The following is a 72,089-nucleotide window of genomic DNA, read 5'->3' on the forward strand; positions in this document are numbered from 1 at the left end:
ATGAGAGCTTCATTTGTGTAACTGAGTGTAAAAAGAGTGTCCTAAAATTTCCTTGAGTGTATACTCGTGAGGAGAGTGTTGTGAGGTCCTTCGTATTTCCATAACTTATTTTTTGCAGCAAAGTTTCACAAATAGATTCGAGGACGAATCCTCTTGAAGAAGTGGAGAATGATATGAACTGAGAGACATCAATCATACAATATACTTCAATGAAGATGTGAAGAAAAGGTTGTCAAAATTATCAAAATATGTTTCAATTCATGCTACATTGAAGAAGAATAAAGTTTGATTGTTGTAAATTTTGGGTGGGTTATAATTTGGAGTAATTTAGAGTTATTGTATTTTAAGACTTTTTATTTCATTTCGGTTACATTTACATAATGGCTAATTATGGCCATAAAGTGTGAATGTTACAACTTTTGGAATGCCTTTAATAGTTTCATTTTGAGGCTATATGTTACAACTTTTGGAATGCCTTTAATAGTTTCATTTTGAGGCTATATAAAGCCATGTATGTTGTATTTGTAAGGTAGACTTGGAAAATAGAGTAAAAGAAGCATTTGTGCTTTTCTTTAGCCAATGGCTAAGTTTCTTTGCAATTCTATGTAGTTTAGATTGCATGTAGAATCATTCAAGCTCGACATGATCAATCTTGCTTGTGGAGTGATTCGAATCTCAAACAAGTGTTTGAGATATTTGATCAACAAGAGTCATTCAAGCTAGACATGATCGATCTTGCTTGTGGAGTGATTCGAATCTCAATCAAGTGTTCTTGCCTTGAGATATTCGATCAACAAGGTAATCCGAATCTTATTCCCCTTGTAGTTGATTCCTTATCTTATCATTTTCAGTCAAATAGGTCATCTGTTTTCACAATCCTTTTAAGGAAGATGCGCCGAAATAACCGATGAAGAAGTTTTAGAGAGCCATAGGTTCGAATCCTGTCACCTTGATGTGTTATTCTCAGGGGCCGAAGTGTAAAGCCCCGTAGTCTATCCGTGGTCAGGAAGGCTGATGGTGTTAATATAATACATGCGGAAGCAATTTGGACCTTACGCATGCAAGTTTGGTTAAACAAAATTTTGACACCTCAAAATTCCACTAACATGGATTTTTCCATTAAATGAAGTCAACATTTTGACTTTCTTCATTTTAATTCAACAATTCATTTGAATAATGAATTTCAAATGAAAGTAACATTAAATGATTAATTAAACTATTTAATTAATATTTAATATTAATTCAAATGTCAATCCCAATCAATTCCACACATAATTGTTTAAGATATTTAAATCTTATTTAAATATCTCAGATTCTCTTTTTTTGTTTAATTCGTAAATAACACAACAATGCGGTTAAATATATCATATATATGTAGCGCAATTCCCTAATTTGAATTCGAACACTTCGAACTCACTCGTCACACTGTTCTATGGTTTAGTCCGATATGAGCTAGCATAGGGACCTAATGAACCTATAGATCATGGGCTCCAATGATCTATGATTAACCGGTTAAACTCATAAACCTTGTTAACCAACATTCGTTAACTACTAGGCCACTCCACTATAGCCTAGTAGTTGCACTCCTCTCACTATAGATATATTTCTATCCATTTGATATAACCATGATTAGTAAGTCGATCCTTCACAGGTTGTTCGTAACTAGAGCTGGGTCAATTTACCGTTCTACCCCTAAAGTTACTTCTTGTTCCTTATGTCTCACTGATTCTCTAATGAACAATTGGTTTGTGGTCCAACCAGTAAACCGAATCCCTCTCAGGCCAATGAGAGGGTGGGGCCCCTTGTTCAAGACCTGGAGTCCGTGCTTAAGGGAACTACCTCTCTTCTATCCCTAAAAGTGGGTAGGAGTGAATTCCATCTTGCACCCCACGTCCCCAGCCATTCACCCAGTCTTACCCCTGAAATGGGAGGCCTATTGAGTCGGCGAATTAGAGCCACTCTCACCCATGCAAATCTAAGGATAATTCCGAATGAAAAGAAAATCAGTCTCAACAGTAAACGACATTATAAAGTGGGAGTGGTTTTCTTCATGGTCCGATCTTATGCAATACTCATTGCATAGGACGCCCCCACTCACATGTCTCCACATGTACTATTTAGTGATCACATTGTTTATATCATATACAAAAGTGGGCCGCATCCATAGTGTCCCCAGAATAAAGTACTCCGCCTTATCCTTATACTATAGATCATTTTGACTATATATTCTTGAACTTGATCCACTCTTATGTCTCTACATATAGTTCAAGTAATCATACTATAGCCAGAGTGTTCTTATTTTATTGGATTTAGATTAATGATCGTAAAGTTCACTTTATTCAATAGCAATCTTTACTGAATAAACAACAATAATAACTTCATTGAAAATAGAACATGTTTTTGTTTACAAACTATGAGTTTTAGGACATATAACCCAACAAAGGCAGGCATGTTGTCCACTGTCGTCAAATAGGTCATCTGTCGTCACAATTCTTTTAAGAAAGATGCGCCCAAATAACCGATGAAGAAGTTTCAGAGAGCCATAGGTTCGAATCCTGTCACTTTGACGTGGTATTCTCAGGGGCCGAAGTGCAAAGCCCCATAGCCTATCCTTGGTCAGGAAGGCAAGAAGATTCAGAGAACCATAGGTTCGAATCCTGTCACCTTGATGTGGTATTCTCAGTGGCCGAAGTGCAAAGCCCCATAGCCTATCCATGGTCAGGAAGGCAGGAAAACCGCGCACACTGAAAAAAAAAAAAAGAAGATCTCCTTTTCTAAAACACGTAGAGTTGTCATTCTTTTTTCTTTTGAAACCCCTTACCTTATCAGTCATCAGGCAGGTTTTTGGTATCATATATCAAGATAATTATTATGAAAAAGCTATTCCACTAGTGTGACTTAGATACCCTTTCTTTGTGGTATCGGTCATGCTATTTGAATAGCCTGAAGTCATCATAGCCTCTCCACCAGTTCCAAAGACTCCTTCGGCATCAATGTGCTCCAATGAAAGAGATCAGACCCTTTCCTGAAATAGAACTGGGCACAAAACGCCGAGGAGAAAGTCGAAAGAGAGCTCTTTTCGCGTATACGCAATCTCGAAACCCAATTAGCTCAGGGACTGTCTCCTCAACCCTGGCGAGTATGAGTGCTTGGTAAGAGAGAATGTCGAATGATAGAGACATTCGATTACGGCAACCTTCGCAACTACCAAAGTGCACTAAACCTAGTAGAGATCTTCGACCTAACGATAATGGAACTTCAAGCCCATTTAATCAATCCGCTTTGTACCTTATTGTTGACCGAATCGGATGCACGCCAGGCTTAAATTCTCTATCAGTCAACCGGAGACGAAAGAAAGATCAAATCCGAAGTTTACGAATCGAAGAGAAAGTGGATCTGAGTTCTACATGCTTTCATTTTAAAAAGCTTCGCTTGCCTACGGTACTTTATTCAGGATGTGCAACAATACGGTCATCTCTCAGCCGTGTGTAGAGAATTCCTTGATCATTTCCTTGGCGGATAGCACAAATGAAATCGCTTCCCTGACCGCCATTCATATGAGTCCATTCTTGTCTTGTTGGTTTGTTGTACTATTCTATACCTCTCTCGATTGATAGAAATACGTTCGGGAGCTGGGAGGGCCTATCGTGAGGGAACTTTCCTTTTTACGGTAGGCAAAGGTAAAGCGGGAGCTGCATATGTCCACGGTGATCAAGGCAGAGCGACTCCTTTAAAAGATGTTGGTTTTATCGAAACTGTTAGATCAGCTTTCGTTAAAGAAAAAATAGGAGCTCTTGGTTTGGCCGATGTCGATTTGTATAGCAATGTGGACTCGACTCAGGATGAGGATTTCGCTTTTCATACTGCTACTATGAGCCGAAAGAGCTGGTAAGCTATCTCGCTAAACAAAAGGAAAAAGAAAGTACACGTTGACCTTGTTACAAGGGGCAGGGGCCAGCCAAAGAAGGTCAGTCGGACTAGGTTAGGACCCTTGATCCGGTTCAGCTGGGTTCTTCCATACAAGAATGTATGCATATCGGTATCCTCTTTAGGACTAGTTGCTTCCTCTTTTTGTTTATACGTTTGGAGAAACCTGCTAAGCCCGCCTTTCTTATTAGGTGTGATTCAATCTTTCAGCTCAAACTTTCCTATCGTCCGATGGAAAAGGTAGGAGTACGACTACCTTTTCCTTTTCTTTCCCGAGCCAAGGGATCATTCAGTTTCTACCAAAAAGTTCACTATCTATTAGTTGTCGTAATCGAATGTATTTCTCATTTCACGTTAGCTCCTCCAAGAGTTTCCTGGTCCGTAGTAGAAGAAACCTTGGACTTCTATCGGACTTATAGCATTGCCTGGTGAGCTCGCCGTTGAGGGTTGGCCTTACAGGAGATCGAGCAACCTTTCTTTCCCTACCTGGTATGCTTTCCCGCTTATTGTGCAACTAGCCAACTAGCCAAAGAGAGAGGGAGAGGGATCATGTCAATCAATTTGTATGTGCATTTTGTCTGTCCTGTACTTGCCTGCTTAGCTTTCTTAGCCAACATCTCCGATTTCTCCCGAACCAAGAGGTCCTACTTATCCATACCCAAAAGTCACACTTTCAGCCGAAAGATTGATTTTTTTGATAAAGTCGGTTCATAGATCAAGAAAGAATGAAGCTGCTTACAGGGATGGTTACGCGATACGTCTTTTCATACTCGCCTTTTCTTTAACCCTACTATCAACCTAGCCATTCTCGCTTGTTGCTTTAAGGGGTCTCCCCACTGTAGATTACTCGGATTGGTTCTCGCGTCCCTGTGCCAAAAAGGATGGGCAAGTTTGGATTGAGTGTTCATCGATTGGGTGGATCCATATGCTCCGGGGGGGGGGGTGGTTAGACGAGGTGTAGCGCAGTCTAGTCAGCGCATCTGTTTTGGGTATGTTGTCCGCTAAAGGTTTTAGGAAAGGGGGTACAAATTTTCTACATAGGTCATCTGTGGTCACAATCCTTTTAAGGAAGATGCTCCCAAATAATCGATGAACAATAGCCTTTAAAGAAGTTTCAGAGAGCAAGAAGAGGCAGAAAAGAGAATAGGAGTGAGTCGTGCAAGGAAGAAGGAACTAGCAGGTTAAATTTGGGTTCGTTTGAACTAAAAAACGAACAAAAGTTTTTCAAACGAACTCAAATTTAAGACTCACTAGCCTAAAGTCCATATGTGGTAAAAAAAAAAAAAAAACCTTCCGTTGCCCAACCCTTATTCGCAGTCTGCATCCAACCATTTCTTTTTCAACCTACACGTATGCTCCAGGCTAAACTCACGTAACTAGTCAGAAGATGCGGCCCACAACTAAACGGAAGATAAGTGTTACAATCGCACTCTTGCAGTAGTGAGACAATGATTATGTGACATTTGTTCTAAACCAATGAACAAGTCAACCATGCAAAATTTAGACTAAACGAACAATAGCAGTGTATGCTCGAATCACGTTTAGAAGAAATATTTTAGAAAACTTGAGCGAGGAAATACATTAAAAACAATTTCAAATAAAGCAATGTTATAAACTAAAAGTGAAGAAACAACAACTGGTCACGTTCTCCTATAGTACATTTTGGGACATTTTAGTCCTGATGGGTGTAGATATGATTTTGAGGACTAATCATACACCCCGTATTGGCACAACAATAATAGTAAAGGCCTATCTAAGATGAAAGCAAGTAAAACGTTTTTGGAATGAGCATTCCACCATGAACCACAAATCGTTTACAAGAATAGCTGAGACATCTAACATGCAGCCACAGGCAACATGCCTCGGCCAATCATGACCGCGACATCTGCCCTTACACAATTTGTGAATATCTCTATCAACGGGCTCTTCATAAACTCAACGTTGTAGGATGAGGCTGACTTTAGGTCTCGCGACGCGCTTCTAGTTGATCTCAGTATTGAGGAGTCTTTTCCAACCTACTAGGAGCTATTGAAAATCACTTCTCGGTTTGTTAACTCTTCAAGTCTTCTCTGTTGGTGTCTTTCCTACTTTTTTCGCTTGTAACAATTTCTTCTTTGCATGACGTCATACCACCTGCTTTTACTTGATGTTTTCTTGGTCGGAATAATAACATTTCAAGTTACTGACGTGGACAATAGGGTTAGTCTGTATCCATAGGAGCAATTGGATCCTATATGATGTCTTCCTAATCTTGTGGATAACTTCGACTAGTCCATAGAATTTTCGCACAAGTCTTTGGTTCTTGTTGCTTTGAACTCAAAGTTGATCTAACCTTAACTTATCATAACTCTCTATTTGCTTTGAAATTATCGTGGTCGACCCTTCTCTTCATCCGTTTGGATGGTATTTTTCCGTGAACATGTGTTGCTTTAGTGGTTTGTTTTTGTCTCCCTTCTTCAGTAGAGGTGTTGGCTTGGTGTCTTTGCCAAGCATTTGAGTGATCAGTGACAAGAGCCTTTGGAGGTCAAATAAACCCGACTGTGAACATGCCATTTTTCTGTTTGTAGAATTCAACTAGCTCAGGCTGAGCCGCATGACATCTATTTGTGGTACGCGACATAAAACTAATCTTGTGATTTATCTCTCTTGGTGGGGTTAAGCCCAATATCTGACCTTCTTGTTTTGGGTCGTGGTATTCATGTAATGGCAAAAAAGTTTTTGTTGAGGTTGGCACACTTGAGCTCCCCCTTTTCAAATACAACAATGGCAGCAAGTGTAGATTCATCATGCCTAAGATTCTTTCTCAATTGTACTATCGTCATCATTTTCACCCCTCTTGGTTGATGGATGTTTGTCTGAATGATCGTTGGGTTAGACTCCGTTACTACTATGCATTTTGCTAGGGGCATGTAAATGACTTTGTGTTCTAGCAGGATGTCAATCCCTGACTATTTGGGCTCTAGAATGTTGGATATGAAGGCTGACTATTTATAGTAAAAATCTGATAGAGATATATATACTAAATAATTATATATAGTAGGTGGTTACATATAGTGAAGTTATATATAATAAATTGAAGTACAAAAAAACTCAAACGCAAAGACAGACTAACGGTACATAACAACCCCATCTGTGAGTGCACAACCTTTGAAGGCTCCCTCATCTCAACGGTAAGTTCTATTACGAACCCATCCAAAATAATCACACCTGTGACCGCATCTCCTGACTTTAAACTGCTAGTTTAAACATGGTTTCGTCACGAAAGCTTTAGAGATAAATCTATCTTTACAAAAATATTTTTCTCTTAATTTATAATTAGTCATAAAAAGAAATAATTAGGTATAAATTTTGTCTAGAATTCAAAACTTTCAAATCCTACCGTTCCTTAACCAGATTCAAATCCAGATTCTAGAACTCCTAGTACCATATATAAAGTTGGTATCCTCTAATAAAAAAGGAATTTCTCTTAAGATCATTAAATTCTTATAGACTCCAGGCTCAATATCATTAATACAATTATGTTTTATCTTGAACACGCCAAACATGAAACTAAAGTGCGTTCAATTTAACTCCATTTTATTGCCATCTTGAATGATGTGTAGGGTATATTCTTGATTTACCTTAAAGTTCTTGTTACATGACAGTTCATATTAGTTAAGCTTTTTTCAAAATCACAAGTTAAAAGACAACAACGATGAACCTAGGTCTATTAGTCAATTTAAAGACAATTTCTTTCTCCATCTTATCGATAATAATAGTTCAACTAAATCCATATTATGCAAAAAAAAACAAGTTTACGACTCATAAAAACAACTACCTAAATATGTCCTAAAAATTTGAAAACTTAAGTTGTAGTTGATAATTACACAAAAATTTCCGTAAATCCATGAATTCGTGTCCAATTAGTCAATCCTAAAGATTGTAAGTAGCATATAGTAAATGAAGCTCCACATGAAGTAATTTAAAGTTCCCCTTACCTAACTAAAGTTTATCTCATCTTTAATGAAGCATGAATTGCACTGAAGTTCATGAAATGCTTATAGACTCCAACTCTGAGTACTATTAATGCAATTATGTTTCATATGAGTTTGTCATAAATGAAACTAAGGTGCATTCAATACAACTTTATTTTCTTGTCATACGAGGCAAAATAGAAAAATTAAATCAAACAAACTGATGAACTGAACCGAATTCAATCCAACCAAAATTGATTAGTTTGTTTCTTTTGTTGGGTTGTTGGTTTATTTGATAACCCTTGTATATTATAACAATTCAACTTTTCGTTTTATAGCCCTCCAACTACTAAGAGGAAAATATATTTGAGTAGAAGCTAAAAATATTAGGTGTTCACGAAAAGTCATTTGGTTTAGTGGTATGATTCTCACTTGGGGTGCAAGAGGTTAAGAATCGTGGGGATGTAGCTCAGATGGTAGAGCGCTCGCTTCCGATGTGGAAAGTACGGAGATCGATACCTTGCATCTCCAAATGAATCGATCACTAAAGTTATGAAATAATGAGCGGAGATATTTTTTCATTATCACTAAATATATTATTCCATCTTTCCTTATTTACGAAATAATGAGCGTAGATATTTTTTCATTTTTACAATTATTGTGACGGGAGGTTTAGGGTTTTCTGATGTAAGAATCGTGGGGATGTAGTTCAGACAGTAGAGCGCTCACTTCTGATGTGGAAAGTATGGGGTTGATACCTTGCATCTCCAAATGAATCGATCACTACATATATTATTTCTTTTCAATTTTTTCTTATTTAAGACATAATGAGCATGGATAGTTTTTCATGTCACTATTATTGATGACGAGACGTTTAGGATTTTGTGACATAAGAATCATGGGGATGTAGTTCAAATGGTAGAGCGTTCATTTCCCATGTGAAAAGTACGGGGATCAATACCTTGCATCTCCAATTGAATCGATTACTAAATATATTATTTCTTTTCAATTTTTTCTTATTTAGGACATAATGAGGCGGGATAGTTTTTCATTTTCACTATTACTGATGACGAGATGTTTAGGACTTTGTGACATAAGAATTGTGGGGATATAGCTTAGATGGTAGAGCACTCGCTTTGAATGTGAGAGGTATGGGGATTCATTTTCACTATTATTGATGATGGGAATTTGAGGGTTTTGAGGGTTTTATGATGCAAGAATTGTGGGGATGTAGCTTATGATGGGAAATTTAGGGTTGATGCAAGAATTGTGGGGATGCCTCTCATTTAGCATGAGAGGCAAAGGGATATCCCCATCTCCAAAAGAAACTATTTTTATTAATATTTTACTTTTATTCAACCTTTCCTTATTTATGACATAATTAGCGGAGATATTTTTTCATTTTCAACTATTTATTATTAATATTTTACTTTTATTCAACCTTTCCTTATTTATGACATAATTAGCGGAGATATTTTTTCATTTTCACTAGAATTGATGACGGGACATTTAGGGTTTCTGATATAAGTATTGTGGGAATGTAGCTTAGATGGTAGATTGCTTACTTAGCATGCGAGAGGTATGGGGATCGAATCGATACCCATATCTCCAAAAGAAACTATTTGTTATTACTATTTTATTTCTATTCAATTTTTCCTTATTTATGACATAATGAATAGCTTTATTTTTTTATTTTCACTATTATTGATGACGAGATGTTTAGGATTTTGTGACATAAGAATCTTGAGGATGTAGCTTACAATTTACATGTTTTCATTTTTCTACTTTGTCTGCCTGCATTTAGAAATGAAGCAAAATTAGTCCGAGGGTTTTAGGCAGATTGTTATAATTCAAATTTTTAACTAAAAAACAAAATTAGTCTCGTTGTCACGCTTAAAACTACCCTATAGGTATAATCGACCTATTATTCTTCCACCAATAGGAGCAAAAAGCAACGTTACTATGTAAAACTAGTTTCATGGACGATGCATCTCATGGACGATGCAAAACTATGGTGGCGCTTGAAGGTGAATTGTATAAAAAACTGGTCATGCACCAAAAGATTATGGGAAGACCATCGATGGAATTGAAGCACTCGACGCTCCCCTGTATGGGTTTCCAATCAAAGACCTAATGTTTGATGTTGACTCTTTTGAAGAAAGAGCCACTTATCGAACAACAAGAAACGTGGCGATATCTCTGAGAACTCTATCACACACATAAAAAAAACGTGTCCAAGAGTTAGACATTACACAGAAGATCTGGCTTTCATCGAGGAGACCCGAGTTTGATTCTCGACAATGAAATTTTATTTTCTTATTTCTTTTATTTTATAGTTTCATCTTTTGTCACCAATTATATTTAAACTTTATCTAGAGAAGCACTATAATGGATGAGTTCAATAATATCTTAAATTCAAAAGACTTTTATGAAGTTGGTTTGAGAGACAGTATAATGGTCAAGTTCAATAGTATCTTAGTTAAAAAGACTTTTATGAACTTTGAACCTTTAATAGTGTTATGTCATAGATATTTGGTTCGATTTCAACAAGTGAGGTTAAGGTCATTCAAATGGTTAATGTGACAAGGTCATTTTCAAGGTCTCTTTTGTTGAACGCCATCATGGCTGAGATGACTGAGATGAGCACCAGAGTGAGTTTGACAAGGAGAGTCGTAGAGAACCACACCCCAAGCCAAGCTCATGTTGGGCTTAACAAACTGAAAATCCAAAAACACAAACCCTTAAATGGGAACCAGGATGGTAAGGAATTAAAAAAACTTTATTTTTGACGTTGAACAATACTTGAAGGTTACAGGAACTTGCTCATAGGACCTAAGAGTTACGTTGGCCACAATGCATCTCATGGACGGTGGCGCTCGAAGGTAGATGATATAAAAAATGGGTCATGCACCATAAACTCATGGGAAGACCGTTGATGGAATCGATGCAATCGACTCTCCCCTTGATGGGTTGCCAATTAAAGACCTGACGTTTGATGTTGACTCTTTTGAAGAAAAAGTCACACGATCGAACACCTCGAAATGTCGTGGCAGCTCTAAGAACTCTATCATACGACCCGAGAGTTGAGTGCTACAGGAACTTTCTCATACGACCTAAGAGTTACGTTAGCCGCAATGCATCTCATGGACGATGCAAAACTATGGTAGTGCTCGAAGGTGAATGGTATAAAAAATGGGTCATGCACCATAAACTCATGGGAAGATCGTTGATGGAATTGATGCAATTGACGCTCCCCTGGATGGGTTGCCAATCAAAGACCTAACATTTGATATTGACTCTTTTGAAGAAAGAGCCACACAATCGAACAGCTCGAAATGTCGCGGTAGCCCTGAGAACTCTAACACACACAGGGAAGGACGTGTCGAAGAGTTACTCAATAAGCAAAAGATCGTGCTAAAACTCTTCAGCGATCTGACAAAAGACTTCAGGACATCTACACCAAAAATCCATTGTCGTCTAGCGGTCAGGATATATGGCTTACACCCAGGAGACTCAAGTTCGATTCTGGGCAATGGAATAGAGTTATGTTATAGATATTTTGTTCAATTCAAATGGTTAATGCGATAATCCAGTCGTTTTCGAGGTCTCTCTTGTTGAACAACGTCATGGTTGAGATGAGCACTCGAGTGAGTTTGACAAGTTGGGCTGTAGAGAACCACACCTCAAGCCAAGTTCATGTGGGCTTAACAGAACACAACCGCTTAAATGGAATTCGGGATGCTAAGGAATTAAAAAGCTTTATTTTTGACGTAGAACAATGCTTCAAGGTTACAGGAACTTGCTCATAGGACCTAAGAGTTACGTTGGTCGCAATGCATCTCATGGACGATGCAAAACTATTGTGGTGCACGAAAGTGAATGGTATAAAAAATGAGTCATTTTACAATCGAACTTGATCAAGACTTGATTGAATGACTAAAATGCAATCTACCACAAGAATTACATGAAACTTAGAAATGACAAAGATATGCTCCGAGGGGGATCGTCTCAACTTGAGAGATCAATTTCATTGATCACAAATATGCTTTTACATAATAATTTGTGGGTATTTATAGTCTCCCAACAAAGAAGTTAGTGTTCGTGATTTAATCTCGATCCCTTTAAATCTCCACAGAAAACGAAGTCAATTTGAGCATTACAAACTTTATGAAATTAAAATAATAAATAAAGTTTTCTAACCACTCATGAAATGATGATTGCAACTTCATCCACTACTTCAACCGTGCAAATATTTACTTTTGAATCTCCAAATGGTCTTGACTCAAACGAATCAGCTTGTAACACATGAAATGATGGTTGAACCTAGCCTATTTAGATTTCACTCCCAATTCAGCTATTCAGGCTAACATTAAAATGAAAATTCTAAAATTCTAAAAAGAAATAATCACTAAATTTAGATTTCACTATTTATTGAGATTTTAAAAAGAAATAGTCACTAATTTTAGATTGAATAGTCCTGTTATACTGTTAGGATCGCACAACAACGCACACGCTCGATCTAGATGATCACAAAGAGAAGGATAGAGAGAATTGCAAGGAGAACTCTGGCTAAAAGAATTTTTTATTGATGACTTCAGGCATGTACAAGAAAGTACAGAGAATAGAAAAGTACATTTAAAAGCTTTACTGGACGGGATATATATATGGTTCAGTCTACTAAATATAGCTTTACCAGATTTAACCATCTACTATATATAGCTATGTACCATATATAGCTTTACCGGATATAGCTTCACCATATATGGCTTTACCAAATATAGCTTTACCGGATATAGCCATTGACCAAGCTATAAATACAGGGAGCAGACTCCATAACTCAACAATTCTCCCACTTGGAGACTGATCCTACACCATACCAATTAGGGCTTTGCATAGCTTTAATTTTCCAACATCAACACATTTTGTCAACATGTCTACTGGATTCTTTGCACCCTCTATCTTCTCCAAACACATATCGCCTTCTTCCACTAACCTGCGAGTGAAATGGTACTGTCTTCTAATGTGTTTTGTCCTTGAATGATAGACTGGGTTTTTCACCAACTGTATGGCACTCTGACTATCTGTATAAAGGATCTTCTTGCACTGCTTCCGACCTAATTCTTCTAGATAGTCTGTCATCCATATCATCTCCTTTCCAGCTTCAGCTATGGCCACGTACTCAGCTTCAGTAGATGAAAGAGCAACGCATTTCTGAAGCTTAGACATCCAACTCACTGCTGTTCCATCTATAGTGTAGATATACCCAGATGTGCTCTTGCTGGAGTCTACATCTCCACTCAGATCAGCATCCACAAAACCTTGTAGAACTACTTTGCCATTGCCATAACAAAGTGTAGTATTGGATGTACCTCTCAGATATCTCAGAAGCCACTTCACAGCTTCCCAATATTCCTTCCCTGGATTTGCCATGTACTTGCTAACAACTCCCACTGCATGTGTTATGTCAGGTCTAGTACAGACCATAGCATACATCAAACTCCCAACTGCAGAGGCGTACGGAACTGATGCCATGTGCTCACGTTCCTCAACTGTCTTGGGAGATTGCCCCTTTGACAATTTAATATGATTTGCCAAGGGGGTAGTCCTGGGTTTAGCGTTATTCATCTTGAATTTGGACAACACCTTCTCAATGTACTGCTCTTGGGATAGATTTAATGTGCCAGCAGATCTATCTCGAGAAATCCTCATCCCAAGGATCTGCTTCGCTGCACCTAAATCTTTCATCTCAAATACTGAAGACAAGCTTGCCTTCAGGTGGTTTATCTCCCTCATACTTGATCCAGCAATTAGTATATCATCCACATACAGGAGTAGAAACACATAAGAATCAGTGTATTTCTTGAGGTAGCAACACTGATCCTTTTCACTTCTGTGGAAACCACTCTTGCTCATGAAGGAGTCAAACTTCTTGTACCATTGTCTCGGTGCTTGTTTCAGTCCATACAAGCTCTTATTGAGCTTACACACCATGTGCTCCTTGCTTGGAGCTGCAAATCCTTCGGGTTGTTGCATATAGATCTCCTCATCTAGATCTCCATGTAAAAATGCCGTTTTTACATCCATTTGCTCAAGGTGCAAATTCTCCGATGCAACAATACTCAGTAGAATTCGGATAGTAGTTAATTTCACAACTGGAGAAAAGATCTCAGCATAATCAATGCCTTTTCTTTGTGAATATCCTTTAACTACTAACCGAGCCTTAAACCTCCTTCTGCCATCTGGTTCAACCTTGATTTTGAACACCCATTTGTTCAACAGAGCTCTCTTTCCTGTAGGCAACTCAGTCAGCACCCACGTATTATTCCTTTCAAGTGAGCTCATCTCATCATCCATGGCTTGCTCCCACTTAGTTGAATCTTCCACTTGTAGGGCCTCATCAAAGGACTCTGGTTCTCCTTCGTCAGTCAGCAACAGATAGTGTAATGAGGTTGAATATCTGTCTGGTGCTCTGGTAGTTCTGGATGATCTTCTCAACACCTGTTCAGGTGCAACTTGCTCCACGTCTGGTTCTTCAGCAATAGGATCAGCCACGTCTGGTTCTTCAGCAATAGGATCAGGAGTTTCTTGAGCTTCTGTTGTACCATCACTGTGTGAATTTTCTTGCCACTCAAATTCAACTCCCACTTGCTTCGTAGTCTCAGAGTTTATCTTCTCTCTGTCCTTGTACATGACATTTTCATCAAAGGTCACATCACAGTGTCTTAGGATCTTCATATTTTTCTCATCCCAAAACCTATACCCGAACATGTCAGAGCCATAGCCTATGAAGTAGCATTTCACAGCCTTAGCATCAAGCTTATCTCTCTTCTCTGGATCAACATGAACATATGCAGTACAGCCAAAGGTTCTCAAGTGAGAGTACTTGAGTTCTTTTCCTGTCCATACTTCTTCGGGCAATTTGAACTTCAAGGGTACTGACGGCCCTCTATTAATCAAATATGCTGCTGTGTTCACAGCATCAGCCCAGAATGTCTTTGGCAATCCAGAATGAATCCTCATGCTTCTTGCTCGCTCATTCAAGGTTCTGTTCATCCTTTCTGCAATACCATTTTGTCTTGCCTTACCGGGAATTGTTCTTATTAATCTAATTCCCTCAGCTGCACAAAATGTTATAAACTCTGATTTGTTGTACTCTCCTCCATTGTCAGACCTCAGGCATTTGATCTTCAAGCCGGTCTGATTTTCAACTTCAGCTTTCCACTTCTTGAAGGTGGTAAACACATCTGACTTGTGTTTCAGAAAGTAAACCCATACCTTCCTGCTGAAGTCATCGATGAAGGTGACGTAGTACCTTGATCCACCAAGTGATGAAACTGGAGATGGTCCCAAGACGTCTGTATGGACCATTTCCAACCGCACTTTCTTCGGTTCTCTGGCAGCCTTTGTGAAACTAACTCGTTTCTGTTTGCCCATAACGCAGCTCTCACAAAGACCCATATCAACAGATTTTAAGCCTTCTAAAGCTCCTTTCGCAGTGAGCATCTTCATTCCTTTGACGCTCATATGTCCAAGTCTATTGTGCCATAGACTTGAATTGGAAGCACTCTCAACAGCAGCAGTCATGTTTATACACTCTGCAGTAGTGTATAAGGTTCCGGATTTTGTGCCACGCGCAACAACCATGGCGCCCTTCACAATCTTCCAGGAACTCTTTCCAAACTCTGCTGCATAGCCTGTGCTATCCAACTGACCAATAGAGATCAGGTTCTTCTTGAGACCAGGAATGTATCTGACATCTTGTAATGTCCATTGATTTCCTGCTGAAGTTTGTATGGAGACATCTCCCTTTCCTTCAATCTCCAAGGTTTTATTGTCGGCAAGATACACCTTCCCGAAATTTCCTGATTTGAAATTTCGAAACAATTCCTTACTTGGAGACGAATGGAACGATGCACCTGAATCCAAAATCCAGGATTCAGCTGGGCTATCCACACTAAGGATTAAAACGTCTTCAGCATCTTCTGTTGTGTATATAGAATCATCATCATCTTCAAATTTATGATTCTGCTTCTTCTTTAGCTTTGTACAATCTGTCCGAAAGTGTCCTTTTCCCCCACAGCTCCAACACGTTACGTTGGGTTTGTTTGGAGATTTTCCCCGATTCTTTGATTTTGAACGCCCATGTTTGTTTGAGCTCTTTGATTTGCTTCTTCCCCTTCGATCAACACTGAGAGCATTGCCTGATGAATCTCCAGTTTCCCGTTTGCGAATACTTTCGCTGAGAACTACATCTCGAATTTCATCAAACTTCAGTTTATCAGATCCTCGGGAACTGCTGATTGCGGCAACAACAGTATCCCATGACTCGGGTAAGGATGACATCAAAATCAACGCTTTAATTTCATCTTCGAAATTAATTTCCACCGAACCCAGTTGACTTATGATCATATTGAATTCATTTATATGATCCGCAACACGTCCACCTTCAGACATCTGTAGATTGAACAATCTACGCATCAAATACACCTTGTTCATAGCCGACGGTTTTTCATACATATTTGACAGCGCCTTCATCAGATCTGACGTTGTCTTCTCCTTGATGATGTTAAACGCCACGTTTCAGGATAGCGTCAACCGGATCATCCCTAAGGCTTGTCGATCCTTGAGCTTCCACTGTTCCGTGGTCATGGTATCCAGCTTCACCCCCAACAGAGGTTCGTGAAGATCTTTCTGGTACAGATAATCTTCAATCTGCATCTTCCAGAAACCGAAATCGGATCCATCGAACTTCTCAATTCCAATCTTTGAACTTTCCATCTTCACAGATCGTGGTGAATTTTGCCTAGCTCTGATACCAGTTGTTAGGATCGCACAACAACGCACACGCTCGATCTAGATGATCACAAAGAGAAGGATAGAGAGAATTGCAAGGAGAACTCTGGCTAAAAGAATTTTTTATTGATGACTTCAGGCATGTACAACAAGAAAGTACAGAGAATAGAAAAGTACATTTAAAAGCTTTACTGGACGGAATATATATATGGTTCAGTCTACTAAATATAGCTTTACCAGATTTAACCATCTACTATATATAGCTATGTACCATATATAGCTTTACCGGATATAGCTTCACCATATATGGCTTTACCAAATATAGCTTTACCGGATATAGCCATTGACCAAGCTATAAATACAGGGAGCAGACTCCATAACTCAACACCATAAACTCATGGGAAGATCGTTAATGGAATCGATGCAATCGATGCTCCCTTGGATGGGCTGCCAATCAAAGACCTAACATTTGATATTGACTCTTTTGAAGAAAGAGCCACACAATCGAACAGCTCGAAACGTCGCGGTAGCCCTGAGAACTCTAACACACATAGGGAAGGACGTGTCAAAGAGTTAGACATTAAGCAAAAGATCATGCTAAAACTCTTCAGCGATCTGACAAAATACTTCGGGACATCTACACCAAAAATCCATTGTCGTCCAGCAGTCAGGATATCTGGTTTTCACCCAGGAGACCCGGGTTTGATTCTCGGCAATGGAATCTTATTTTCTTATTTCATTTTATTTTACAGTTTCTATCTTAGTCTAAAAAGACTTTTTATGAACTTCGTACCTTTGTCATAGTTATGTTATAGATATTTTGTTCAATTTCAAATGGTTAATGCGATAATCCAGTCGTTTTCGAGGTCTCTCTTGTTGAACGACATCATGGTTGAGATGAGCAGGTGATTCAAATGGTTAATGCGATAATCCAGTCGTTTTCGAGGTCTCTCTTGTTGAACGACGTCATGGTTGAGATGAGAAGGTGATTCAAATGGTTAATGCGATAATCCAGTCGTCTTCGAGGTCTCTCTTGTTGAACGACGTCATGGTTGAGATGAGCACTCGAGTGAGTTTGACAAGTTGGGCTGTAGAGAACCACACCTCAAGCCAAGTTCATGTGGGCTTAACAAACTTAAAATCCAAGAACCCAACCCCTTAAATGTAAACCGAGATGCTAAGGAATTAAAAAGCTTTATTTTTTACGTAGATCAATACTTGAAGGTTACTGTTACTTGCTCATAGGACCTAAGAGTTACGTTGGTCGCAATGCATCTCATGGACGATGCAAAACTATGGTGGCGCTCGAAGGTGAATGGTTTAAAAAATGGGTCATGCACCATAAACTCATGGGAAGACTATTGATCCAATCGATGCAATCGACAATCCTTTGGATGGGTTGCCAATCAAAGACCTGATGTTTGATGTTTGATGTTTACCTCATTTTGAGAGGCACTTTAATGGTCAAGTTCAATAGTATCGTAGATTAAAGACTTTTATGAACATCGTACCTATGTTAGTGTTATGTTATAGATATTTGTTTCAATTTCAACAAGTGGGTTGAGGTGATTCAAATGGTTAATGCGATAATCCGGCTATTTTCGAGGTCTCTCTTGTTGAACGCCATCATGGTTGAGATGAGCACCCGAGTGAGTTTGACAAGGAGACTCGAATTTAAACTTTACCTACGTTTGAGAGGCACTATAATTGTCAAGTTCAATGGTATTTTAGATTAAAAAGACTTTTATGAACTTTGTACCTTTGTTAATGTTACTTTGTACCTTTGTTTGTGTTACTTTGTACCTTTGTTAGTGTTATGTTATAGACATTTGGTCAAGTTCAACAAGTGGGGTTGAGGTGATTCAAATGGTTAATGTCACTTTATTTGATTCAAATTGTTAATGTGATAATCCAGTTGAATAGTTACAGGTTATTTCCAAGGTCTCTCTTATTGAATGCCAACAGGGTTGAAATGATTGAGATGAGCACCTGATTGAGTTTGACAAAAGTGAAAGAAAATCAAATAAAATCACTAAAAAAATCGATAAAATTGAAAAAAATTGAAAAAAAACTAGCCTTATGACACTTCCTTCAACTAGAAGGGCGGTAAATCAAGGATTCCTTCGCCCAAGACCCATGATCCAACTCCCAACATGTATATGATAAGCTATAGAATCATTCCAAGAACCTCAATGGATGGGTTACAAACTCACATTACCAATCTCGATAACTGGATGTGTCATCGGCGTTAGAAGAACGACCGCATCAGAGCAAGTCATGGGGATAGAAGATCCCAGGATGATAGACCAATCGTAATCTTCAGCCCAACGAGCCAAGCTTTTGTAGGAGCAAGAACCCTTGTTCTAAATTGAGTCAAAGCTAAAATTAGATAATGAGATCGAAGATTGAGAAACAAGATTTGGAACTTTATTCTAAATTGAGTCATTTCACAATCGAACTTGATCAAGGCTTGATTGAATGACTAAGATGCAATCTACCACAAGAATTGCATGAAACTTAGAAATGACAAAGATATGCTCAGATTTCTATGAGGGGGATCGTCTCAACTTGAGAGATCAATTTCATTGATCACAAATATGCTTTTACATAATAATTTGTGGGTATTTATAGTCTCCCAACAAAGAAGTTAGTGTTCGTGATTTAATCTCGATCCCTTAAAATCTCCACATAAAAACGAAGTCAATTTGAGCATTACAAACTTTATGAAATTAAAATAATAAATAAATTTTTCTAACCACTCATGAAATGATGATTGCAACTTCATCCACTACTTCAGCCGTGCAAATATTTACTTTTGAATCTCCAAATGGTCTTGACTCAAACAAATCAGCTTGTAACACATGAAATGATGGTTGAACCTAACCTATCCAATTTTGTAGATGAAGTATGAAGGCTTGTTGAATCTTCTTGGCCTTGGGTTGTGTAATAGGTCCAGTTGGAACACCGTGAGTCTTATCATCATCCCCTTCTTCAAAAGGATTCGTCCTCGAATCAGAAAAATCATCACCTACGGGAACATCAATTTTATTGTTCCATGCAATAAGATGAGTCATTTTACTAAATATCTTACAGAGCATTTATAGTCAAATAAAGAATTCTTATAGAGCATTTATAGTGAAATAAAGAATTAGGAATCCACGCTATCTTTAGATCTACAGACCCACTCCCACTTCAGCTATCCAGGCTAACATTAAAATAAAAATTCATGAGTAAAATTATTTAAGCTAATTCATTGAAATTTTAAACTACAGACCCACTCCCACTCCCAATTCAGCTGTTCACGCTAACATTAAAATGAAAATTCTGAAATTCTAAAAAGAAATAATCACTAAATTTAGATTTCACTATTTATTGAGATTTTAAAAAGAAATCATAAGTAAAGGTATATTTCTGCTAATTCATATATTTTAAAAATAAATAATAACTAATTCTTTATTGAATAGTCAGCTTATGCAAATGGAAACAGGTGCAGTGAACGTGGAGATTAAACACGTGACCTTCAAATCTTTAGTTTGACACTCTTCCAACTGAGCTATCCCTGCTAACATTAAAAGTAAAAATTCATAAGTAAAGCTATTTCCACTAATTCATTATATTTTAAAAAGAAATAATAATAAACTAAACCATAAGGTGCAATGAATGCACATCCCTGCTAACATTAAAAGTAAAAATTCATAAGTAAAGCTATTTCCACTAATTCATTATATTTTAAAAAGAAATAATAATAAACTAAACTATAAGGTGCAATGAATAATGCAGATCAAACACAAGACCTTCCAATATTCAATCTAATGCTCTCCCAACTAAGCCATCCCAGATAACATAAAAAATGAATAATGGTCAACCTATGCTAGTTGGATCGAATACGTGACCTTTAGATCTTCAATCTACCGCTCTCCCAACTGAGCTAAACCCGCAATCATTAGAAATAAAAATTCATGAGTAAAGATATTTTTGCTGATTCATTGAGATTTTAAAAAGAAATAATGACTAATTTTTTATTGAATAGTCAGGTTATGCAAATAAAAACAAGTGCGGGGAATGTAGAGATCGAACACGAGACCTTCAAATCTTTAATCTAACGCTCTCTCAACTGAACTATCCACACTAACATAAAAAATGAAAATTCATCAGTAAAGGTATTTTCGCTACTTCATTGAAATTTTAAATAAAAATAATCACTAATTTTTAATCAGATATTCAAGTTTTCCAACTTGTATAAGGTGCGGTGAACTAGAACATGTTAGGTATTTTCGATAATTCATTGAGATTTCATAAAGGAACAATGACTAATTTTAGATTGAATAGTCGGGTTATGCAACTAGAATCAGGTGCGGTGAACGTGGAGATCAAACACGTGACCTTCAAATCTTCAGTCTGACGCTCTCCCAAACAGAGCTATCCCCGCTAATATTAAAAATGAAAATTCATAAGGTATTTTCGCTAATTCATTATGTTTAAGAAAGAAATATCACTAATTTTAGATTGAATAAGCAAGTTATGTTTTTAGATTGTATTGTCAGGTAATAAACTTGTATTAGGTGCGTTGAATGTGGATAAAACACGTGTGACCTTCAAATCTTCAGTCTAACAATCTCCCAACCTAGCTACTCTTGCTAACATTAAAAATGAATATTCATCAGTAAAGGTATTGGGTACACTTCTGGAAATTCAACAAAAGGCAATAGTATTAGACTGAGATGCCAGATTTAAATCTCGCTTCTAGAAAATTAAACAAAAGGAATTGGGTACGCAGTTATAGTATGACATTCAACCCATAAACAGATGGTCAAACAGAAATGCTCAAGCAAATATTGAAAGACATGTTGAGGGTATATGTGATGGATTTTGTAGGAAGCTCGGATAAGTACCTACCCCTTATGAAATTCGCTTATAATAATACTTGCCAAGCCACCATACAAATGGTCACATACGAGGTTCTTTATGGACGAAGATTTCGATCCCCTATCTTTTCGGAAGAAGGGGGGCAAACGACAACTATTGGGCTAGAGCTGGTGCAAATTACCAACGCCACAGTCCAGAAGATTAAAGCTAGGATACAAATTGCACAAAGCTGAGAGAAAAGCAATGTAGACCTAAGGCACAAGGACATGGAATTGTAGGTAGGGGATCATATATATCTAAAGGTAGCACCCCATGAGAGGGGTGCTCAGGTAGGGTAAAAAGGGGAAGCTAAGCCCTAGGTTTATCCCTCCCTTTGAGATATTAGAAAGGATTGGATCTGTGGCCTATAGAATCGAGCAATGCCCAAACATGTCTGCAGTACATAATATCTTTCATGTATCCATACTACGGAAGTATACCCTAGATCGTTCGTATGTACTGGCTCATGAAACTCTCTTCTTGAGAGATGACCGATTCAAATAATAGACAAGAAAGTCAAATGATTGAGAAACAAGGAAATCTCTCTCGTTAAGGTCCTATGGAAGAATCATAGAGTAGAAGAAGCCACTTGGGAAACAGAAGGCAAATAAGAACCTTGTACCCTGACCTATTTTAGAATAAGCACTTTCGATGACCGAAAGTGATATGAACCAAGAGACATCAATCATACAATATGCTTCAATGAAGATGTGAAAAAAATGTTGTTGAAATTATCTAAAGATATTTCAATTCATGCCACATGGAAGAAGAATGAAGTTTCATGTTTTAAATTTTGGGGGGATTACAATTTAGAGTTATTGTATTTCATTAATGTAGTTTAAGACTTTTAATTTACTTTAGGTTACAATTACATAATGGTTAATTATGGCCATTAAGTATGAATGTTACAATTCTTAGAATGCCTTTAGTAGTTTCATTTTGAGGCTATATAAAGCCATGTATGTTGTATTTGTAGGTAGACTTGGAAAATATAGAAAGAAGCATTTGTGCTTTTCTTTAGCCAATGGCTAAGTTTCTTTGCAATTCTATGTAGTTTAGATTGCATGTAGAATCATTCAAGCTAGACATGATCAATCTTGCTTGTGGAGTGATTCGAATCTCAATCAAGTGTTTGAGATATTTGATCAACAAGAATCATTCAAGCTAGACATGATCGATCTCGCTTGTGGAGTGATTCGAATCTCAATCAGGTGTTCTTGTCTTGAGATATTCGATCAACAAGGTAATCCGAATCTTATTCCCCTTGTAGTTGATTCCTTATCTTATCATTTGGTATCAGAGCTTCAGGCTCAAGATCGGATATATGTTTCCTTTGCGTTTCTTCTCAATTTGATTTTTATTTATTTTTTTATCTTTTTAATTTTTAATCGACCCAGAGTTCAAAATTCAATCTTTGCTCTATTAAAAATTTTGAGAGGTGAGAATGAGAGTTTCAATTGTGTAAACGAGTGTAAAAAGAGTGACCTAAAATTCCTTGAGTGTATACTCATGAGAGAGTGTTGTGAGGTCCTTCGTATTTCCATAACTTATTTTTTGCAGCAAAGTTTCACAAATAGATTCGAGGACGAATCCTCTTGAAGAAGTGGAGAATGATATGAACCAAGAGACATCAATCATACAATATGCTTCAATGAAGATGTGAAAAAAATGTTGTTGAAATTATCTAAAGATATTTCAATTCATGCCACATGGAAGAAGAATGAAGTTTCATGTTTTAAATTTTGGGGGGATTACAATTTAGAGTTATTGTATTTCATTAATGTAGTTTAAGACTTTTAATTTACTTTAGGTTACAATTACATAATGGTTAATTATGGCCATTAAGTATGAATGTTACAATTCTTAGAATGCCTTTAGTAGTTTCATTTTGAGGCTATATAAAGCCATGTATGTTGTATTTGTAGGTAGACTTGGAAAATATAGAAAGAAGCATTTGTGCTTTTCTTTAGCCAATGGCTAAGTTTCTTTGCAATTCTATGTAGTTTAGATTGCATGTAGAATCATTCAAGCTAGACATGATCAATCTTGCTTGTGGAGTGATTCGAATCTCAATCAAGTGTTTGAGATATTTGATCAACAAGAATCATTCAAGCTAGACATGATCGATCTCGCTTGTGGAGTGATTCGAATCTCAATCAGGTGTTCTTGTCTTGAGATATTCGATCAACAAGGTAATCCGAATCTTATTCCCCTTGTAGTTGATTCCTTATCTTATCAGAAAGTTTTCAAAGGAGAGGAGAATTTGCAACACTCAAGGTCTCCAATAAGAGACAGTGTATAATCCGTACTAGGTTGTATCTAGAAGCAAAGAACAAGTAAAAATGAAAAAACATTAAGAAAATGGTACTTTTTCTAATTTTTATAAACTTCCCGAATCATTAAATTTTTTATAGAATAAGAATTAAAAGGTGCTTAAAAAAGGAAGGCTCCAATCGGAGAAAACTTTTCTAGCAGAAGATTCAGAAAAATCAAGAATGAAATTATAGAAATTCTAGACGTTTCAATGGTAGTGGAAAATCCGTCTATAAATTAATGAATTAGGGTAGACTATTAGGGGCAAGAAGCAAGCTTAATCGAGTACCCAATCGAGAGATACAAGTTTTTTGTTTTGGGGCATCGTGTTCATGGGTTTACCTCGAATTTGAGAACTATAGTCCACCATTCATTTCCAAACTTGTTCTTGCACCTTCTAAATAAGTTTACCCATAAGTTTGGTGAAGGAAAGAGGTCTTCAAAGTGCTAGTAGGTTTTCACACGAATTAGTCCACGTTAGGTTACCCTCTAATGTTTTCCTAAGCTAAAACCTCAACTCCTAAAGCCTAACCCATGACATTGTGTATAAACCTAGGTTCATCAATAATCCATGTACCAAGTACCTAGAACTATGTGAATAACATGCTGAATAAGTTGCTAGGATCCATACCCAGAAGTAACCATTATCTACATTACGATGTGTACTAAAAGGCCCCTATTCTTCTTTAGGTAGGATGTCCTGCAATATGTATCATGAGCTGGAGGTTATGATAGGCCTAGCTTTCCCATCAGCTAAACGAGATGTCCTGCACAACGATTTACCAGTAGGATTACATGATTATGACGACACCACTCATGTGTTCCTGGGGAGAAAATTGAAGATTATTTTAGGGGAAGGTTTTCAGGATCATTATATGATACATGACACGATGACCTCTAAGTTCTAAGATCCTGAAAACATAACAAGAAGTAATATCCTAGCTTAAGGTCGCGATTAAGAACTTACTAGTAGGCTACTTACTAAGTTTTACACACTCCATGTTTATCATTTTTTTTCAAGTAACTAAGAGTTGGTCGTGGATGACTGGACTTTGGAGTGTGGGCCATGTACTAACTTCTATTTTTAATCTAGTATTTTTTCTTCTTCTTTTGAGTCTGCTTCTTATTTTGTGTTTGTAACGAATATGTATATGTAACACCCAAAAAATGAAGAAAATTAGCTCCCATAAGAATAAGCCACTCATGAAAGACCCAAAGGATTTTAAGGGAAAAAATTAAAGGATTAAGCAAGAACAAAGGACTTAGTTAAGTCACTCGTGTACCACCCTTTTGAAAAGGATGGGAAAGGAAAAAGTAAATCAAAAGGGCAAAAAAGTCATTTTATCAATTATCAAGAATCTTTCCGGATTTGTAATTCCTTATCTAGAAGGAATCTCAAGATTAAAAAAAAGCTAAAAATGATCAAAAAGCGATGAGCAATTTGTAGAAAAATTATAATTTTTCGAGAAAAATAATAATAAAATATTTGGAAAGTGGCAAATTACCAAAATACCCCTAGAAGAATGGATAATTACAGAAATGCCACTATAATTAGAATCAGAGCATCTACCATGACCATCCGAGCAAAATCCTTCGAACTCAAATTTCAACCGTCGGATCTCCTCCAAACTTTGATATGATCTAGAACGAACACGCACGGATCATCACATCCAACGACTAGTATTCAAAGCCATGGTCGGTAAGGATATGATCGGAGTTGATATTTCCGAAAAATTATCCAGAAAGTTTGATCTCTAAATAACGAAGATTCTGGAGCTCTCAATGTCGGTTTAAGCTCCTCCTATAAAGTCTTAAGTAGGAGCAACAATATGGAATAAGGCAACAATATGGAATAAGAATCGAGAAAGGTCGATCCCCCAATCGAAGGCAATAAGCGTTTAGATTGTGGGTCTCCTACTCTCAGGTTTCTTCCAAATTCGAGAGCAATCCTCCACCATTTCTCTTCAAACTTCTACATAGCGAAGAATCTGGAGCTCTCACTGTCGGTTTAAGCTCCTCCTATAAAGTCTGAAGTAGGAGCAACAATACGGAATAAGAATCGAGAAAGGTCGATCCCCTAATCGAAGACAATAAATGTTTAGATTATGGGTCTCCTACTCTCAGATTTCTTCCAAATTCGAGAGCAATCCTCCACCATTTCTCTTTAAACTTATTCCTACCGTTTCTCAACAAGATTACCCACAAGTTCTATGAAGGAATAGAGTGCTGAAAGTGCCTAGAAATCATTTTCCAATTCAATCAGTCATTGAAGAACTTCAAGAAAAACTTGAAAATCCAATCCGAGGATACATGATGATTCGTCGAGCAAGAATGATTCCAATAAGTTTTTGCACCTACAAGGAATGCTTCCATAGAAGACCACGAAGAAAAATAACCTCGAGAGCGTGTCGAATTGAAGGAAATAGGTTTCAAAATTACATTGGGGATAAGAGTCGAATAACTATCTACGATCTCTTTTCCTTCAAATTAAGGATTCCTCTAACTTCAGAGGAAGATGTTGAGTAAACTTGAGGAAGGAATCGAGAGATGAAACATCGTAGAACAAACTACCAAAGAGTTTGAAAATTTGGCGTTTTGAGTGAGTTGCATACCGAGAACGATTTTTGGAAATTAAGGTCTTACACTCAAAGACGTTCCTCCAAACCAATTCCTTTAGCCTGAAGAAAGGATATGGAAGAGGTTCAATGAAGAAATAGGGCCTTGAAACCCCTAGAATCGGCTACCCAATAAGAAATCCTTTGTTTTATCTCCAGCGATAAATCAGATTTTGGATGAACTTTAGAACCGAATATCTTAGGCTACTATCCACGAGAAGGTATCAAATCAAATCCCTAGCCCTTCCTTGTAATACCCATCTTTAAGTTTCACGAAGAAATCGAGGAGAGAAATGCTGTAAATATGGCTGGACAGGCCGAGTTTTAGATGGCGGCGACGCGAAAAATGCGCATCTTCTTCCTGTTCAGAGGAAGAAAACGATGATATGGCCAGTTCAACTGAACTGTCCAAGTCAACTCAAAATTTGACATTTTCTCGGGTTTTCTCAATTTTAACCCCATTCCAGACCAATTCTCATAGAAAATCTTATGGTTTCAGAAACTAGAAACAATAAGGCGTATGTGGAGGGAAATTTGAAGTAAGTCAGATACTAGAAGCTCAAGAATGGACGTCCCAAACGTCGACGACGAGGCAAGTAGCCACCTTGGACTTTTTGTTAAGAAATAAGTAGAAATTGCTTGGATTTTCATATGAACCCTAAACCAAGTATGAATTAAGGATATATGAAAGAAAAACCCAAAGAACCGTGAGTTAAGACCCTGAACCGATCAAATAGCTTGAGATTTAAGTAACGTTAAAATAACCCACTATATGAGCTCCGCTGCATATCAAATTTTAATACTGAGCATATTATATTCTGTTGAGGTTAGATATGAAATTTGGTGGTCATTGGATAAGGATAAGTAGGTAAACCAAGAAACGGTGCAAAATGACCATAATGCCCCTAAGGTAATTTACCTTCGGTTCATGACCTAGATGACCTTCAAATGCTATGAAATTCATCAGTAGATCTTATTTTATGAAATGTTATATGAATTCTTATCCCAAGAGGTTATATAAGGTAACGAAGTTTGGGAGTAATTGGAAAACTTTAGTTAGCGAAACCAAGATATGGGAGAAAATGCTCATCACGATCCATATGACCTTTGCCATGAAGCACGATGTTTATAAGTTTTGTAGTCAATGTTGCCAATGTTTGCTGCACACAAAAAATGATAGGGATGTTAAATTTTTAAGTCAGTTTTGGAAAGTATGGTGGATAAATTGGGTACCAAATTATTGTTTTCAACTGCATGTCGACTCATGAGCAAACTGAGGTAGTTAATAAAATATGAGCAGCATTGCTTAGGGCTATTATTTATAAGAATATTAAGTCATAAATTGGGTAACAAATTATTGTTTTTCAACTACATGTCATCTTCAGATTAATGAGCAAACTGAGGTGGTTAATAGAACACTAGGAGCATTGCTTAGGGCTATTATTTGTAAGAATATTAAGTCTTGGGACGAATGTTTGCCACTCATTGTTCTCTTTTTGAAGTTGCTTACGGATTTAATCCATATACGCGTCTTGATTTGCTTTCTATTCATTCTAATATTTTTGTGAGTAAAGCAGCCACAAGTAAGGCAAATGGGATCAAAACATTGCATAAAGAGGGGAAGGAGACAATTGAGAAACAAAATTTCAATGTTGCTACAAGAATTAACAAAGGACGGAATGAAATCATTTTTCGAACTAGTAACTGGGTTTGGATACATTTTCGCAAGGAGTGATTCCAATCTCAAAGGAAGACAAAGTTACATCCAAGAGGGGATGACCCTTATCAAGTCCTTGAAAGAATTAATAACAATGCATATAAAATGACTTAAGGGGATCGAGATTAAATCTCAACCACAAACTTCTTTTGTGGGAGACTATAAATACTCACAAATTATTATCTAAAAATCAGATTTATGAGGAATGAAATTGATCTCTCAAGTTGAGAAGTTCCCCTTCGAAATTCAAGCATCGCGTGTGAGCCATGCAGTCACGCTTTGACATTGTGTGGTTGAGTGAAATTCTCAACCTTCTACTTATTTTTGGGATTTCTTTTCTCCGTATTCATTGTAATTTATCGTGATACAAACAAGTTTATTCTTGTAGGGAATGTATTAAGCACAAGGATTTATTAATTACGGTGAACTTTTGTATAAAACGAAGTAAATACAAATGGAGTAACATGAGACAGAAGTAAACATAGTAATAAAAAGAAACTACATAAACTTAAAGGAAGTTAATCCCATGTGAAGTTAACATGACAATAATCGTAGGTTCTAAAGCACAAAAATATGTGGATAAATTTCATATATTGAGGTTGGATAAATTTCATATATTGAGGTGCGGAAAACATATACACTATAAGGGCATTTGGTCTAGTGGTATGATTTTTTTTTTTACAAATTAGGTGGAATGAACAAACAAAAATAATGAGTTTAAAATTACCAAACAAAATATCAATTTTCAAATGGAATGGAGAATAAGACCATTCGAAAAAAGAAAAGGACAAAAGAAAAATATTAAATACATTTTCAACTAATGCATTTGGTTGAGAGATATTATGGCCAATATAAGAAAAATATAGCATTAACTAATTTTCATGGACATATGGATCCTTAGCATACTAAAATGACTGTTATTATTGGTATCAAACCAATAACAATTCATATTAGCTAAATCTTCCAATTGATAATTAGGCCAGAGAAAGAACTTGAATTTATTTTTATATCTATCAACATGTTTGCTACTTTTATCTAAAACTTGATCACGAATTTTTCTCATTTGCATTGTAAAATTATGTATTTCTATGGATATCATTTCTATTTCTAGAATTGAAACAAAAACATGTGGATAAATTTCAAATATTGTGGTGCATAAAAGATATGGACCAGCAACTAAAAATGATAGATCCACTACAAGGCATTTGGTCTAGTGGTATGATTCTCGCTTCGGGTGTGAGAGGTCTCGAGTTTGATTCTCAAAATGCTCCCAACAATTATATAAAATTGAAGCATGCAATATAATAAGATTTGAAATAGGTTTTTTTTAAACCTTGAACCAAGAAGTAATTGAGATGGATATTTGGAAAGAAAAAAAAAAGGAAGCTATATTTAATTATAATTTACAAGTGTCTTTATAACATGTTAATTGAAGAGAGCAAACAACAAGAATAAACACACAAAGGAAACTTGTGTATGTATGATTCTCTTCAAATCTTGGAGACTATGAGGATTCCTCTCCTTTCTTGACATAATGACTTACTTTTTCGGGACTTGGACCATAAACAGTCATCTACTCTTACTCCTACTCCCTTCTCTAAGAATCAACATAGCATAATCATTCCATGAAGGCCGAGGTAGTCTTATAAAAGAAGATGAGGCTACCACTTTCAAATCATTCCATGAGGACTTGAGAAAGTTTTGTAAAAGAAGATGAGGGTACCACTTTCTATTGCAGAATTTCTATGTGAATAGAGAATGAACCATATTCTTGGGAGACAAGATAGAGCCTCGAGCCTAACTTCAAAGGCATTACACAAATTGTTCTATGATATTTTTTCTAGGAACTCTTTGTTATGTTGTCCGCTGAAGGTTTCAAAAAAGGGACACAGATTCTCTATTGCACTGATCTCCCAATAGAAGTTTTACCTAGGTCATCTATCGTCACAACCCTTTTAAGGAAGATGCGCCCAAATAACCAGTGAACAATAACATTTAAAGAAGTTTCAGAGAGCGAGAAGAGGATTGTGATAAAAGTTGCCCTAGGTAAAACTTCTTTAAATGTCTTAGCCAACCATGACCTCATAATGAGGAGTCTCTTGGACAACAATAACATATGGACAACAAATGTCTTAGCCAATTGTGACGGTCATGATTGCTCAAGGCGTGTCGCCCAAATAATCGGTAAACAATAACATTGCACAAATAACCGCCTTGGACAACAAATCGTTTACAAGAATGGCTGAGACATGCACATGCAACCACAGGCAACATGCCTTGGGCAATCATGACTATGACATCTGCCCCCACACAATTTATTGGATGAGGCTGACTTTAGGTCTCTCGATGCGCTTCCAGCTGATCTCATAATGAGGAGTCTCTTCCAACCTACTAGGTGCTGTTGAAATCACTTCTCGGTTTGTTGAGTCTTCATGTCTTCTCTGTTCGTGTCTTTCCTACTTTCTTCCCTTGAAACTTTTTTCTTATTTGTGTGATGTCATACCACCTGCTTCTGCTTGATGTCTTTTGGGTCGAAATAATAACGTTTCAAGTTACTAACGTGGACAACAAGGTTAGTCCGCATCCATAAGAGCAATTGGATTCTATATGATGTCTTCATAATCTTATGGATAACTTTAACTAGTCCATAGTATTTTCACACCAGTTTTTGGTTCTTGTTTCTTTGAACTCGAAGTTTATCTGAACTTAACTTATATGAACTCTTTATGTTTCTTGAAATTATTGTGGTTGACGCTTCCGACTGACCCTTCTCTTCATCCGTCTAGATGATATTTCTGTGTGAACAGGTGTTGCTTCAGTGGTTTGTTTCTGTCTCCCTTCTTCAGTATCTAACCTTGTTTTTGTCTCTTCTGGTGGGGATAAATCCATTATCTGACCTTGTTTTGCATCGTGGTGTTCATGTAGTGGCAACAAGGTTTCTATTGAGGTTGGCTCACTCGAGCTCCCCTTTTTAATTACAACAGTAGCAGCAAGCCTAGATTCATCATGGCTATGATTCTTTCTCAACTGTAGTATCGACATCATTTTCAACCCTCTTGGTTGATGGATGTTTTTCTGATGATCATCGGGTTAGACTCCATTACTACTAGACATTTTGCTAGGGGCATGTAAATGACTTTGTGTTTCAGCAGGACGTTCATTCCTGACACGACGTCGAAGTCATCCATTTCAACTATCACTAAACAATTTGCCTAGTCCAAGGCTCTAGCTTGATTAGAGTTCTCATTGTGACTCCTAAGACAGGTAAAGCTTCCAATTTGACGGCGTTCATCTTTCCTGTATCTTGATGCCAAAGGATGTTAAAATATTTTGCATCTGTCTCCATCATGAGTTGTGGGTGGCTCTAGAGTTGACAATGGTGTTCCTTACTACTTTGTGCTTTACCCAAACCTCGACATACATAATATATATATATATATTCATTTAACTATAACACATATGGTCCATGAAAGAATTGTAACTCTTATGCTCATTAATATTATAAGGGCTACTACCTAAATTATAACCTAAAGTTGATAATTGATGTCCAATTAGCCAACCCTAAATTTGTAATCATTGTGGAGTGATTGAAATTACAATGGAAGTAGTTTAAACTCCTAGTACCTTAAAGGAAGTTGGTCTCTTCTAATAAAACACGAAGTTCTCTTTAATATCATTAATACAATTATGCTAGACATGAAACTACAACTGCGTTCAATTTAACTCCATTTTATTGTCATCTTGAATGACGTGTGAATATATATTCTTGATTTACCTTGATATTTCATATTAGTTAAGCTTTTTGCAAAATCACAATTAGACAACAACAAAGATGAACTTTGGTCTGTTTATTATTTTAAAGAAAATTTCTTTCTCCATCTTATTCCTAATAACTCTACAATGAAATTCATATTATGCTAAGAAACAAATTTTTTACTCGCAATAAGTAAAATATGCAACTTTAACTAAAATTTCATCTAAACAAATTTTATTGCAATACAACATAGATGACAATTATAGCCTTCAAACCAAAACTAGAGTAGTTGTGGTGAACGGGATAGAAACTCTAGTGTTCATCCATAATATACAACCACTACCTAAATTATGACCTAAAAATTTGAAAACATAAGTTGTAGTTGAAAATTACATAAAACAATCCCCTAAATCAAAGAACTCGTGTCTAATTAGTAAACCCTAAAGATAGTAGCTAACATAGAGTAATTGAAGCTCCACATGAAGTAATTTAAATTTAAAGTTCCAGTTACTTAACTAAAGTTTATCTCGTCTTTAATGAAGCATGAGTTGCACTTAAGTTCATGAAATATTTATAGACTCCAACTCTTAGTACTATTAATGCAATTATATTTCATATGAGTTTGTCATAAATCAAACTATGGTACATTCAATACAACTTCATTTTCTTGTCATACGAAGCAAAATAGAAGAATTAAATCAAACAAACTGACGAACTGAGCCGAATAAATCCAACCCAACCCAAACTGATTAGTTTGATTCATTTGTGGGTTGTAGTTTATTCGATAACACTTGCATATTAGAACAATTCAACATTACATGCCTTACTTACAAGTAAAATACTAGACCATCAACTTTTTGTTTTATAGTCCAACAACCGCTCAAGAAAATAGATTTCAAACTTGAGAGAAAAAATATATTGAGTAGGAGTTTAAAATGTTGCATTTTTTTTTAGAAAGGGCATTTGGTCTAGTGGTATGATTCTCGCTTAGGGTGCGAGAGGTCTCGAGTTCAATTCTCGGAATGCCCCTATGTTCATTTCTCAAAAGATGAGCCTTAGAGAAAGATAATGCTCTTATTAATATCATGTACTTGTGTACTCCACGATATATGTCTATAGTGCATAATAAGGGCATTTGGTCTAGTGGTATGATTCTTGCTTTGGGTGCAAGAGGTCTCGAGTTCGATTCTCGGAATGCCCCTCCAAAATATAAAAATGACAATTTTGAAACCCAAAAAAAAAAAAACAAAATGAAATAAAAATAGTTTACTCATCAATGGGGCCTAACCCAAAGGAATGCGTGGCAATGCACAACTTCAACTTATATAAATTTCATATATTTAGGCACGGAAAATATATAGACTAGCAACTAAGAATTATAGATCTGCTATAAAGGCATGTGGTCTAAGTGGTATGATTATCCTTTTGGGTGTGAGAGGTCTCAAGTTCGATTCTTAAAATGCCCCCAACAATATTATATCAAAATGAATTATGTAAGATAATATGATTTAAAATGTAGTTTTTAAACATTGAACCAAGAAGATGGTCTCGAGCCAGACTTCGAAAAGAGCATTACACAAATTTTTCTATTATTGTATTCTTTCTAGGAACTTTTCAATCAAATAGGTCATTTGTTGTCACAATCCTTTTAAGGAAGATGCGCCGAAATAACCGATGAAGAAGTTTCAGAGAGCCATAGGTTCGAATCCTGTCACCTTGAAAGGAAGATGCGCCGAAATAACCGATGAAGAAGTTTCAGAGAGCCATAGGTTCGAATCCTGTCACCTTGATGTGTTATTCTCAGGAGCCGAAGTGCAAAGCTCCGTAGTCTATCCGTGGTCAGGAAGGCAGGCATGTTGTCCACTGTCGTCACATAGGTCATCTGTCGTCACAATTCTTTTAAGAAAGATGCACCCAAATAACCGATGAAGAAGTTTCAGAGAGCCATAGGTTCGAATCCTGTCACCTTGATGTGGTATTCTCAGGGGCCGAAGTGCAAAGCCCCATAGCCTATCCATGGTCAGGAAGGCAGGCGAACCGCACACACTGAACAAAAAAAAAAAGATCTCCTTTTCTATCACACGTAGAATTGTCATTCTTTTGTCTTTTGAAACCCCTTACCTTATCAGTCATCAGGCAGGTTTTTGGTATCATATATCGAGATAATTATTATGAAAAAGCTATTCCACTAGTGTGACTTAGATACCCTTTCTTTGTGTTATCGGTCAGGCTATTCAAGACTCCTTCGGCATCAATGTGCTCCAATGAAAGAGATCAGACCCTTTCCTGAACTAGAACCGGGCACAAAATGCCGAGGAGAAAGTCGAAAGCGAGCTCTTTTCGCGTATACGCAATCTCGAAACCCAATTAGCTCAAGGACTGTCTCCTCAACCCTGGCAAGTATGAGTGCTTGGTAAGAGAGAATGTCGAATGAAAAAGACATTCGATTACGGCAACATTCGCAATTACCAAAGTGCACTAAACCTAGTAGAGATCTTCGACCTAACGATAATGGAACTTCAAGCCCATTTAATCAATCCGCTTTGTACTTTATTGTTGACCGAATCGGATGCACGCCAGGCCTAAATTCTCTCTCAGTCTCCCGGAGACGAAAGGAAGATCAGATCCGAAGTTTACGAATCGAAGAAAAAGTGGATCTGAGTTCTACACGCTTTCATTTTCAAAAGCTTCGCTTGCCTGCGGTACTTTATTCAGGATGTGCAACAATACGGTCATCTCTCAGCCGTGTATAGAGAATTCCTTGATCATTTCCTTGGCGGATAACACAAATGAAATCGCTTCCCTGACCGTCCATCTTATGAGTCCATTCTTGTCTTGTTGGTTGTTGTACTATTCTATACCTCTCTCGATTGATAGAAAGATGTTCAGGAGCTGGGAGGGCCTATCGTGAGGGAACTTCCCTTTTCACGGTAGACAAAGGTAAAGCGGGAGCTGCATATGTCCACTGTGATCAAGGCAGAGCGACTCCATCTTTAAAAGATGTTGGTTTTATCGAAACTGTTAGATCCGCTTTCGTTAAAGAAAAAAATAGAGCTCTTGGTTTGGCCGATGTCGATTCGTATGGCAATGCGTACTCGACTCATGATGAGGATTCTGCGTTTCATACTGCTGCTATGAGCCGAAAGAGCTGGTAAGCTATCTCGCTAAACGAAAGGAAAAAGCACGTAGTAGACGAAACCTTAGACTTCTATAGGACTTATAGCATTGCCTGGTGAGCTCGCCGTTGAGGGTTGGCCTTACAGGAGATCGAGCAGCCTTTCTTTCCCTACCTGGTATGCTTTCCCGCTTATTGTGCAACTAGCCAACTAGCCAAAGATAGAGGGAGAGAGATCATGTCAATCAATTTGTATGTGCATTTTGTCCGTCCTGTACTTGCCTGCTTAGCTTTCTTAGCCAACATCTCTGGTTTCTCCCGAACCAAGAGGTCCTGCTTATCCATACCCAAAAGTCACACTTTCAGCCGAAAGACTGATTTTTTTCATAAAGTCGGTTCATAGATCAAGAAAGAATGAAGCAGCTTACAGGGACAGTTATGCGATACGTCTTTTCATACTCGCCTTTTCTTTAACCCTACTATCAACCTAGCCATTCTCGCTTGTTGCTTTAAGGGGTCTCCCCACTGTAGATTACTCGGATTAGTTCTCGCGTCCCTGTGCCAAAAAGAATGGGCGAGTTTGGTTTGAATGTTCATCGATTGGGTGGATCCATATTCTCCGGGGGGGGGGGGGGGGTGAGACAAGGTGTAGCGCAGTCTAGTCAGCGCATCTGTTTTGGGTATGTTGTCCGCTAAAGGTTTTAGGAAAGAGGGTACAAATTTTCTACATAGGTCATCTGTGGTCACAATCCTTTTAAGGAAGATGCTCCCAAATAATTGGTGAAAATTAGCCTTTAAAGAAGTTTAACAAAGCAAGAAGAGGCAGAACAGAGAATAGGAGTGAGTCGTGCAAGGAAGAAAGAACTAGTAGGTTTAATTTGTGTTCGTTTGAACTAAAAAATGAACCAAAATTTTTCAAACGAACCCAAATTTAAAACTCACTAGGCCAAAGTCCATATGTGGTAAAAAAAAAAAACCTTCCGTGGCCCAACCCTTATTCGCAGTCCGCATCCAACAATTTCTTTTTCAACCTACACGTATGCTCCAGGCCAAACTCACGTAACTAGTCAGAAGATGCGGCCCACAACTGAACGGAAGACAAGTGTCACAATCGCACTCTTGCAGTAGTGAGACAATGATTATGTGACATTTGTTCTAATCCAATGAACAAGTCAACCATGCAAAATTTAGACTGAACGAACAATAGCAGTGTATGCTCGAATCACGTTTAGAAGAAATATTTTAGAAAACGTGAGCGAGGAAATACATTCGAAACAATTTCAATTAAAGCAATGTTATAAGCTAAAAGTGAAGAAACAACAACTGGTCACGTTCTCCTATAGTACATTTTGGGACATTTTAGTCCTGATACTGTAGATATGATTTTGAGGACTAATCATACACCCCTTATTGGCACAACAATAATAGTAAAGGTCTATCTAAGATGAAAGCAAGTAAAACGTGTTTGGAATGAGCATGCCACCATGAACCACAAATCGTTTACAGGAATAGTTGAGACATCTAACATGCAGCCACAGGCAACATGCCTCGGCCAATCATGACCGCGACATCTGCCCTTACACAATTTGTCAATATCTCTATCAACCGACTCTTCATAAACTCAACGTTGTAGGATGAGGCTGACTTTAAGTCTCGCGATGCGCTTCTAGCTGATCTCAGGATTGAGAAGTCTTTTCCAACCTACTAGGAGCTATTGAAAATCACTTGATGGTTTGTTAACTCTTCAAGTCTTCTCTGTTGGTGTCTTTCCTAGTTTCTTCGCTTGAAACAATTTCTTCTTTGCATGACGTCATACCACCTGCTTTTACTTGATGTTTTCTTGGTCGGAATAATAACATTTCAAGTTACTTACGTGGACAACAGGGTTAGTCTGTATCCATAGGAGCAATTGGATCCTATATGATGTCTTCCTTATCTTGTGGATAACTTCGACTAGTCCATAGAATTTTCGCACCAGTCTTTGGTTCTTGTTGCTTTGAACTCAAAGTTGATCTAACCTTAACTTATCATAACACTCTATTTTCTTTGAAATTATCGTGGAAAGTACGGGGATCAATACCTTGCATCTCCAATTGAATTGATTACTAAATATATTATTTCTTTTCAATTTTTTCTTATTTAGGACAAAATGAGGCGGGATAGTTTTTCATTTTCACTATTACTGATGACGAGATGTTTAGGACTTTGTGACATAAGAATTGTGGGGATATAGCTTAGATGGTAGAGCACTCGCTTTGCATGTGAGAGTTATGGGGATTGATATCCTGCATCTCTAGATTTTCTTCATTTTCACTATTATTGATGATGAGAAATTAGGGTTTTATGATGCAAGAATTGTGGGGATGTAGCTTATGATGGGAAATTTAGGGTTTTATGATGCAAGAATTGTGGGGATGTAGCTTAGATGGTAGAGCTCATTTAGCATGCGAGAGGCAAAGGGATATCCCCATCTCCAAAAGAAACTATTTGTTATTAATATTTTACTTCTATTCAACCTTTCCTTATTTATGACATAATTAGCGGAGATATTTTTTCATTTTCACTAGAATTGATGACGGGACATTTAGGGTTTTCTGATATAAGTATTGTGGGAATGTAGCTTATATGGTAGATTGCTTGCTTAGCATGCGAGAGGTATGGGGATTGGATCAATACCCCATATCTCCAAAAGAAACTATTCGTTATTACTATTTTATTTCTATTCAATTTTTCCTTATTTATGACATAATGAATAGCGTTATTTTTTTTTATTTTCCTTATTATTGATGACGAGATGTTTAGGATTTTGTGACATAAGAATCTTGAGGATATAGCTTAGATGGTAGAGTGTTTGCATCAAATGTGAGAAGTACTGGTATCGAAACCATGCATCAACAAAGGAAACGATTACTAAATAAATTAGTTCTTTTAAATTTTTCCTTACTTACGACATAATGAGCGGGGATAGTTTTTCATTTTCAATATCATTGATGACGGGAAGTTTAGAGTTTTTTAATGTAAAATCATGGGACTGTAGCATGCGAGAGATACGGGGATCGATACCTCGCATCTCCAAAAGAAACTATTTGTTATTACTATTTTATTTCTATTCAATATTTCCTTATTTATGACATAATGAGTAGCGATATTTTTTCATTTTCACTATTATTCATGATGAGAAGTTTAGGGTTTTGTGACGTAAAAATTGTGGAGATGTAGCTTAGATGGTAGAGAGCTCGCTTTGCATGCGAGTTGTACTGGGATTGATAACCCGCATCTCCAAAAGAAAGTATTTAATTTGTTATTATTTTTTTTCATTTTCACAATTATCGATGTCTCGCATCACCAAACCAAACTATTTGTTAATATTTTGATATTTTTTTATTTTCACTATTATTGATGATGTGACATTTAAGGTTTTATGATGTAAAAATCAAGGGGGTGTAGCTCAGATGGTAGAGCGCTCGCTTTGCATGCGAGAGGTACGGGGATCGATACCCCGCATCTCCAGAAATAAGACTATCTATTATTAAAAATATATTATTTCTTTTTCCTTATTCATGACATGTTGGGTAGAGCAATATTTCTTCATTTTCACTATTATTGATGATGGAAAATTTAGGGTTTTGTGATACAATGATTGTGGGGATGTAGCTCAGATGGTAGAGCACTCGCTTAGCATGCGAGAGGTATGGGGATCGATACCCCGCATCTCCAAAAGAGAGAAATTATTTTTTTAAGTATGAGTTAATTTAACATGTTATGTATAAGGTGGGTATGAGAGAAAAAAAAAAGATACTTATATAAGGATTTATATCATTATGGCTATGCCATTTTATAGATAAAAGAGAGTAATGTCCGAGAAGCACATATAGAGAGAGGACTTATTGTAAGTAAAGAAAGCAATCTAGTAGTTATACTGCTTATGGAGAGGGAATTTGAAGAATTCCACAAAAGATAAGAGCTTATAGGATGGCGGTAGCGTCCGATGCATATGACGGAACTTCTTCACAATTGCAATATCTGACCAATGAATGTTATTGTCATTTATAGCTTCTATCACAATAATATAAAATTTGAGGTCAAAACCTATATGGGACTGAAAAGACCATTCACCACACGCTTGTAAATTAAATTATATCTACCACCTCTGAAATTTTCCACGGCAAACCTTCCAACAGCTTGCACTTCTTCATCATTGACATCCTTAATTGGAACTAGATTTTAAGGCAAATCTTCTCCACGACTCACTTTGGAACATTTTGATAGATAGTTTCAACAAACTTACTTTGCTCGTGAATACTTTGGAGTTCAATATTTATAGTTGGAGAACGCTATTCAAATTGATATGGTCGAATCTTACAACAAAGTCTAATTGAGCCTCCCTCTATTAGGAGATAGCTTCGAATCAAATTCTTTAGTTTGGCCAATGGTTGCATTGTTTTAGTCAAACAACCAAGACTAATGTATTACCAATAGTATAAACATTTTGTACGTGTATTTTCTTACATATTAACAATTGTATACAAATAATAATTAAATTTATGAGTAGAAGTTTGGATGGAGTTTTATTAAATAGGTAATCTTAAATTATATCTAAAAATATGGTTCGTTATTTGATTATTTTCTCTTGAGTGAATTTTAAGTGAAACACATTCTCTACCCAAGTAATTGCAAGATGCAAGCTTCACACTAAGAGGAATCAAAGTCCCAAGTATTGAGTTTTCTCTTGAACTCGTAAAAAGAGCGGTGTACCGGTTTGATCCTGAGTCGTGGAAAGGAATGAGTTTGCTCTTGCAGTCGTAAAAAGAGCGGTGTAGCGGTTGGGCTCTGATCCGAGGAAAGAGTCAGAAAGTTTTATTCAAATTCCCACTATAAAACTATGGTGTTATATTTCTAACCCTTTTCCTATTTAAGTTCTAAATTATTGTAAAGTTTTATTGCATGGTATCAAGTTTGATTGTTATTAAAAAAAAATTTAATAATTAGATTGTTGAAACCCTATTCACCCCCTCTAGGGTTGTCATATCGATCCAACATTATCCTTCCACCAATAGGAGCAAAGGCAACGTTACTATGTGAAAGTTTCATGTCATTTATTCAACAATAAGGGTGTTAGCATGCATTTGGAAATGAACCCATATTTAAAAATTTTAGATAAAATAGAAAAGAATTGTTATCTCAAAGACAATGATACTATGTGAAACTAGCCTCAAGATGCTTCCTTAACTCTTAGGGGCGGTAAACCAACGGTTCCTTCACCCAAGACCCATGGCCCAACTCCCAACATGGAAGGGATAATCTAGAGAATCATTCCAAGAACCCTAACGGATGGGTTACAAACTCACATTATCAAGCTCGACAACAAACAATGTCACTGGCAAATTTAGGAAGACTACATGAAATTACGAATATATCAATGTAGGAGGAGTAAGTGAAAACAAAAAGGGAGTCATGACCCATTTTCGGTGGGTTCTCGAGGCACGGATTGCAAGTTAAAACAGGTTGAAAACAAAGTAAAATGTGGGTTCTCGAGGCACGGATTGCAAGTTAAAACAGGTTGAAAACAAAGTAAAATGTTTTCTCGAAATAAAAAAAGAATTAAAATATAATGAACATATATATTTACATTATATTCGAAATAGAGTTTATAGGTTCATAGTACAAAATAAGGGAAATGTTGAAAAAAATAATTTTAAAACATAAAAGATAGTTGGTGTTGTTTAATTGTAAGTTGGGCAACTACTCTTAGTTAAATGAAAGGAAAACATGGAGTGAGTACAAAGTTGACTAATTGTATGTTTTTAACCATGTTCGGGTGCTGGATACCACACTCTTTTCTTAATGTACATGAAATCGGTAATTATTCTTATTTCTTTTCCCTTTAGACACTCGGTGGCCGGGAGTAAATCGAACAAAGTGTCTGTCCAAAATAAAAGGGCCCAACCAGATTTAAACTGGTGACCTCTTGATCTGCAGTCAAATACTCTACCACTGAGCTATGGACCCATTTTGCATGATTTCAACTTTAGTGACTCCTTCTACCGAGTGTCAATCCAAAAGTATAAAAAGTGTCTGTCCAAAATAAAAGGGCCCAACCAAGTTCAAACGGGTGACCGGTCAAATTCTCTACCACTGAGCCATGGATCCATTTTGTAGGATTTTAACCTTAGTGACCCCGTAGACATAGTGTCGGTCCAAAAAGTGTAACAAATTTCTATCCTAGATAGAAGGGCCCAACTAGGTTCGAATTGGTCACCTCTTGATCTGCAATTAAATGCTCTAACATTGAGCTATGGTCCCATTTTGTATGATCTCAACCTTAGTGACCCCTTCTACAGATAATCGGTCCAAAAGTGACCCTACCGAATCGACTATGGACCAATTTTGTATAAATTGGTGGATTACCTATCGGGAATTAAACACAGGTCGTTAGATTCAAAGTCGAAAGTGCTAACCACTACACCATAGAACCACTCGTTAAACTTTATTTTGGCAGCGATTTTGATAAACGTCAACAACGCTGGATTTTGCAAAGCTAGAGGTCGTAGTATGCTTACAGACTTTCACAAGGTGTTTTCAACTTCTTTTATAGGTAATTGAACTTTTGAGTCCATGCAAATGATTGGTTGGATTAGTATGAGTTTAAGAAGACTGAGGAGAGAAGAGAGACTTTGTTAGAAACTCACCCATAGGTAATCTCCCAAGATGTTTTCAACTTCTTTTATAGGTAGAATTTTAAAATCAAACCACAACAAAATTTACTTCTATCTAGCAAAATTATTTTTTGTTTGAAACAAGATTATAGATAAATTTAAAATCCAAGAAAACCGATCTGAGTTTGATATTATTTGATTTTGGGTATGGACACAACTAGCTGATTTCTTTTGATTACATTAATGAATGTATGTAGATGTTTAAAGTGTTGATCTTAATGGTTTTAGAAAATATCAACACATCATCAATATAAACTATCGAATTTTTTTGAAAGGATTGAAAATATCATTCATAATCTTCTGAAATTCGGATGGAGCGTTTTTTAGCCTAAATGACATGACGTTCCCCTCATATTTTCTAATTGGACATTAAATGCTATTTTATATTTGTCCTTTTAAGAAATTAGAATTTTCCGAAATCCCAATTTCATGTCGAATTTTATAAAAACATTTGACTCTAAATTCTTTTTATCAAATCATTTTTGTTTTGGATTGGATATCTTATTTATTCTAAAACCTTATTCATTTGTAGTTAATTGCTGGTATCAGAATTTCTGGTTTCTTTTCACCATGTTGTTAACCTAAAATGTCAGAAATGACCACCTGCTCTTTGGAGACCTTATCAGCTTCCTCAAAATATCACCTAAAATGTCACAGTATTTAGTGTTTGATACTTTTTGACTTAACCCTAGGGTTCTATTTACGGTGAACTTGTGATTATTTTTGTCAAATTATATATTTGAATACCTAATACATTAAGATATAATATCTTATTTAAATAATATTAAAATGTGGTAGAATATCATAATATATGTTTAATTAATATGAATATCATTCAAATTTCAAATATATATTTTTATTTAATGTTTATGATACACATCAATTATTTTAATATTTAACATATCAAATACGTTAATAGATATTATACTTCAAGACTATAGGAACTTTCTCAGAGGACCTAAGAGTTACATCGGCCCACAATGCATCTCATGGACGATGCAAAACTATGGTGGCGCTTGAAGGTGAATTGTATAAAAAACTGGTCATGCACCAAAAAATTATGGGAAGACCATTGATGGAATTGAAGCAATCGACGCTCCCCTGTATGGGTTTCCAATCAAAGACCTAATGTTTGATGTTGACTCTTTTGAAGAAAGAGTCACGTGATCGAACAACAAGAAACGTGGCGGTATCTCTGAGAACTCTATCACACACATAAAAAAAACGTGTCGAAGACATTACACAGAAAATCTGACTTTCATCGAGGAGACCCGAGTTTGATTCTCGACAATGAAATTTTATTTTCTTATTTCTTTTATTTTATAGTTTCATCTTTTGTCACCAATTATATTTAAACTTTACCTAGGTTTGAGAAGCACTATAATGGATGAGTTCAATAGTATCTTAAATTCAAAAGACTTTTATGAACTTGATTTGAGAGGCACTATAATGGTCAAGTTCAATAGTACCTTAGATTAAAAAGACTTTTATGAACTTTGAACCTTTAATAGTGTTATGTCATAGATATTTGGTTCAATTTCAACAAGTGAGGTTGAGGTCATTCAAATGGTTAATGTGATAATTCGGTCATTTTCAAGGTCTCTTTTAGTGAACGCCATCATGGCTGAGATGACTGAGATGAGCACCAGAGTGAGTTTGACAAGGAGGGTCGTAGAGAACCACACCCAAAGCCAAGCTCATGTTGGGCTTAACAAACTGAAAATCCAAAAACACAAACCCTTAAATGGGAACCAGGATGCTAAGGAATTAAAAAAACTTTATTTTTGACGTTGAACACTACTTGAAGGTTACAGGAACTTGCTCATAGGACCTAAGAGTTACGTTGGCCACAATGCATCTGATGGACGGTAGCGCTCGAAGGTGGATGATATAAAAAATGGGTCATGCACCATAAACTCATGGGAAGACCGTTGATGGAATCGATGCAATCGATGCTCCCCTTGATGGGTTGGCAATTAAAGACCTGACGTTTGATGTTGACTCTTTTGAAGAAAAAGCCACACGATCGAACACCTCGAAATGTCGTGGTAGCTCTAAGAACTCTATTATACGACCTGAGAGTGGAGGGCTACAGGAACTTTCTCATACGACCTGAGAGTTACATTAGCCACAATGCATCTCATGGACGATGCAAAACTATGGTAGTGCTCGAAGGTGAATGGTATAAAAAATGGGTCATGCACCATAAACTCATGGGAAGATCGTTGATGGAATCGATGCAATCGACGCTCCCCTGGATGGGTTGCCAATCAAAGACCTAACATTCGAAGAAAGAGCAACACAATCGAACAGCTCGAAATGTCGCGGTAGCCCTGAGAACTCTAACACACATAGGGAAGGACGTGTCGAAGAGTTAGACATTAAGCAAAAGATCATGCTAAAACTCTTCAGCGATCTGACAAAATACTTCAGGACATCTACACCAAAAATCCATTGTCGTCCAGCGGTCAGGATATCTGGCTTTCACCAAGAAGACCCGGGTTTGATTCTCGGCAATGGAATGTTATTTTCTTATTTCATTTTATTTTACCGTTTCTATCTTAGACTAAAAAGACTTTTTATGAACTTCGTACCTTTGTCAGAGTTATGTTATAGATATTTTGTTCAATTTCAAATGGTTAATGCGATAATCCAGTCGTTTTCGAGGTCTCTCTTGTTGAACGACATCATGGTTGAGATGAGCAGGTGATTCAAATGGTTAATGCGATAATCCAGTCGTTTTCAAAGTCTCTCTTGTTGAACGACGTCATGGTTGAGATGAGAAGGTGATTCAGATGGTTAATGCGATAATCCAGTCGTTTTCGAGGTCTCTCTTGTTGAACGACGTCATGGTTGAGATGAGCACTCGAGTGAGTTTGACAAGTTGGGCTGTAGAGAACCACACCTCAAGCCAAGTTCATGTGGGCTTAACAAACATAAAATCCAAGAACACAACCCCTTAAATGTAAACCGGGATGCTAAGGAATTAAAAAGCTTTATTCTTTACGTAGAACAATACTTGAAGGTTACTGTTACTTGCTCATAGGACCTAAGAGTTACGTTGGTCGCAATGCATCTCATGGACGATGCAAAACTATGGTGGCGCTCGAAGGTGAATGCTATAAAAAATGGGTCATGCACCATAAACTCATGGGAAGACTATTAATCCAATCGATGCAATCGACAATCCTTTGGATGGGTTGCCAATCAAAGACCTGATGTTTGATGTTTGATGTTTACCGTTTTGAAGAAAGAGCCACACGATCGAACAGCTCGAAACGTCGCGGTAATTCTGAGAACTCTATCACACACATGAAAGGACGTGTCGAAGAGTTAGAAATTACCCAAAACATCATAGTAAAACTCTTGAGCGATTAGACAAAAGACTTTAGGACAACTACACCAAAAATTCATTGTTGTCCAACGGTTTGGATATTTGGCTTTCACCTAGGAGATTCTGGTTTGATTCTCTGAAATTGAATATTATTTTCTTATTTCTTTTTATTTTATAGTTTCATCTTTTGTCACCAATTATATTTAAACTTTACCTCATTTTGAGAGGCACTTTAATGGTCAAGTTCGATAGTATCTTAGATTAAAGACTTTTATGAACATCGTACCTATGTTAGTGTTATGCTCTAGATATTTGTTTCAATTTCAACAAGTGGGGTTGAGGTGATTCAAATGGTTAATGTGATAATCCGGCTATTTTCGAGGTCTCTCTTGTTGAACGCCATCATGGTTGAGATGAGCACCCGAGTGAGTTTGACAAGGAGACTCGAATTTAAACTTTACCTACGTTTGAGAGGCACTATAATGGTAAGTTCAATGGTATTTTAGATTAAAAAGACTTTGTTAGTGTTATGTTATAGACATTTGGTCAAGTTCAACAAGTGGGGTTGAGGTGATTCAAATGGTTAATGTCACTTTATTTGATTCAAATTGTTAATGTGATAATCCAGTTGAATAGTTACAGGTGCGGTGAACGTGGAGATTAAACACGTGACCTTCAAATCTTTAGTTTGACACTCTCCCAACTTAGCTATCCCTGCTAACATTAAAAATAAAAATTCATAAGTAAAGCTATTTCCAATAATTCATTATATTTTAAAAAGAAATAATAATCAACTAAACTATAAGGTGCAATGAATGCAATCGAACCAAGACCTTCCAATATTCAATCTAATGCTCTCCCAACTAAGCCATCCCAGATAACATAAAAAATTAATAATCACAAGTTTTAGATTGGATATTTGGCTTTCACCTAGGAGATTCTGGTTTGATTCTCTGAAATTGAATATTATTTTCTTATTTCTTTTTATTTTATAGTTTCATCTTTTGTCACCAATTATATTTAAACTTTACCTCATTTTGAGAGGCACTTTAATGGTCAAGTTCGATAGTATCTTAGATTAAAGACTTTTATGAACCTCGTACCTATGTTAGTGTTATGCTCTAGATATTTGTTTCAATTTCAACAAGTGGGGTTGAGGTGATTCAAATGGTTAATGTGATAATCCGGCTATTTTCGAGGTCTCTCTTGTTGAACGCCATCATGGTTGAGATGAGCACCCGAGTGAGTTTGACAAGGAGACTCGAATTTAAACTTTACCTACGTTTGAGAGGCACTATAATGGTAAGTTCAATGGTATTTTAGATTAAAAAGACTTTGTTAGTGTTATGTTATAGACATTTGGTCAAGTTCAACAAGTGGGGTTGAGGTGATTCAAATGGTTAATGTCACTTTATTTGATTCAAATTGTTAATGTGATAATCCAGTTGAATAGTTACAGGTGCGGTGAACGTGGAGATTAAACACGTGACCTTCAAATCTTTAGTTTGACACTCTCCCAACTTAGCTATCCCTGCTAACATTAAAAATAAAAATTCATAAGTAAAGCTATTTCCAATAATTCATTATATTTTAAAAAGAAATAATAATCAACTAAACTATAAGGTGCAATGAATGCAATCGAACCAAGACCTTCCAATATTCAATCTAATGCTCTCCCAACTAAGCCATCCCAGATAACATAAAAAATTAATAATCACAAGTTTTAGATTGAATAGGCAAGTTATGCAACTTAGTCAACCTAAATTAATAATCACAAGTTTTAGATTGAATAGTCATGCAATGTGAACCAAGTGCGGTGAAGAACGTGGATCGAACACGTGACCTTCAGATCTTCAGTCTGACGCTCTCCCAACTGAGCTATCCCCACAATCATTAGATATGAAAATTCATCAGTAAAGATATTTTCGCTGATTCATTGAGATTTCAAAAGAAATAATGACTAATTTTTTTATTGAATAGTTAGGTTATGCAAATAGAAACAGGTGCAGTGAACGTGGAGATCGAACACGTGACCTTCAAATCTTAAATCTGACGCTCTCCAAACTGAGCTATCCCTGCTAACATTAAAAATGAAAGTTTTTAAGTAAAGGTATTTCCGCTAATTAATTGAAATTTTAGAAAGAAATGATCACTAATAGTCAAACATTAAAAATGAAAGTTTTTAAGTAAAGATATTTCCGCTAATTAATTTAAATTTTAGAAAGAAATGATCACTAATTTTAGATTGAATAGTCAAATTGTGCAACGTGAACCATGTGTGGTGAACGTGGATCGAACACGAGATCTTCAAATCTTCAATCTAACGCTCTCTCAACTGAACTATCCACACTACTGTTAAAAATGAAAATTCATCAGTAAAGGTATTTTCGCTACTTCATTGAAATTTTAAATAGAAATAATCACTAATTTTTAATAAGATATTCAAGTTATCCAACTTGTATAAGGTGCGGTGAACTAGAACACGTTAGGTATTTCCGATAATTCATTGAGATTTCAGAAAGGAACAATGACTAATTTTAGATTGAATAGTCGGGTTATGCAACTAGAATCAGTTGCGGTGAACGTGGAGATCAAACACGACCTTCAAATCTTCAGTCTGACGCTCTCCCAACAGAGCTATCCCCGCTAATATTAAAAATGAAAATTCATAAGTAAAGGTATTTCCGCTAATTCATTATGTTTAAAAAAGAAATAATCACTAATTTTAGATTGAATAAGCAAGTTATGTTTTTAGATTGTATAGTCAGGTAATAAACTTGTATTAGGTGCGTTGAACGTTGATAAAACACGTGTGACCTTCAAATCTTCAGTCTAACAATCTCCCAACTAAGCTACTCTTGCTAACATTAAAAATGAATATTCATCAGTAAAGGTATTGGGTACACTTCTGGAAATTCAACAAAAGGCAATAGTATTAGACCGAGATGCCAGATTTAAATCTCGCTTCTGGAAAATTCAACAAAAGGCATTGGGTATGCAGTTATAGTATGACATTCCACCCATAAATAGATGGTCAAACAGAAATGCTCAAGCAAATATTGGAAGACATGTTGAGGGTATATGTGATGGATTTTGCAGGAAGCTGGGATAAGTACCTACCCCTTATGAAATTCGCTTATAATAATACTTGCCAAGCCACCATAAAAATGGCCACATACGAGGTTCTTTATGGACGAAGATTTTGATCCCCTATCTTTTCGGAAGAAGGGGGGCAAACGACAACTATTGGGCCAGAGCTGGTGCAAATTACCAACGCCGCAGTCCAGAAGATTAAAGCTAGGATACAGACCGCACAAAGCCGAGAGAAAAGCTATGCAGACCTAAGGCGCAAGGACATGGAATTGTAGGTAGGGGATCATATATTCCTAAAGGTAGCACCCCATGAGAGGGGTGCTCAGGTAGGGTGAAAAGGGGAAGCTAAGCCCTAGGTTTATCCGTCCCTTTGAGATATTAGAAAGGATTGGATCTGTGGCCTATAGAATCGGGCAATGCCCAAACTTGTCTGCAGTACATAATATCTTTCATGTATCCATACTACGGAAGTATACCCTAGATCGTTCGCACGTACTGGCTCATGAAACTCTCTTCTTGAGAGATGACCTAACTATAAAGAAGACCCGATTCAAATAATAGACAAGAAAGTCAAATGATTGAGAAACAAGGAAATCTCTCTCGTTAAGGTCCTATGGAAGAATCATAGAGTAGAAGAATCCACTTGGGAAACAAAAGGAAAATAAGAACCTTGTCCCCTGACCTATTTTAGAATAAGCACTTTCGATGACCGAAAGTTTTCAAAGGAGAGGAGAATTTGCAACACTCAAGGTCTACAATAAGAGACAGTGTATAATCCCTACTAGGTTGTATCTAGAAGCAAAGAACAAGTAAAATTGAAAAAACATTAAGAAAATGGTACTTTTTCTAATTTTTATAAACTTCCCGAATCATTAAATTTTTTATAGAATAAGAACTACAAGGTGCTTAAAAAAGGAAGGCTCTGATCGGGGAAGACTTTTCTGGCAGAAGATTCAGAAAAATAAAGAATGAAATTATAGAAATTCTAGACCTTTCAATGGTAGTGGAAAATCCATCTATAAATTATGAATTAGAGTAGACTATTAGGGGCAAGAAGCAAGCTTAATCGAGTACCCAATCGAGAGATACAAGTTTTTTGTTTTGGGGTATCGTGTTCATGGGTTTACCTCCAATTTGAGAACTATAGTCCACTATTCATTTCCAAACTTGTTCCTGACCTTCTAAATAAGTTTACCCATAAGTTTGGTGAAGGAAAGAGGTCCTCAAAGTGCTAGTAGGTTTTCACACGAATTAGTCCACGGTAGGTTACCCTCTAATGTTTTCCTAAGCAAAAACCTCAACTCCTAAAGCCTAACCGATGACATTATGTATAAACTTAGGTTCATCAATAATCCATGTACCAAGTACCGAGAACTATGTGAATAACATGCTAAATAAGTTGCTAGGATCCATACCCATAAGTAACCATTATCTGCATTACGATGTGTACTAAAAGGCCCCTATTCCTCTTTAGGTAGGATGTCCGGCAATATGTATCATGAGCTGGATGTTATGATAGACCTACCTTTCCCATCAGCTAAACAAGATGTCCTGCACAACGATTTACCAGTAGGATTACATGATTATGACGACACCACTCATGTGTTCATGGGGAGAAAATTGAAGGTTATTTTAGGGGAAGGTTTTCAGGATCAGTATATGATACATAACACGATGACCTCTAAGTTCTAAGATCCTGAAAACATAACAAGAAGTAATATCCTAGCTTAAGGTCGCGATTAAAAACCTTCTAGTAGGCTACTTACTAAGTTTTACTCACTCCATGTTTATCATTTTTTTTCAAGTAACTAAGAGTTGGTCGTGGATGAGTGGACTTTGGAGTGTGGGCTATGGACTAACTTCTATTTTTAATCTAGTATTTTTTGTTCTTCTTTTGAGTCTGCTTCTTATTTTGTGTTTGGAACGAATATGTATATGTAACACCCCAAAAATGAAGGAAATTAGCTCCCATAAGAATAAGTCACTCATGAAAGACCCAAAGGATAGAAAGGAAAAAAACTTGATTAAGTAATTACAAAGGACTTAGTCAAGTCACTCGTGTACCCTATCAAGTGATTTCAAGGAGTTAAAGGCCTTTTGAAAAGGATTGGAGAGGAAAAAGTAAATGAAAAGGGCAAAAAAGTCATTTTATCAATTATCAAGAATCTTTCCGGATTTGTAATTCCTTATCTAGAAGGAATCTCAAGATTCAAAATAAGCGAAAAATGATCAAAAAGCGATGAGGAATTTGTAGAAAAATTATGGATTTTTCGAGAAAAATAATAATAAAATATTCGGAAAGTGAAAAATTACCAAAATACCCCTAGAAGAATGGATAACTACAGAAATGTCACTCTAATTAGAATCAGAGAATCTACCGTGACCATCCGAGCAAAATCCTTCGAACTCAAATTTCAACCGTCGGATCTCCTCCAAAATTTGATATGATCTAGAACGAACACGCACGGATCATCACATCCAACGACTAGTATTCAAAACCAAGATCGGTAAGGATATGATTGGAGTTGATATCTCTGAAAAATTACCAGAAAGTTCGATCTCTAAATAACGAAGATTCTGGAGCTCCCAATGTCGGTTTAAGCTCCTCCTATAAAATCTGAAGTAGGAGCACAATACGGAATAAGAATCGAGAAAGGTCGATCCCCCAATCAAAGGCAATAAGCGTTTAGATTCTGGGTCTCCTACTCTCAGATTTCTTCCAAATTCGAGAGCAATCCTCCACCATTTCTCAAAATTTTACATTTTCTCGGGTTTTCTCAATTTTAACCCCATTTCAGACCGATTCTCATAGAAAATCTTATGGTTTCAGAAACTAGACACAATAAGGAGTATGTGGAAGGAAATTTGAAGTAATTCAGATACTGGAAGCTCAAGAATGGACGTCCCAAACGTCGACGACGAGGCAAGTAGCCACCTTGGACTTTTTGTTAAGAAATACTTGTAGAAATTGCTTAGATTTTCATATGAACCCTAAACCAAGTATGAATTAAGGATATATAAAGAAAAACCCAAAGAACCGGAGTTAAGACCCTGAACCGATCAAATAGCTCGAGATTTAAGTAACGTTAAAATTGATGGTGTTAATATAACACATGCAGAAGCAATTTGGATCTTAGGCACTTTTAGAACATCAATTATAGTAAATAACTAGCATGTTCATAAGTATTAAAACTTAATGAGTTTAGATACTAACCTTTTGTAGTTCAAACTCCTTTTTCCTAACGAACCGATTTTGTACCACCACTAGTGTCTTCTCCACTATCCTCCGGCCTTAGAACGGGATTGTGGAATCCGGTGAGTGACTAAACTTGGGAGGGATTTTGTATATATGAAGAGAGTGTTTGTGAGAGGTTTTTTCTCAAGGTTTTTCACCAAGAAGAAGACCTTCCATGTACCATGATCACTCTATTTAAAGAGTCATGTTTGCATGTTAATGCAAATTTGAGTTCACCAAATTTTGACACTCAAAATTCCACTCAAATGTTTGGGATTATGTGGCAAGCATGCATGTTTGAGTTAACCATATTTTGACACTTCAAATTCCACTCAAATATCATCTCATAAGGGAGATTGAGTTAACCGGTAAGGTACAGACCTTTAAAGCACGACTAGTAGCAAAGGGTTATACCCAAAGAGAGGGGGTGGACTATGAAGAAACCTTCTCACCTGTTGCTATGCTTAAATCAATTAGAATACTCTTGTCTATTGCCACATTTTATGATTATGAAATTTGGCAAATGGATGTTAAGACAGCTTTTCTAAACGGCGATCTTGAAGAGAGTATCTATATGGCTCAACCAGAGGGGTTCATTGAACAGGATCACGAGCAAAGGGTTTGCAAGCTTAAAAGATCCATTTATGGGTTGAACTAAGCATCTCGATCCTGGAACATAAAGTTTGATACTGCGATCAAATCTTATGGCTTTAAACAGAATGTTGACGAACCTTGTGTTTATAAAAGGATAGTCAACTCTACAGTAGCTTTCCTGGTGTTGTACGTTGACGATATCCTACTCATTGGAAATGATGTGGGAATTCTGACTGACATTAAGCATTGGCTGGCAACACAATTCCAAATGAAAGATTTGGGAGAGGCTCAGTTTGTTCTTGGAATCCAAATTGTTCGGAATCGCAAGAACAAAACACTAGCATTGTCTCAAGCATCGTACATCGACAAAATGTTGATTCGATATAAGATGCAGGACTCCAACAAAGGATTATTACCTTTCAGGCATGGAGTTCATTTTTCGAAGGAACAAAGTCCTAAGACACCTCAAGAAGTTGAGGATATGAAACACATTCCCTATGCATCAGCAGTCGGTAGTCTGATGTATGCCATGCTATGTACCCGACCCGACATATGCTATGCTGTGGGAATTGTCAGCAGATATCAGTCCAATCCGGGACGTTCTCATTGGACTGCCGTTAAGAATATCCTCAAGTATCTTAGGAGAACGAGGGACTATATGCTAATGTACGGTGCTAAGGATCTGAAACTTACAGGGTACACTGACTCAGATTTTCAGACCGATGTAGATTCGAGGAAATCGACATCAGGATCTGTCTTCACTCTGAACGGAGGAGCAATAATATGGAGAAGCATAAAGCAAGGTTGCATTGCTGATTCCACCATGGAAGCTGAGTATGTTGCTGCTTGTGAAGCAGCGAAAGAATCTGTATGGCTTAGGAAGTTCTTAACTGATTTGGAAGTCGTTCCAAATATGCATCTTCCCGTCACTCTTTATTGTGATAACAGTGGAGCAGTTGCAAATTCAAAAGAACCAAGAAGCCATAAGCGAGGAAAACATATTGAGCGCAAATATCATCTCATAAGGGAGATTGTGCAACGAGGAGATGTGATCGTCACACAGATAGCTTCAGAACACAACATTGCTGATCCATTTACAAAGCCCCTCACGGCTAAAGTGTTTGAAGGGCACCTAGTGAGTCTAGGACTACGAGTTATGTAATCTAGGGCAAGTGGGAGAAAAGGCATGAGTATGTGATGCCCTATTTTATTGTATTTCTCTCTACTCAACGTTATAAAACCCCACTAGAGTTTTAGTCCAAGTGGGAGTTTTGTTGGGTTTTATGTCCTAAAACTCATAGTTTGTAAACAAAGATATATTCTATTTTCAATAAAGTTATTATTGATGTTTATTCAGTAAAAATTGTTATTGAATAAAGTGAACTTTACGATCATTAATCTAAATCCAATAAACTAAGAACACTCTGGCTATAGTATGATTACTTGAACTATATGTAGAGACATAAGAGTGGATCAAGTTCAAGTATATAGTCAAAATGATCTATAGTATAAGGATAAGGCTGAGTACCTTATTCTGGGGACACTATGGATGCGGCCCACTTTTGTATATGATATAAACAATGTGATCACTAAATTGTGCATGTGGAGACATGTGAGTGGGGGCGTCCTATGCAATGAGTATTGCATAAGATCGGACCATGAAGAAAACCACTCTCACTTTATAAAGTTGTTTACTGTTGAGACTGATTTTCTTTTCATTCGATAACCTAGGTAACTCGGTTTTAATCCTGAGCTAACCATGAACTCCTGTTTATTCGGAATTATCCTTAGATTTGCATGGGTGAGAGTGGCTCTAGTTCGCCGACTCAACAGGCCTCCCATTTCAGGGGTAAGACTGGGTGAATGGCTGGGGACGTGGGGTGCAAGACAGAATTCACTCCTACCCACTTTTAGGGATAGAAGAAAGGTAGTTCCCTTAAGCACTGACTCCAGGTCTTGAACAAGGGGCCCCACCCTCTCATTGGCCTGAGAGGGATTCGGTTTACTGGTTGGACCACAAACCAATTGTTCATTAGAGGATCAGTGAGACATAAGGAACAAGAAATAACTTCAGGGGTAAAACGGTAAATTGACCCAGCTCTAGTTACGAACAACCTGTGAATGATCGACTTACTAATCATGGTTATATCAGATGGACAGAAATATATCTATAGTGAGGGGAGTGCAACTACTAGGCTATAGTGGAGTGTCCTAGTAGTTAACGAATGTTGGTTAACCAGGTTAATGAGTTTAATCGGTTAATCTTGGATCGTTGGAGCCCATGATCTATAGGTTCATTAGGTCCCTCTGCTAGCTCATATCGGACTAAACCATAGAACAGTGTGACGAGTGAGTTCGAAGTGTTCGAATTCAAATTAGGGAATATGCGTTACATATATACGATATATTTAACCGCAATTTTGTTTTATTTACGAATTAAACGAAAAGAGAGAATCTGAGATATTTAAATAAGATTTAAATATCTTAAATCAATTATGTGTCGGAATTGATTGGGATTGGCATTTGAATTAATATTAAATATTAATTAAATAGTTTAATTAATCATTTAATGTTACTTTAATTTGAAATTCATTATTCAAATTAATTGTTGAATTAAAATGAAGAAAGTCAAAATGTTGACTTTCAACTAATGGAAAAATCCATGTTAGTGGAATTTTGAGGTGTCAAAATTTGGTTTAACCAAACTTGCATGTTTGCCAAATAAACCCCACAAGTTTGAGTGGAATTTTGAGTGTCAAAATTTGGTTAACTCAAACATGCATGCTTGCCACATAATCCCAAACATTTGAGTGGAATTTTAAGTGTCAAAATTTGGTGATCTCAAGTTTGCATGAACATGCAAACTTCACTCTTTAAATAGAGTGATCATGATACTTGGAAGTAATTCTTCTTCATCTTGATGAAAAAACCTTGAAACAAACACTCTCTTTCACATATACAAAATCCCTCCCAAGTTTAGTCGCTCACCGGATTCCACAATCCCGTTCTAAGGCCGGAGGATAGTGGAGAAGACACTAGTGGTGGTTCGAAACCGGTTCGTGAGGCAAAAGGAGTTTGAACTACAAAAGGTTAGTATTTAAACTCATTAAGTTTTAATACTTATGACCATGCTAGTTATTTACAATGATTGATGTTCTAAAAGTGCCTAAGATCCAAATTGCTTCCGCATGTGTTATATTAACACCAACACGTACAACACCAGGAAAGCTACTGTAGAGTTGACTATCCTTTTATAAACACGAGGTTCGTCAACATTCTATTTAAAGCCATAAGATTTGATCGCAGTATCAAACTTTATATTCAAGGATCGAGATGCTTGCTTCAACTCATAAATGGATCTTTTAAGCTTGCAAAATCTTTGCTTGTGATCCTGTTCAATGAACCCCTCTGGTTGAGCCATATAGATACTCTCTTCAAGATTTCCGTTTAGAAAGGCTGTCTTAACATCCATTTGCCAAATTTCATAATCATAAAATGTGGCAATAGACAAGAGTATTCTAATCGATTTAAGCCTAGCAACAGGAGAGAAGGTTTCTTCATAGTCCACCCCCTCTCTTTGGGTATAACCCTTTGCTACTAGTCGAGCTTTAAAGGTCTGTACCTTACCGGTTTGGTCTCGTTTCTTCTTATAGATCCATTTGCAACCAATAGGTTTTACCCCATCTGGTTGATCTACAAGTTCCCGGACTGAATTGAAGTACATTGACTCCATTTCAAGATTCATGGCTTTAATCCACTGATCTCTATCTTCATCATTCATTGCCTGTTTATAGGTCAATGGATCCTCAACGCCATCATCAGGTATGATGACTTGAGTTTCTACTAAACCCAAGTAACGATCGGGTTGAGTTATAACCCTCCCACTACGTCGAGGCATTCTCAACTCTTGAGAAGGATGTGATTGACCAGAAGTGTCAGCTCCATCAACAACTCTAGTTGAAGGACCAGCTTGATCAACAACTCTTGTTCTTTTATCAGTAGCTTCTTTAGAAATCTCACTTAATACTAGTTTGCTACGAGGTTGATGATTTCTTACGTGGTCTTCCTCTAAGAATGTAGCGTTTGTTGATACAAACACTCTATTTTCTTGAGGGTCATAAAACAAACCACTTTTCGTCTCTTTGGGGTATCCTACGAATAGACATAATTTTGAACGATGTTCTAATTTCTTGGGGTTTTGCAACAACACATGTGCTGGACATCCCCAAATTCTGAGGTGAAGTAAACTACCTTTACGCCCTTTCCATAACTCATAAGGTGTTTCTGAAAAACTCTTAGTAGGAACCATGTTCAAAATGTATGTAGCAGTCTCCACTGCATATCCCCAAAACGGATCGGGTAATTGAGCGAAACTCATCATAGACCGAACCATGTCTAATAGAGTTCTATTTCTCCTTTCTGATACACCATTTTGTTGAGGCATACCAGGGGCTGAGAGTTGAGATCTTATTCCATGTTCTATCATATAGTCCTGAAATCTTAAGTCCATGTACTCTCCTTCTCGATCTAATCGAAGTGTTTTAATAGTTTTACCTAATAGATTCTCAACCTCAGTCTTATACTCTCTAAATTTTTCAAGAGTTTCGAACTTGTGATGCATTAGGTAAAGATAGTCTCATACCTTGAATAATCATCAATAAAACTGATGAAATATTCATACCCTCCTCGTGCTTTGACATTCATTGGACCACAGAGATCTGTATGCACGAGTTCTAAGGTTTTTTTGGCTCTATAACCTTTTTCGGAAAATGATCGTTTAGTCATTTTACCCTCAAGACAAGACTCACATGGAGGTAAAGAGTTGTCTTCTAACTCATTTAGAAGTCCTCTTTTAACCAATCTCTCACTCCTATTGAGATTAATGTGGCCTAGTCTTAAGTGCCAAAGATAGGTATTATGAGAAATCTTTTGTCGTTTATTTTGAGTTTCAGCTGTTTTAAACATCTCGGTATTGAAAATAGCTTTTGTTTCGCTCGGTTTTAACATATATAAGTTGTTTTCTAGTTTTGCAGAACAAATATGAATACCTCTGTTGCAAATGAACAATTCATTGATTTCAAAAGATACTTTATACAATTGTTCTAATAAACAAGAGATAGATATTAGATTTCTTTTCATTTCAGGAACAAAAAGTACATTATCTAATATAATGAATCTATCCACAAAAAACAACTTTAAATTTCCTACTGATCTTGCTGAGACAACCTCTCCTGTTCCAACCCGGAGTGTTATCTCGCCGTCCGCAAGCATTCTCCAGGAGCTAGTTTCCTGGTAAAAAGAACAAATATGATTAGTCGCCCCTGAATCTAGTATCCAGGTTGAGTTGTCATACTCTACTAAACATATGTCTACAACGAGTAAATCATATTTACCTTGTTGTGTCTTTTTGGCTTTCTTCTCTGCAAGGTATTTTGGGCAGTTTCTTTTCCAGTGCCCGTTTTCGTTGCAATGGAAACATTTTCCTTTATCTGCTTTTTGAACCTTGTGTTTGCGGTCAGTAGGAATCTTATTTTTCCCTTTACCCTTCTTCTTCATCAAAACACTTTTAGAAGTTGAAGGTCCAGAATTATTTTTGGGGGACGATCCTCGTAGTAATTTCTTGGAGATAGCAACATTTGCTTCTCCTGTTTGTCCCTTGTTCGTTAAGAGGGACTGATAAGTCTGTAGCTCATTGAGAAGAGCAGTCAAGTTATATTCTATTTTATTCATTACCACATTGGTGCGGAACTGGAAGAAGCTCTTTGGAAGAGGTCCCTTCTTTCGTACGACAGTTGTAAATGTATTTTATGGCTTCATGTCTAAGGGAGAAGGACGGTTGTCCAAACATCCCTTTTAGAGATTTCATAATCTCTTTAGCAGTACCCATAACATCGTGTTTCTTAGCCAAAACATTAGATATGCTGGCTAGAATGTACACTCAGGCTTTTGTCATTTGCCTATATCCATCTGCCATATGCATCCCGAACTGTTCGGTTTGCATTTGAGCTGGGGTTTGGAGGACACTCCTCAGTTTAATCAAACTTTAAATCATCAAGTTGTGTAATTGTCGCCGTTTAATTTCTCAGAAGCGAGTAATCATACTATTGAGTTTGTCATGCTGTGATATAAAGAAAATTCTATTAGTGATTTGACTTAATCCTGTTTAATCCAATTAGTTTTAGCAAATGTAATAATGTACCCAAATCATTATTAATTTGCAACGATACTTTAGTGAGTTAGAGCTGCTACCGAGGGGCAGTCAATCACTCATTCATTAAACCAAGACATTCTTGACTTAAACACTAATCCCAGAATAACTCTTGTTCCTATAGCGTTCTTAGTTATCGCTGTTTTGGTCAAGAATATACCAACTCTTAGTATTTCTTCGTAAGTGTGACCCGCCATTTTCAGACCTCATAGATCGGTCCCAACAATGCTATCGAATGAAAAAGCCAAAGTTGGGAACGGACCTAAGAAATCCTATCCATTTCTGGAGTTTGCGTTGTTTCGACTCCCATGTTACGACCCTCCAATGGTTGCTCTAGGGCAACATGCAGATGGAACATGGGAATCTCACGGTGCAACCTAGTGGTGGAGACCATAGGACGTATTTGATATACTTCCTTCTCCCACTTACTATAAATACTTTCTCTATTCACCTTGTTATTGACTCATGCAAATACCTTCGGAATGGAGGACGCTCCCAGGGCGACACGAGGCCGAGCATGAATCTCACTGTGTGAATTTTACAGAGAGCGTAAAAAGAAAACGATGTATCTTATACACCTTTTTCCTCCCACTAAGTATTTTAGATGGTTGGGTATACTCATTACTTAAGTATATTCTGGCTAATTAAATATAACTTAAGTCTAGGTGATTTTTCTAAATTTTACATCACTTAAGCATGCTCATAAAACTGGGCTAACTAAGCTCAAGTACTGGTCCGATCTCCAGGTAGTAGGTGTTCCGTAAACCGTCAACTTAAGTACCTCCAGCCTTAGACAAGATCGTGCAAGGTGAGCTTTCTCGTAACCGCAATTTTGTAAGACATCGACCTATTTTAACTATTAAAATTGATCGTGCTCGGTTCTTAACCCTAAGTGAGCATGCACTTATCTTTATTATAGATTTTAATGTCTATCTCGTTTTATGACGTTGAAAATAACCTATAACATGCATCTAACATGCTTTATATAACAATTATATAATCATCCATTCCATGCAATAATATAACAATTTATATCTATCACTCATGGAACCCTAAACATGCATACTATACATTATAACACTTATAACATACTTGGAATGCATGAAACATGCTTAGCCTATGGTGGGATTTTAAATCTATATGACATACTTTATGCATATAAATTTTCTATTTAATTAAAACATACATTCATAATGCATAATTAATTAAACACATTAAAGTGGGTTGGTTTTGGCACTTTAAAGCAAGCAATTAACTAAATTATTTCATTAATAATTAAAAATAACTTGAGCCACTCCCGATGATAAGATAAGGAAATCAACTACAAGGGGGGTAAGATTCGGATTACCTTGTTGATCGAATATCTCAAGGCAAGAACACTTGATTGAGATTCGAATCACTCCACAAGCAAGATCGATCATGTCTAGCTTGAATGACTCTTGTTGATCAAATATCTCAAACACTTGTTTGAGATTCGAATCACTCCACAAGCAAGATTGATCATGTCGAGCTTGAATGATTCTACATGCAATCTAAACTACATAGAATTGCAAAGAAACTTAGCCATTGGCTAAAGAAAAGCACAAATGCTTCTTTCTATATATTTTCCAAGTCTTCTTACAAATACAACATACATGGCTTTATATAGCCTCAAAAATGAAACTACTAAAGGTATTCCAAGAGTTGTAACATTCCTACTTTATGGCCATAATTAGCCATTATGTAAATGTAACCGAAATTAAATAAAAAGTCTTAAAATACAATAACTCTAAATTACTCTAAATTGTAACCCACCCAAAATTTACAACAATCAAACTTCATTCTTCTTCAATGTAGCATGAATTGAAACATCTTTTTGATAATTTTGACAACCTTTTCTTCACATCTTCATTGAAGTATATTGTATGATTGATGTCTTTTGGTTCATATCATTCTCCACTTCTTCAAGAGGATTCGTCCTCGAATCTATTGTGTAACTTTGCTGCAAAAAATAAGTTATGGAAATACGACGGACCTCACAACACTCTCTCAAGAGTATATGCTCAAGGAATTTTAGGCCACTCTATTTGCACTCATTTACACAAATGAAGCTCTCATTCTCACCTCTCAAAATTTTTTTGTAGAGCCCAGATTGGATTTTTTTTTTTTTTATTTTGGATCGATTAAAAACTAAAAAGATAAAAAACAAATTGAAAAGAAACGCAAAGGAAACATATATCCGATCTTGAGCCTGAAGCTCTGATACCAAATGATAAGATAAGGAAATCAACTACAAGGGGGGTAAGATTCGGATTACCTTGTTGATCGAATATCTCAAGGCAAGAACACTTGATTGAGATTCGAATCACTCCACAAGCAAGATCGATCATGTCTAGCTTGAATGACTCTTGTTGATCAAATATCTCAAACACTTGTTTGAGATTCGAATCACTCCACAAGCAAGATTGATCATGTCGAGCTTGAATGATTCTACATGCAATCTAAACTACATAGAATTGCAAAGAAACTTAGCCATTGGCTAAAGAAAAGCACAAATGCTTCTTTCTATATATTTTCCAAGTCTTCTTACAAATACAACATACATGGCTTTATATAGCCTCAAAAATGAAACTACTAAAGGTATTCCAAGAGTTGTAATATAGCCTCAAAAATGAAACTACTAAAGATATTCCAAGAGTTGTAACATTCCTACTTTATGGCCATAATTAGCCATTATGTAAATGTAACCGAAATTAAATAAAAAGTCTTAAAATACAATAACTCTAAATTACTCTAAATTGTAACCCACCCAAAATTTACAACAATCAAACTTCATTCTTCTTCAATGTAGCATGAATTGAAACATCTTTTTGATAATTTTGACAACCTTTTCTTCACATCTTCATTGAAGTATATTGTATGATTGATGTCTTTTGGTTCATATCATTCTCCACTTCTTCAAGAGGATTCGTCCTCGAATCTATTGTGTAACTTTGCTGCAAAAAATAAGTTATGGAAATACGACGGACCTCACAACACTCTCTCAAGAGTATATGCTCAAGGAATTTTAGGCCACTCTATTTGCACTCATTTACACAAATGAAGCTCTCATTCTCACCTCTCAAAATTTTTTTGTAGAGCCCAGATTGGATTTTTTTTTTTTTTATTTTGGATCGATTAAAAACTAAAAAGATAAAAAACAAATTGAAAAGAAACGCAAAGGAAACATATATCCGATCTTGAGCCTGAAGCTCTGATACCAAATGATAAGATAAGGAAATCAACTACAAGGGGGGTAAGATTCGGATTACCTTGTTGATCGAATATCTCAAGGCAAGAACACTTGATTGAGATTCGAATCACTCCACAAGCAAGATCGATCATGTCTAGCTTGAATGACTCTTGTTGATCAAATATCTCAAACACTTGTTTGAGATTCGAATCACTCCACAAGCAAGATTGATCATGTCGAGCTTGAATGATTCTACATGCAATCTAAACTACATAGAATTGCAAAGAAACTTAGCCATTGGCTAAAGAAAAGCACAAATGCTTCTTTCTATATATTTTCCAAGTCTTCTTACAAATACAACATACATGGCTTTATATAGCCTCAAAAATGAAACTACTAAAGGTATTCCAAGAGTTGTAATATAGCCTCAAAAATGAAACTACTAAAGATATTCCAAGAGTTGTAACATTCCTACTTTATGGCCATAATTAGCCATTATGTAAATGTAACCGAAATTAAATAAAAAGTCTTAAAATACAATAACTCTAAATTACTCTAAATTGTAACCCACCCAAAATTTACAACAATCAAACTTCATTCTTCTTCAATGTAGCATGAATTGAAACATCTTTTTGATAATTTTGACAACCTTTTCTTCACATCTTCATTGAAGTATATTGTATGATTGATGTCTTTTGGTTCATATCACCCGAGGATCACGAACTGGGCAAACCAACCGTTAAAAACGTTGAATCGGACCCCAACGGCAGAAAAAACACCCGAACCGCCTCTTCCATCTTCTTCGGTTCAGCTTGCTATCTCTTCCATTTTTGATCAATTACAACCTAAAATGGACTCTAATGACTCCATAAAAATTATAGACATTTCTTCATTCATTAAAGCCCATACACATTAAGGCTTATTACAATAATTGTATCAAATGGAAGCATAAAAAAAATGCCAAAACCAAAACCAAAACCATCCACTTTAGCAACCACAAATTTCATTCATGAAATGTACCCACCATGATCAAATTAATGTAAATAAAGTGCCTAAAACTTGCTCTGATACCAATTGATGGTGTTAATATAACACATGCGGAAGCAATTTGGATCTTAGGTACTTTTAGAACATCAATTATAGTAAATAACTAGCATGTTCATAAGTATTAAAACTTAATGAGTTTAGATACTAACCTTTTGTAGTTCAAACTCCTTTTTCCTCACGAACCGGTTTCAAACCACCACTAGTGTCTTCTCCACTATCCTCCGGCCTTAGAACGGGATTGTGGAATCCGGTGAGTGACTAAACTTGGAAGGGATTTTGTATATATGAAGAGAGTGTTTGTGAGAGGTTTTTTCTCAAGGTTTTTCACCAAGAAGAAGAAGACCTTCCATGTACCATGATCACTCTATTTAAAGAGTCATGTTTGCATGTTAATGCAAATTTGAGTTCACCAAATTTTGACACTCATAATTATGCCAGATAATATGATTTAAAATGTGGTTTTTAAACATTGAACCAAGAATATGAGAATAGAGAATGAAACATATTCTAGGAAGAATAAAGATCGTCTCGAGCCGCTCTTCAAAAAGAGCATTACACAAATTGTTCTATTGTATTCTTTCTAGGAACTTTTCAGTCAAATAGGTCATCTGTTGTCACAATTCTTTTAAGGAAGATGCGCCGAAATAACCGATGAAGAAGTTTCAGAGAGCCATAGGTTCGAATCCTGTCACCTTGATGTGTTATTCTCAGGGGCCCAAGTGCAAAGCCCCGTAGTCTATCCGTAGTTTCAGAGAGCCATAGGTTCGAATCTGTTGATGTGTTATTAATATAACACATGCGGAAGCAATTTGGACTTTAGGCACTTTTAGAACATCAATTATAGTAAATAACTAGCATGTTCATAAGTATTAAAACTTAATGAGTTTAGATACTAACTTTTTGTAGTTCAAACTCCTTTTTCCTCACGAACCGGTTTCGAACCACCACTAGTGATTTCAACACTATCCTCCGGCCTTAGAACGGGATTGTGGAATCCGGTGAGTGACTAAACTTGGGAAGGATTTTGTATATGTGAAGAGAGTGTTTGTGAAGAAGAAGCCCTTCCATGTACCATGATCACTTTATTTAAAGAGTTATGTTTCCATGTTCATGCAAATTTGAGATCACCAAATTTTGACATTTAAAATTCCACTCAAATGTTTGGGATCATGTGGCAAGCATGCATGTTTGAGTTAACAAAATTTTGACACTCAAAATTCTACTCAAACTCATGCAAGTTTGGTTAAACACAATTTTGACACCTTAAAATTCCACTAACATGGATTTTTCCATTAAATGAAGTCAACATTTTGACTTTCTTCATTTTAATTCAACAAAATGAAAGTAACATTAAATGATTAATTAAACTATTTAATTAATATTTAATATTAATTCAAATATCAATCCCAATCAATTTCGACACATAATTGATTAAGATATTTAAATCTTATTTAAATATCTCAGATTCTCTTTTTTTGTTTAATTCATAAATAAAACAAAAATGCGGTTAAATATATCATATATAGTAGCGCAATTCCCTAATTTGAATTCGAACACTTCGAACTCACTCGTCACACTGTTATATGGTTTAGTCCGATATGAGCTAGCATAGGGACCTAATGGACCTATAGATCATGGGCTCCAATGATCTAAGATTAACCGGTTAAACTCATTAACCTTGTTAACCAACATTCGTTAACTACTAGGACACTCCACTATAGCCTAGTAGTTGCACTTCTCTCACTATAGATATATTTCTGTCCATTTGATATAACCATGATTAGTAAGTCGATCCTTCACAGGTTGTTCGTAACTAGAGCTGGGTCAATTTACCATTCTACCCCTAAAGTTAGTTCTTGTTCCTTATGTCTCACTGATTCTCTAATGAACAATTGGTTTGTGGTCCAACCAGTAAACCGAATCCCTCTCAGGCCAACGAGAGGGTGGGGCCCCTTGTTCAAGACCTGGAGTCAGTGCTTAAGGGAACTACCTCTCTTCTATCCCTAAAAGTGGGTAGGAGTGAATTCCATCTTGCGCCCCACGTCCCTAGCTATTCACCCAGTCTTACCCCTGAAATGGGAGGCCTATTGAGTCGGCGAACTAGAGCCACTCTCACCCATGCAAATCTAAGGATAATTCTGAATAAACAGGAGTTCATGGTTAGCTTTGGATTAAAACCGAGTACCTAGGTTATTGAATGAAAAGAAAATCAGTCTCAATAATAAACGACATTATAAAGTGAGAGTGGTTTTCTTCATGGTCCGATCTTATGCAATACTCATTGCATAGGACGCCCCCACTCACATGTCTCCACATGTACAATTTACGGATCACATTGTTTATATCATATACAAAAGTGGGCCGCATCCATAGTGTCCCCAGAATAAGGTATTCAGCCTTATCCTTATACTATAGATCATTTTGACTATATATACTTGAACTTGATCCACTCTTATATCTCTACATATAGTTTTAAGTAATCATACTAGCCAGAGTGTTCTTATTTTATTGGATTTAGATTAATGATCGTAAAGTTCAATTTATTCAATAACAATCTTTACTGAATAAACAACAATAATAACTTCATTGAAAATAGAACATGTTTTTGTTTACAAACTATGAGTTTTAGGACATATAACCCAACAAAGGCAGGCATGTTGTCCACTGTCGTCAAATAGGTCATCTGTCGTCACAATTCTTTTGAGAAAGATGCGCCCAAATAACCGATGAAGAAGTTTCAGAGAGCCATAGGTTCGAATCCTGTCACTCTGACGTGGTATTCTCAGGGGCCGAAGTGCAAAGCCCCATAGCCTATCCTTGGTCAGGAAGGCAAGAAGTTTCAGAGAGCCATAGGTTCGAATCATGTCACCTTGATGTGGTATTCTCAGTGGCCGAAGTGCAAAGCCCCATAGCCTATCTGTGGTCAGGAAGGCAGGCAAACCGCGCACACTGAAAAGAAAAAAAGAAGATCTCCTTTTCTAACACACGTAGAATTGTCATTCATTTGTCTTTTGAAACCCCTTACCTTATCAGTCATCAGGCAGGTTTTTGGTATCATATATCAAGATAATTATTATGAAAAAGCTATTCAACTAGTGTGACTTAGATACCCTTTCTTTGTGGTATCGGTCATGCTATTTGAATGGCCTGAAGTCATCATAGCCTCTCCACCGATTCCAAAGACTCCTTCAGCATCAATGTGCTCCAATGAAAGAGATCAGACCCTTTCCTGAACTAGAACCGGACATAAAACGCCTTGGAGAAAGTCGAAAGCGAGCTCTTTTCGCGTATACGCAATCTCGAAACCCAATTAGCTCAGGGACTGTCTCCTCAACCCTGGCGCGTATGAGTGCTTGGTAAGAGAGAATGTCGAATGAGAGAGACATTCGATTACGACAACATTCGCAACTACCAAAGTGCATTAAACCTAGTAGAGATCTTCGACCTAACGATAATGGAACTTCAAGCCCATTTAATCAATCCGCTTTGTACCTTATTGTTGACCGAATCGGATGCACGCCAGGCCTAAATTCTCTCTCAGTCACCCTGAGACGAAAGGAAGATCAAATCCGAAGTTTACGAATCGAAGAGAAAGTGGATCTGAGTTCTACATGCTTTCATTTTAAAAAGCTTCGCTTGGCTACGGTACTTTATTCAGGATGTGCAACAATACGGTCATCTCTCAGCCGTGTGTAGAGAATTCCTTGATCATTTCCTTGGCGGATAGCACAAATGAAATCGCTTCCCTGACCGCCATTCATATGAGTCCATTCTTGTCTTGTTGGTTTGTTGTACTATTCTATACCTCTCTCGATTGATAGAAATACGTTCGGGAGCTGGGAGGGCCTATCGTGAGGGAACTTTCTTTTTTACGGTAGGCAAAGGTAAAGCGGGAGCTGCATATGTCCACGGTGATCAAGGCAGAGCGACTCCTTCTTTAAAAGATGTTTGTTTTATCGAAACTGTTAGATCAGCTTTCGTTAAAGAAAAAATAGGAGCTCTTGGTTTGGCCGATGTCGATTCGTATGGCAATGTGGACTCGACTCAGGATGAGGATTTCGCTTTTCATACTGCTACTATGAGCCAAAAGAGCTGGTAAGCTATCTCGCTAAACAAAAGGAAAAAGCACGTACGCGTTGACCTTGTTACAAGGGGCGGGGGCCAGCAAAAGAAGGTCAGTCGAACTAGGTTAGGACCCTTGATCCGGTTCAGCTAGGTTCTTCCATGCAAGAATGTATGCGTATCGGTATCCTCTTTAGGACTGGTTGCTTCCTCTTTTTGTTTATACGTTTGGAGAAACCTGCTAAGCCCGCCTTTCTTATCAGGTGTGATTCAATCTTTCAGCTCAAACTTTCCTATCGTCCGACGGAAAAGGTAGGAGTACGACTACCTTTTCCTTTTCTTTCCCGAGCCAAGGGATCATTCAGTTTCTACCAAAAAGTTCACTATCTATTAGTTACCGTAATCGAATGTATTTCTCATTTCACGTTAGCTCCTCCAAGAGTTTCCTGGTCCGTAGTAGACGAAACCTTGGACTTCTATCGGACTTATAGCATTGCCTGGTGAGCTCGCCGTTGAGGGTTGGCCTTACAGGAGATCGAGCAACCTTTCTTTCCCTACTTGGTATGCTTTCCCGCTTATTGTGCAACTAGCCAACTAGCCAAAGAGAGAGGGAGAGGGATCATGTCAATCAATTTGTATGTGCATTTTGTCCGTCCTGTACTTTCCTACTTAGCTTTTTTAGCCAACATCTCCGGTTTCTCCCGAACCAAGAGGTCCTGCTTATCCATACCCAGAAGTCACACTTTCAGCCGAAAGACTGATTTTTTTCATAAAGTCGGTTCATAGATCAAGAAAGAATGAAGCTGCTTACAAGGACGGTTACGCGATACATCTTTTCATACTCGCCTTTTCTTTAACCCTACTATCAACCTAGCCATTATCGCTTGTTGCTTTAAGGAGTCTCCCCACTATAGATTACTCGGATTGGTTCTCGCGTCCCTGTGCCAAAAAAAGGATGGGCAAGTTTGGTTTGAATGTTCATCGATTGGGTGGATCCATATGCTCCGGGGGGGGGGGGGGGTGAGACGAGGTGTAGCGCAGTCTAGTCAGCGCATCTGTTTTGGGTATGTTGTCCGCTAAAGGTTTTAGGAAAGGGGGTACAAATTTTCTACATAGGTCATCTGTGGTCACAATCCTTTTAAGGAAGATGCTCCCAAATAATCGGTGAATAATAGCCTTTAAAGAAGTTTCAGAGAGCAAGAAGAGGCAGAAAAGAGAATAGGAGTGAGTCGTGCAAGGAAGAAGGAACTAGTAGGGGGTTCGTTTGAACTAAAAAACGACTAAAAGTTTTTCAAACGAACTCAAATTTAAGACTCACTAGCCTAAAGTCCATATGTGGTAAAAAAAAAAAAAAAAACCTTCCGTTGCCCAACCCTTATTCGCAGTCTGCATCCAACCATTTCTTTTTCAACCTACACGTATGCTCCAGGTCAAACTCACGTAACTAGTCAGAAGATGCGGCCCACAACTAAACGGAAGACAAGTGTCACAATCACACTCTTGCAGTAGTGAGACAATGATTATGTGACATTTGTTCTAATCCAATGAACAAGTCAACCATGCAAAATTTAGACTAAACTTACAATAGCAGTGTATGCTCGAATCACGTTTAGAAGAAATATTTTAGAAAACTTGAGCGAGGAAATACATTAAAAACAATTTCAAATAAAGCAATGTTATAAACTAAAAGTGAAGAAACAACAACTGGTCACGTTCTCCTATAGTACATTTTCGGACATTTAGTCCTGATGGGTGTAGATATGATTTTGAGGACTAGTCATACACCCCGTATTGGCACAACAATAATAGTAAAGGCCTATCTAAGATGAAAGCAAGTAAAACGTGTTTGGAATGAGCATGCCACCATGAACCACAAATCGTTTACAGGAATAGCTGAGACATCTAACATGCAGCCACAGGCAACATGCCTCGGCCAATCATGACTGCGACATCTGCCCTTACACAATTTGTGAATATCTCTATCAACGGGCTCTTCATAAACTCAACGTTGTAGGATGAGGCTGACTTTAGGTCTCGCGACGCGCTTCTAGTTGATCTCAGTATTGAGGAGTCTTTTCCAACCTACTAGGAGCTATTGAAAATCACTTCTCGATTTGTTAACTCTTCAAGTCTTCTCTGTTGGTGTCTTTCCTACTTTTTTCGCTTGAAACAATTTCTTCTATGCATGACATCATACCACCTGCTTTTACTTTATGTTTTCTTGGTCAGAATAATAACATTTCAAGTTACTGACGTAGACAACAGGGTTAGTCTGTATCCATAGGAGCAATTGGATCCTATATGATGTCTTCCTAATCTTGTGGATAACTTCGACTAGTCCATAGAATTTTCGCACCAGTCTTTGGTTCTTGTTGCTTTGAACTCAAAGTTGATCTAACCTTAACTTATCATAACTCTCTATTTGCTTTGAAATTATCGTGGTCGACCCTTCTCTTCATTCGTCTGGATGGTATTTTTGCGTGAACATGTGTTGCTTTAGTGGTTTGTTTTTGTCTCCCTTCTTTAGTAGAGGTGTTGGCTTAATGTCTTTGCCAAGCATTTGAGTGATTAGTGACAAGAGCCTTTGGAGGTCAAATAAACCCGACTGTGAACATGCCATTTTTCTATTTCTAGAATTCAACTAGCTCAGGCTGAGCCGCATGACATCTATTTGTGGTACGCGACATAAAACCAATCTTGTGATTTATCCTTCTTGTTTTGGGTCGTGGTATTCATGTAGTGGCAAAAAAGTTTTTGTTGAGGTTGGCACACTTGAGCTCCCCCTTTTCAAATACAACAATGGCAGCAAGTGTAGATTCATCATGCCTAAGATTCTTTCTCAATTGTACTATCGTCATCATTTTCACCCCTCTTGGTTGATGGATGTTTGTCTAAATGATCATTGGGTTAGACTCCGTTACTACTATGCATTTTTCTAGGGGCATGTAAATGACTTTGTGTTCTAGCAGGATGTCAATCCCTGACTATTTGGATGTCAATCCCTGACTATTTAGGCTCTAGAATGTTGGATATGAAGGCTGACTATTTATAGTAAAAATCTGATAGAGATATATATACTAAATAATTATATATAGTAGGTGGTTACATATAGTGAAGTTATATATAATAAACTGAAATCATATGTATACCCATTGTCAGTGCTTCCTAAATGTACATTTCTCATTCTCCATATCCTCTCTTTGCATACCTGAAGTCATTAATACAAAACCATTAGTCAATATTTCTTCTTACATATTCTCTATCATGTTTTTTGTGTTCATTTAGATCAAGTGTGTGCGTTGTTGTGTTATTCTAATAACTGGTATCAGAGCGAGGAGAGATTCACCACGATCTGTGAAGATGAAAAGTTCAAAGACTGGAGTTGAAAAGTTTGATGGATTCGATATCAGTTTCTAGAAGATGCAGATTGAAGATTATCTATACGAGAAAGATATTCAGGAACCCATTTTGGGGGTGAAGCTGGATACCATGACCACGGAGGAGTGGAAGCTCAAGGATTGTCACGCCGTAGGGTTAATCTGGTTGACGCTGCCAGGGAACCAAAGAAAGTGCGATTGGAAATGGTCCATACAGACGTTTAGGGACCATCTCCAGTATCTTCATTTCTGGTACCAAAATTTCATGGATTAGAGGTCTCGCACTGTGCAACGACAACTCTCTGTTTTCCTAAGGCTAGTCAGATATCTCATGACCACTCTTTTCCTCCTCACCATATCTAGACACTATAACGTTGATCCAGTATTGTCTTATATAGTTAACGTTCACTCTTTAACGTCCAAGGACATTTTATAACTACCACAAAAATCAAAACATACAATAAATTCATACAAGTTTTACAATATATCATATACTACAAAATAGGGTTAGATTGCTTACTTGGTCACGGAGAGACGTGTCATCGAGCTGAGTCATAGAGATATGCGACTCTTTATCCTAAGAAAAAATCTATATAATTTAAAATCTAGCTGCTCTGATACCAATCTGTCACAACCCAAATTTCAAGGGTTCAAAACTCAAATAGAAACTAAAATTGAGAGTGAAAACAAATAAAAATAAAAGTAAATTAATATAAAATAAGAAAATGTTGTAAAATTAAAATGAGATTCAGAAAACAACACAACATTAAATATAAAATTAAATTAAATTATAAGACGGTGTTGTTCAAATTTATCCAAACAAAAAAAAAAAAAAAAGTGTTTCGGATACAATTACAAAAAAAAAAAAAAAAAAGTACAAAAAAACTCAAACGCAAAGACAGACTAACGCTACCTAACAACCCCATCTGTGAGTGCACAACCTTTGAAGGCTCCCTCATCTCAACGGTAAGTTCTATTACGAACCCATCCAAAATAATCACACTTGTGACCGCATCTCCTGACTTTAAACTGCTAGTCTAAACATGGTTTCGTCACTGGTTTCGTCATAAATCTATCTTTACAGAAATATTTTTCTCTTAATTTATAATTAGTCATAAAAAGAAATAATTAGGTATAAATTTTGTCTAAAATTCAAAACTTTCAAATCCTACCGTTCCTTAACCAGATTCAAATCCAAATTCTAGAACTCCTAGTACCATATATAAAGTTGGTATCCTCTAATAAAATAGGAATTTCTCTTAAGATCATTAAATTCTTATAGACTCCAGGCTCAATATCATTAATACAATTATGTTTTATCTTGAACACGCCAAACATGAAACTAAAGTGCGTTCAATTTAACTCCATTTTATTGCCATCTTGAATGATGTGTAGGGTATATTCTTGATTTACCTTAAAGTTCTTATTACATGACATTTCATATTAGTTAAGCTTTTTGCAAAATCACAAGTTAAAAGACAACAACGATGAACCTAGGTCTATTAGTCAATTCAAAGACAATTTCTTTATCCATCTTATCGATAATAATAGTTCAACTAAATCCATATTATGCAAAGAAACAAGTTTCGACTCATAAAAACAACTACCTAAATATGTCCTAAAGATATGAAAACATAAGTTGTAGTTGATAATTACACAAAAATTTCCGTAAATCAATGAATTCGTGTCCAATTAGTCAATCCTAAAGATTGTAACTAGCATATAGTAAATGAAGCTCCACATGAAGTAATTTAAAGTTCCCCTTACCTAACTAAAGTTTATCTCATCTTTAATGAAGCATGAATATCACTGAAGTTCATGAAATTCTTATAGACTCCAACTCTGAGTACTATTAATGCAATTATGTTTCATATGAGTTTGTCATAAATGAAACTAAGGTGCATTCAATACAACTTTATTTTCTTGTCATACGAGCCAAAATAGAAAAATTAAATCAAACAAACTGATGAACTGAACCGAATTCAATCCAACCAAAATTGATTAGTTTGTTTCTTTTGTTGGGTTGTTGGTTTATTTGATAACCCTTGTATATTATAACAATTCAACTTTTCGTTTTATAGCCCTCCAACTACTAAGAGGAAAATAAATTTGAGTAGAAG

General features: G+C 36.7%; 6 non-coding genes across 6 annotated transcripts; 4 read left to right on the top strand and 2 right to left on the bottom strand.

The window, feature by feature from the left end:
- Positions 1 to 32,934: 32,934 nt before the first annotated feature.
- Positions 32,935 to 33,006, top strand: TRNAP-AGG (transfer RNA proline (anticodon AGG)). The gene has a single exon. It is a non-coding gene; the product is annotated as a tRNA-Pro (tRNA).
- Positions 33,007 to 33,106: 100 nt separating this feature from the next.
- Positions 33,107 to 33,178, top strand: TRNAP-UGG (transfer RNA proline (anticodon UGG)). Its single transcript has one exon. It is a non-coding gene; the product is annotated as a tRNA-Pro (tRNA).
- Positions 33,179 to 38,529: 5,351 nt separating this feature from the next.
- Positions 38,530 to 38,602, top strand: TRNAA-UGC (transfer RNA alanine (anticodon UGC)). The gene has a single exon. It is a non-coding gene; the product is annotated as a tRNA-Ala (tRNA).
- A 134-nt stretch (positions 38,603 to 38,736) lies between these two features.
- TRNAA-AGC (transfer RNA alanine (anticodon AGC)) lies at positions 38,737 to 38,809 on the top strand. The gene has a single exon. It is a non-coding gene; the product is annotated as a tRNA-Ala (tRNA).
- Positions 38,810 to 41,029: 2,220 nt separating this feature from the next.
- On the bottom strand, positions 41,030 to 41,101 carry TRNAC-GCA (transfer RNA cysteine (anticodon GCA)). Its single transcript has one exon. It is a non-coding gene; the product is annotated as a tRNA-Cys (tRNA).
- Positions 41,102 to 46,957: 5,856 nt separating this feature from the next.
- Positions 46,958 to 47,030, bottom strand: TRNAF-GAA (transfer RNA phenylalanine (anticodon GAA)). The gene has a single exon. It is a non-coding gene; the product is annotated as a tRNA-Phe (tRNA).
- Positions 47,031 to 72,089: the final 25,059 nt, after the last annotated feature.

This window comes from Cucurbita pepo, chromosome 16 (genome assembly GCF_057944985.1).
Source record: "Cucurbita pepo subsp. pepo isolate OVF chromosome 16, ASM5794498v1, whole genome shotgun sequence".
Classification (NCBI taxonomy): Eukaryota; Viridiplantae; Streptophyta; class Magnoliopsida; order Cucurbitales; family Cucurbitaceae; genus Cucurbita; species Cucurbita pepo.